This window comes from Argiope bruennichi, chromosome 3 (genome assembly GCF_947563725.1).
Source record: "Argiope bruennichi chromosome 3, qqArgBrue1.1, whole genome shotgun sequence".
Lineage (NCBI taxonomy): Eukaryota > Metazoa > Arthropoda > Arachnida > Araneae > Araneidae > Argiope > Argiope bruennichi.
The window spans coordinates 79,125,532-79,197,620 of record NC_079153.1 but is presented as its reverse complement, the minus strand read 5'-3'; the positions used below and the strand labels follow the sequence as shown (position 1 = coordinate 79,197,620).

The 72,089-nt window shown below is 27.3% G+C and overlaps 1 protein-coding gene across 1 annotated transcript; it reads left to right on the top strand.

Annotated features, from left to right (window-relative positions):
- The first annotated feature begins 13,199 nt into the window (after window positions 1–13,199).
- Window positions 13,200–45,485, top strand: LOC129963040 (brefeldin A-inhibited guanine nucleotide-exchange protein 1-like). The gene is made up of 34 exons (XM_056077052.1): window positions 13,200–13,490; window positions 15,331–15,358; window positions 17,521–17,665; window positions 17,772–17,918; window positions 18,105–18,275; window positions 18,704–18,815; window positions 18,960–19,200; window positions 20,209–20,443; window positions 21,666–21,765; window positions 22,014–22,114; window positions 22,256–22,409; window positions 23,191–23,368; window positions 24,282–24,393; window positions 24,942–24,976; window positions 25,128–25,298; window positions 25,805–25,889; window positions 26,392–26,548; window positions 27,237–27,517; window positions 27,611–27,772; window positions 27,867–27,990; window positions 28,097–28,196; window positions 28,722–28,929; window positions 29,524–29,848; window positions 31,345–31,505; window positions 31,801–31,931; window positions 34,306–34,571; window positions 34,665–34,803; window positions 35,946–36,048; window positions 37,205–37,457; window positions 38,410–38,552; window positions 39,434–39,620; window positions 39,803–39,941; window positions 41,261–41,378; window positions 43,854–45,485. Exons 1-34 carry the CDS (start codon window positions 13,367–13,369, stop codon window positions 43,995–43,997), a joined length of 5,280 nt encoding a protein of 1,759 aa, XP_055933027.1. The 5' UTR covers window positions 13,200–13,366; the 3' UTR covers window positions 43,998–45,485.
- The last annotated feature ends 26,604 nt before the right edge of the window (window positions 45,486–72,089 follow it).

Genomic DNA, 72,089 nt, shown 5'->3' with positions numbered 1-72,089 from the left:
ACAGGGGATAGGGAGAATTTTGACAAATAAGTAAGTAGTCCTAACTAACAAACATTATACAGCATTTTGAGTGTAGCAATTTTATTCATAGTTTTAAAATAAAAGCAAAATTCACAATTAAAGTGTTCTAAGGATTTTTTTTAATGAAAAAATTTTTATTGATGTTTTGATAGTATATATCCAAAATAGTAAAATCTTCGCTAGAATTAATGGACTTAAAAAATTATTTCCTTACTATTTTCAGGAAACAGACTCGGAAATATTTAACTTACAAAAGCAATTCAAAATTAAAAATTACTTTTAGTTTTGATGTCGAAATAATCAAAATAAATTCAAGATATAAGCATTATTTTGACATAAAATCCGAAACACCGGGAAAAATTAGAATTTCCAACGTTTTCGAATTAAAACAGATTGAATCAAACAAATTCCACTCTCCTGCCAGTCTATAGAAAAAACGGTGGCCTGAAGCGCTATCACGTGGATAAAGAACATCGAACAAATACTCCACTGACCGCTTGACCATTTGACCACATTTAGCGCAAAATTACCGCAGGTAAAATTACTATGTGACCTGTTTTAATCTAAAAGAAGTGCATTCACTTGAGCTATCTAATCTTATATCAATATTTCAGTTTTGTTATTATTACTTATTTTATTATTAATAGTAATAACTATAATTAACTGTTAATTAATTATAGTGTATGTTTGGGTGAGTGTTTGTGAGCGCACATGCGTTTTTGCATGTATGAGAGAATTCGAATGAATAAAATTAAATGACAAATTGAAAAATAAGAAGAAAGAAAAAAAATATTCTACCAATTTCTTTAAAATTAGAACCTTTTTTTTTTTTTTTTTTTTTTTTTTGCATGCTTTGTATTTTCTCTTCAAATTGCCGCACCACAACAGCAAGAGGATATTTTTCTCCGAAGGATTTAATGTATACCAGACTCGCTTATACGGCTGCTGGGATCTAAGTTTTGAAAACTCATAATGAGTTTAGTTTCTCTATTCTCTTTGATATAACTCATATGGGTCGTGGATGAGAAATTTATGTGAGTTTTAACTTTGTTATTTTAAATTCATTCAATAAAGTTCGTTATTTTACTAATGTATTCTTCATATAAGAAAAATATGTCAATTATATATCAAATTAGATTTAGATTTAGATTTATGTTTATAGAAGGCACGAGAAACACCGCTTTTACTTATAATTCACAAGAGAGGGTAATATCGAGCAAAGATATTTTTTAGTAATGATTGCATTAAAAGAATACTAAAAATTGATAAATGGTTGGTAAATAATCTTTACTAATGATTACTATCATAAAGCTCCTTTAGGTGAGCAGAGTCCCCTCCTCACTCTCCCCTAAGTTTTGGCGCCCACCTCGATGATCACGCAAGGAAATGTCACTAAATATAACTAATTAAATATCAATTGGAATTATTAAATCATAACCGTATTTATTTTTTCATTTATATTCAGCTCGAGAACCTTAAATTCACGAATTTCCGTTAAAACCTTACCCATCGAAGGATAACAATAAAATCAGTCATTATAAAAGCTTCTAAAAGAAATCATTCTAAAATCCTTGTTTTATTTCCTTACAAATATATATGTCACGAGAGAATCGTCTGCGAATTTTATTGTCAGAGCAGCTGGAAGTAATCAGGAAATATAAAAATAACATTCTAGTTTTTTAAACGGTTGCCATCGAGCGACAGTTAGAAGGAAAAAAATGATTCGAAAAACACTGGGAAATATTGTTGTATCTTTCATATCATTGTGAAAATGAAATTGAAAGATTGAATTCATGTGCAACAAATGCGTACTGTCCTTTTGTTATATCCAAAATAATTTCAGAATAAACACATTTTTTTAAGGAAAAAGAACTTACAAGCAGGGAAATCTGTTCTTCTCAAGGTTTCCTTTTGTTATCTTGACACACTAATTGAAAGTAATACACACCATGAAACCTATTGAATATATTTTCACTCTCTTTTCTTTTTATCTGCTTTTCTACAATGTGCTGATTCTATTAAGTCTTCAAAGTGCGAGTCTGGAATAAAATGAAAATCTAATTGATTTAATAGACATCTAAACGAATCAAGACTGTAAAACGGGTAAACCTTCAGTACTTAACCTCCCCCCCCCCCACATACACACTCACTCTCGCCGCTCCTATTTGCAGATTTCTGGTTTCTAAAGTATAAAACAAATTCCAAAATATCATTTAAGCGATGATTGCTTCTCATAGCTCCCAGAATATCTGTACCTCTTTTTTCTACGATTCTGATGATTCTGAAACACAATTTCATTGTAATGAAATAAAATTATAGCTAATATTATAAATATTTAGAATTCTTTAACAAAATTTTAACATATGCACAAAAACTATTAGCCTAAAATTATAGATAAAACATAATAATATTTTTGCGTGATTTCTATGAAATGTTTTATGAAATGTTCGATTTCTATGTTATGTAAATTTCAAAACTCAATACTCAGAAAGTTAAGATTTCGAAAAGGGGGAAGAATAAAAATTTTAAAAATAATAAATTGATTTTGTTTAAATCTGTAGAAACTAAAGTTGTCTATTTGGTGAAAGTTTAACGACTTATCATTCAATCATATTAAATGGCCTTAAATAACATATTTAAAAAAAAAGTGTATCCTTCGTTCTAATCCCAAGTGGTTTAATATATCAAAACAATAAGCCATATTTGGGATAAACAGAAAGTGTGGCGTCTTCAGTTACTGAAGACATCATCTGAAGTAGGCTTGACTTGGCTGTAATAAATGAAGGCAGATTGTCTCCCCGGAAGATTTTCTGAAAAAATACGACCATACTTGTGTTTTATATTCAGCAAATACCTGGACTGAAACACGCAATCGCTGCTAAAGCAGACCGATGTCTGTTTTATTAACAATTCAACGCAGCAATTGGTCGATACAAATTTTTTAATAATTCTGATTAAGACTACATCCAGAGGATAGAACTCATATAATCTTTCCTCCAAATTATTTGACCTTCAGTTTAAGTAGTGACATGCCTTATTTCAATAGGCACCACTGAGCATATATTTACTTTAAAGAAATTGAAATAGAATTTTAGTTTTAAACTTCAGTAAAAGATACTTTCTATAATAAAACGAATGAATCATATGAATATGATAACATGAAGCAAAAGTTGTATAATTTCATAATCTTAGGCTGCATGGAATCATTTATTAAATCATTCTATGTTCATATGATCACTTTTAGCTTCCTATGCACTGTATGATTGAGTTATCACTAATCACAGTACTTTATGGCTTATTTGTATAAAGTAGTGGGCTGAGGTATCATGTTAGTCTTATTCGCTTAGTAATGCCCTTTATTATTAGCAGAACATATCCTTCATGTCAAATATTCAACTACTGCCTTTCCATTTTTTACGCCTTTATTGAGTATATACCTTTTGGTTTACAGCAAATGTTTTTCTTAGAGACGCCTTTTCTGAGTCAATTCAGAAACCTCCCATTTTCATTTCTTAAGAACTTATTAAGTGCAATTTTAAAAAACTACTTAATAAATATGAATGATGGTACGTGCAATTGTCTGTCTCTCTGTGTGTGGGTGTGTGTTGGCGCTCTATGGGCCTAACCGTTTGGAGTACAGCACCAAATGTGTCACTAATTCCTATCTCCAAGATACATCTTGGAGAGTGGGAATGTGTACCTCGGAAGGATTTTTGCAATTTTAATTCTAATTTTTATTAATTAGAAATTAAGCTTAGTTTTAACTTTTTTCGATGGTAACGTCCAAACATATTATTACATAGAAATAAATTTTACATCGTTTCAAAACTTTAAAAATATTTAATTAATTATATTAATTTTATAATACTAAATAAAATTATCTTTTTAATGGTACTAATTAATAGTCGACTTAATTTTTCTGAATCTTGATAATTTTTTTAAAAATCGTTTTTTGGTTAATTTCTAACAATATACTGCAATATTGCCCTGAAATTCAACCTGTTTTCATTGTTTAACCAAATATTTGATCGTGTTATTTTCTTCCATTTTTGAAAACTGAAGAAGAAGAATTTTGCTGAATATCTATGTAATTTACAAAATAAATTAAAAACTGAACTGAAAAACTGAATTCAGAGGATAGATGATTCGGATATTTACGTTTCTAATATATAACTATCACATCATGGATCTGCTCTCCATTAGAAAGATTCGTGTACACAATGCCAAAGTTTAAGTGAGACAACTGAAAATAACTCGACTTATAATTAAATAAATAATTCGGCTGAATCGTGGATATGAAGTTATGTCTAAATGATTTATCTGAAATCAAATATAACTAATATTCCCAGGGAACCAACTGGTTGCTTGAGACAATTAGTTGTAAATACAACTAAAAACTTAGTGATCTACATCACTTTGCGTAACGCATATATAAATTTTCCCCTGCACGCATCCTTTAAAAATTATCTTAATGCAGAAAAGAAATATATATGTACTACTTAGTATATAAATTACATTGATAAAATAAATTGAAAAATAAGTTTTAGAAGCAATGATGCTATATTTGAAGATTAACAAATTCGGAAACTTGCGATATTTCACAATCCTGTTTTTTCTGTCATGAATTTTTTTATTGATTGAAATGGAAATTTAGGGTGCAACAGTCATTTCTTTGACTAATCATCTCCATTGCTTTTGTGATGAAGCAACCAGGAAGATGACAGTGGCATAGTATATTATCATCAAGAAGAATTCGGTGCTTTTCTTACTGTTCTTTTGTATCCATTTTTTTTGTCCTATTTTACTATAAAACACTAAGATCTTAAATTTGATCCCTGTCTTTTGATTTGAGATAGTCAATTCACCTTGCAATATGCATTACTTACAAAACCAGCAGGAATGGTTATCCCAAACTGTTCTCCCTTATGCTTAAATAAAAAATTTATTTCTCTCTTACACTACATAAAATTTTGAGCCTTGGATAAGGCCACGTAAACCTTACGTGGTATTCGAGAACATTAATTTCGAAAGATTGTTCTTTGGCCTGAATTCGACCTTTTTACTAAATCTACTGTGTTGTTCTTGGCGATTGATCTTTAAGATACGGTTAATAGTACCTGAAAATCAATTTTTGTTTTAGTCGCATTTTTTCCAACCGATTAAAATCAAAATTTGATACTGAACAATTGTAGTCACAAAATCATATACCAAATTTGATATATTTAAATCATTGTGTTTTTGAGGTGTCGCGTTTATATGCTAATGAAAGTGCACAGAGACGGAAAGTCAAACCTTCGACGGATTTTGTTTTAAATTTGACAGATATCTACACTTTACATCTTGCACATTTTATGCACCCAGCTCTTCCATTTTTATATTTATCCGGTTCACTTGCGCGCAGGCAGTCAGACAGATAGACTTCCTCCGAATATATTTCTCTGATAAAAATACACAAATTTGATGTAAAAACCATATACCAAATTTTATTTGGCTAGCTCAAAGTAATTTTCAGTAATCTTAGCCACAGACAGGCAGACAGATAAATATAATTCATTAAAATTATGTTTTCTGAAATCAGGTAGGTTTGCAGCATGGAGATTTTGTCAAAATCTCGAATTTGAATTTTTTTAATGATTGCAATACGTTCTGTATACTTCGTATATATAAGAAAGTTTAAAAAAATATTTATTGAAAAATAACAAAACTCTTGAAACTATCTTAATCACTTTCAATAGTATGGAACGACGATTGGTGGGAATATGTTGGCTGCATAAGTCGAAACATTAATGACATGTGAAAATAACTTTTATATATTCTGTATCAGAAGTCAATAAACAAAGTTTTGCAAAGCGAATATTCTATTCGATTTCTTTACCAAAAGCTTTGTAATTTATTCTTTTGAATTAAAACATATCAAAATGACAATCTCCTTTTCTGATAACTCATAAATAAATGGACTTACTCGTATCAGTTTCGGGATACATGTCAGAGCCATGTTATATTTCGTCACTCTTCCAATTGAAATGTGGTATCTGATGACAATCGCACGTGAGGAATTTGTACCATCAACAATGTTAATCAAACTGGAAAAAATTTGCTGACTGTGAGTCTGTTTGTGACGTAGTTAAGTTTAAGCAGGAGAAAACTTCTATATACAGTTCTATGGAATAAATGCATTTTTATACTATGAGCATTTAACAGTCTTGAGTATTTATCCTTTTATGTTAAAATTTTTCCATCCTTTTTTATATTGCAAGCGGTTGTTAAAAGTTATATATTTTGCAATAATCATTACATTAAAAAGATACACCGAACAAAATATTTTTCCACAATTTAGGCAATTCAATTCAATATTTATATGTTAACTAGATAGAAAAAGAAATTTTTAAAGTATTTCGCATATAAAAAATAATTTTAAAAAATTTAAATACGCCTTTTTTAATACTTTTACTTCTTTACTTTTTAAAATGCTCACAGCATTTTCTTTGCTTTTTTTTTTAATTTTCATTTTATGTCTCCTTTTCAAAATTTTTGTAAATCCGCCCCTAATTTCTGATAATGTTTCATTTGTATGAGCAATAAAAAATGTCAAGTAATACGGATTTTTTTTTTTTTTTTTTTTTTTTTTTTTTTTGTTAACACATTTTGAGAAAAGTAAGTTGAGTTACATGTTTTAAAGATATCAAAACAGAATTCTACTATAAGCTTTTCGTATTAAACTTTTTTCACTATAATAACATAATATATATAAATCAAAAGGTAACAATTTAATATTTATTAATACCATAGTTGTAATTATGTTACGTTAATACCATATCTGTAATTATGTTAGTAATAATTTGGATTTTTTTTTTTAATTTTTGATTGATGAAGATTTTTTCAGTCAATATGTTGGTGTAATGATGATTAATTTTAGCCAATAAATGATTATTAATATTTAAGAATAATTTTAAATTGATTGATTAAATTGTAAATGAAATAAACAATTTTATAGCAAGTAATGGTTTAAAAAAGGAAAGAAAGAAACGAATAAAAAGAGTTTTAAAAATATCTATACAAAGCTTTTACTCGCAAAATATGTTATATAAAGTAAAAATGTATAGTAAAAAAATATTAAAAAAAAGTTTAAAAAATTGTCTTCAGGATTTTTAAAAAGTTACTGATTATTGATACAGCATTACAAATTTCTCGATTTCAATTTTTATTCTTGGTTTGACTCTAGAATTTGACAATTGTAAATTTGAAACAGTTTCCTTTGGAATATTTGATTTGCAAGTCCTGTACTCTTGCTTTTTATAATATAAAAACATGCCTTTCTTTTAATTAATGGCATTTTCAAACATTAAAATTAAAATAAACAATGAACTTTTATGAAGGTTTGAAAACACCTGCTTCCTCTGAAATACGTATTATTAAAAAAAGACAGAAATAAATTAATACAGAGTGATAAGCAATCAAAATTATAAATTCAAAAAAGTAAACATTAAAATTTTATGAAAAATGTTTTGCTTTAGTACATAGCAAAAAATTAGCAGCATTAGCTACTTAAATATAAATTCTAAAAGATTTGCACTATAATTAATTATTTGCCAGTCAAAATGACTTCAGCGCACACTTAGCATTTATTCTATCATTTTAAAACTGTCAAAAAATTCAGTTAAAAATAATTTTGAATTCAAAATTAGAAAAATGATGCTTTTTTCTATTTTAATGTGCATTGATTCTTTCAAACCAATGGGAACCATCTAACTCTCCGACCCGCCACGAAGGCACACAGATTGAAACCATAAAACTGAATGACCGGACCGCCGCAACAGCAACATTGGCGGGAACTGTGGTTGAGTCCTAAGGGCCGTCACCGGCCACGGTACAACCCTCCCCGAAGGAAGTACGTCCCGTCATCGATGGGAGGAGTCAGATCCCCCACCTATTAGTGTACCCTCCAGGGTGGAGAGATCCAACCACCATGCCGGAAGCATCTCATCCTCATTTCGAGGTGCCCCCCGCCCGGGGGTTCAAACCAATGGAAATGTCACTCAAAAAATTTCTCACATTCCCTCTAATAGAGATATAAATGTCCTCCTCGCTTTTCAATAAAATGATAACATGTTCATGGCAATAAATGCCGTGATTGCTCAAATATTTTAATTTCAGAGTCCTGCTCATGAGAATTGTCTGCTTCGTCACATAGTAAATAAAAAATCGTTACAAAAGAGCTTATTAGCAGACGATCTTCACTAAGGTATGAATAATGTACAATATCATACAACTGAATACGTATTTTAGACGTCTTTTCTCTCTCTCTCTCTCTCTCTCTCTCTCTCGTTTTAAGCAACGAATTGAAATCAAAATTAGACACAGAGCTGCAATTGAAATCACAAGATCACATACCAAATTTTATTTAATTAATTTATTGCGTTCTTAAATCTTTGTATCTACTATATGCATGTGAAAGTACAGACAGATCAGACATTCAGTTCTTTGACAAATGTTCAAAATTTGATAAAACCTATACTTTGGAGGCTAAAATCGCGACCCAAGTTTCTTTTACTTAAGTTGTTAATGCTTGAAATGTCGCATTTGCATTTGTTGGATGCAGAAGTATAAACTAACAAATGATCAATTCTTTGTCGAATCTGACTCAATTGTTGATTCGGACCAATACTATAGATATTAAATTTGATAGAAATCTACAGATTTGGGACAAAGACCATGTACCAAATTTCATTCGGCTAACTCAAGGCACTTTTAAATTATTTTGTTCACAGACGGACAGATATAATTCCAAAAATGTATTTTTCGGACGAATGGAATCTGAAACATGGAGATAGGCCAAAATTTCTAGTTCGAATTTTTTTTTATTACAATTTTTCTCTTCGTCATGCTTCTTATACAAGAAAGTAATAAAAATTGTTTCCCCTCCCCCCCAAAAAAAGTTTTTCTTTTTTTTTCCTTTTCTAAATTCTTTTTCATAATAATTAAATAAAATTCATGAATAATGTATTGTGTTAATGCACGTAGAATTAGACTAAAACATTTGAACAGTAGATTGTATCAATCCTTTATCACTTTTCAAAACATAAGTCAAATCCAACGACATGCGGTTATTTTCAAAAATTTAATAGTGGGTATCATTATTTTCTTAATCTCCATTTTTAAATGCACTATAAATACTTTTTGGCATCTTGGCATATAGTGGGTAAAAAAGTTTCCCTACGGAAGATTAAAATAAAAATAAACTAGGATAATGTATAATCTTTGCTTTTTGTCTTTGTAAACTACTAATATTATGGTTAATATGAATCTTTAAAAGGAGTTTCATAATAAATTTCCTTGTTTTACAAAACGCAGCAAGTCTTCTTACAATTTTTAAGATAAATGACGAAGTGCCATGCAAAAAACGTTTCCATACGCAATATGCAAATTCTTTCTGACGTGTTCTACAACTGGCTCGCAGTAAATATTCGAAATTTGATGGTTTGTCAGAGTGAAGAACACGACGTAGGAACAGTTATTTAATCCAGTTTATAGCTGATCATCTTAAAATGGAAGTTCAGAAAGCTATTCGAGAGTTAGTGATTCAGTTTAGAAAAAATGAATTATCTATGGAAAGAAATCAGTGAAATAACTAATAAACCAAAGTCTACAGTGCAGTATATAATTGAAAGATACCGTGAGCTGTAAACGTTTGAGGATAGAGATCGATCCGGAAGATCTACGAAGTTAAATCGCTGGCATAAAGGAAATATGTGTAAAGTGCAAGATAATATCTCGCATTAGTGCACCTCAGTTTGTAGTTGATACAATGGTTGATTACAACATTAAAGTCGTGCAATAAATGGTGAGAAATATCATTAAAAAAAAGGTTATAATGGACGTGCGGCTGTTAAGAAGCCTATTATCAGTCTCTACAACAGCAAAAAGCCTTTCGAGTTTGCAAAGGAGCATGCAAACAAGCCTCTGTCTTTTTGGGAATCTGCCCTTTTTAGTGATGAATCAAAATTTAATATCCGGGGGTCAGATGATCGAGTTATGATCTGGGGGAAATCAAAGCAGCATATGTAAATTAAGAATTTATGTGGAAATGTGAAGTACGGTCATGGCAGGAACATAGTATGGGGGTGTATGAGTGCTGTTTGTGTCGGAAATTCATGTTTTATAGAAGAAAATATGTATAGGTACATGTAGTTTGACATTCTAAAACAAAACGCTTTTTTTAAATTGCAGAAAAATTGTCCCTTGGAACTCATTTTACTTTTCAACAGGACAATGATCCTAAGCACACCTCCAAGATTTGTCAAGAGTAATGTCTTTATCATGTTAAACAACTGCTTCTTAGCCCTCCCCAGTATCCCTATTTAACCTTATAGAACATTTATAAGAAGAAATCAGATGTGAATTTTAAAAAATAGGACACAAACAGCAAGGTTGAACTCAAAAGAGCCATTTAAGACATTTGGAGCAGTATTTCTCCAAAAACAACAGAAAAACTTCTGGTGTTTATACCACAACGTTTTAGAGAAGTGATAAAGTCGAAAGGAAGGCCTACCGATCATCAAATACAAGTTGGTCAGCAATGAAAAGATCTTTCATGTAATATGTAAAAACCGTACGGAAACTTTTTTGTTCCTTATTAGTGACATTTTCTGATTCTTTCAATTTACGTATTTAATTTTCTCTAAAGTTTTTTTTTTATAATATTCACAAATAATCAATGAAATTGTGTTAAAACAATTTCCAAATTTTTATTCTCATAACAAAATATTTTGTGGCAAAAATTAAACTTTCAGTAACAGTCATAGCTGCGTACAGAAACTTTTTTACCCACTGTATATTGTTTTCTCATATAATTTATTTACATTCATTTTAATTTTTCCTTCTATTTACTTTTATCCGGTAGGAGAGCTCGCTTAAAATGAACATGTATATATTCTTATAACCTTTATTTCAATGCAAAAGGTTATTTATATTTATGGGTTATGTATTCAAAATGTTATTTATGGAAAAGGTTATTTTAATTATGTATTAATATTATAGTTTTGTAATTCAACGACTCAATCATTTGCTACGGCGGATAAGTTAAACTTTCAGTCAGGCTACAATTTACTGTACCTTACTTTTAGGGTGTGATGAGATAACCATCTTCTAAATAATAATTATTTATTAGTAATAATAGACAGATTTTTTGATTGCATTTTCTTGTCTTTTGTGGTGGCTCGAAGATAAAATATAAGTGAATTTATTTCCCTTTTTAAAAGCCAAACATGATTATGATGGACAAAGAATAAAAATATGCCATGAGAGCCATTTATCGTCATTACATCTCTGCAAATGTATTACGGTTTAATGTAGCAAAAATCAGATTTCTAACACATATATTTTGTAAGTACTCCATAGTAAAAGAGAAAGAACTTTTTTAAATTTTCGTAAATTATTATTTTTTTTCTCGTATACGGAGTACACAAAAAGAAAGCTTATCCTTAAAAAATTTGAATAAAATTTCGAGAATTTCCACATTTTATACATCTCCGAATTCGAAAAGCACATTTTTGGAATTATATCTGCTTGAATGTGAACACGATAACTCTGAAACGATGCACGATAGATAGATGAAATATAGAATATGGTATTTATACCAAATTTATAGGTTTCTATCAAATTTTTAATGAAATAACTTCTCAGAAAACCTATCTACATGCCTGTTCAACCATAAATAAATGTAACAATTACAAAATTTAAAGTATTGGCTGAATAAAATTTGGTACACAGATTTAGAGTTTAGAATATAGATCTGTATCAAATTTTAAACCATATTCGTCGGCGATTACTTTCACATATATGTAAACGAATAATTCAAAATTATAACTACTTAGATAAATGAAATTTGGTACACAGTTTTAACATTTTAAACGTAGACTGAAATTTTGAACCAAATCTGTCAAAAGATTTACCGGCTACTGTCCTATGCATTCGCCTACATGTAAAAGCAATAATTAAAAAAATACAAAGAGCTAAGTCGATGAAATCTGGTATGTGATCTTATTACTAAGAGTGCAGGTCTGTGTTCACTTTTGGTTTTAAAAGGGCGGGAAAAGGTGTCAAAAAGGAATGTTCAATTTCCTTTATTATACTTCAAAACACAAAATTCATGACAAGATCTCTAAAAATAAAAATTTCATCATGGTCATGCTCATGATCCACAATTCTCTATGGGAGAGAAGAGGAATGATACTTTTATTTAAGACTATATGAGAAAATTTCGAACACACTATTTCAACTACTTTTTTTAAAAAGAAATATTATTAATTCACATTATAGGTATAGTAATTATTGCCTTCAGAAAATTTATTTTAATTCTTAGAGTGAACGAAATCCCTTCAGCGATATTTCTTTTATGCATAAAAATAAGATGGCATCTAATGTGTTTATACACATCGAAACAAGATTGTAGATATTTTTTCCTCCACCTTTCAAGATTTTTATTTCTATCAAAATGATAAGAATTATTTCTATCTTCTAGTTTATCTGATTTTTTTCCCAATTTCTTGTTTTTAAATTTTAATATTTTTCATAGCCTCTATTAAATGATCAATTTTGAATGTAGGATTATATATTGTTAACATTCTAAAATTTACTGTTTCCCTCAAAGGAAATGGAAAGAAAATTTATAAAGGAACATAAAGGAAAAAGGAATTAAAGGTCTTCTTATTGATATATTGAGGTGCTAATTGTTAGGTAAAATGCCTTATACTTATCTCCTCATTGCCTTTAAACTACACTAAGACAGAACTTTCAACAAAATACAAATATTTTTCTTTAATTTCATACACATCACTGGCGTTTATACTAACATATTATAAATGGATTACACTTTGATATTTTTAAACACAAGTTGTTAAATATGGTTTCTAGTCATTTTATAGAGTGAGACCTTCTACTCAGTTTGCAACCGCTGATTCTTACTTTTGTCACTTTTCAAAATAATATTTAGTTAAATATTTATGTAATCTCTTACTATATTAAAACTGCATATACTTTGATCTTACTAATTCCTTTTTGCTGCAAGACAATTTGATTGCCCTGCAGGCCCAATAATACTTTCTGTAAATACTCCAGAAACCAGAAACCGAAACAGTTTCAAGATTGGAAACGGTAACTGGGGAATGGCAACCACCCTTTTATGATGTGTTGTGTATGTATATCAACATGGAGAAGTTATGTATTTTACTGTGTTGGTGACGTCTGCAAGAAAAATCAAATTCGTTGAAATTAATATAAATTCATAGTTTATACTGCAAGTAATGTTCTCAAAAGAATGTTAACTCAATTTACTAATTAGTTGATAATGTGTGAAAGTGTGAAAACTAATGAAATGTTCATAATTCGTGCATTAGAAAAAATTCTTAATGATCGTGAAATTAAAAAATCTCATCATAGCGAGCTCCGCAAGGCATGTGAAATCGCTTTAGGTAAGTGACAGTTTTTTAATGTAAAATTTCAGTAGCTTATAAATGTATATGCATTTACTCTTTCATTTTGCAACTACTTAATTTCTTAAATCGTTTAATTCTTTTTCTCGATTATCATGTTTTCACCGGAAGAATACTATAATTTTGATAATTTCATTTGAATGCTAAAAATATTAACACTGCGAAAATATGTATGCTTCGTTTTCCTATTTTCCTTTATTAATATGCGAATGTCCTTAAAGCTTCATCAATGATTACGTTAAATGAAAGTTACTATATGATCTTAATATCCTTCTGTTTTTCTTAAAGCATACAAAAGATGAAAAATATTTATAAGTTCATTCTTGCTACCTATTTGATATTTTTTAAGACATTTATTTACTATAATAAAATTATTGAAAATTTCGCAATAATTTTGGAAAGATTGAATTTTGCGTTATTTGCTATAAAACCTGTAATTTTATTTTTAATTACATGTCAGTTGAATTATTTTATTTCTTTTTATGAATTATTTAATAGAAATTGTTAAATTTCATAAATGGATCGATGTTAATAAATTAATTTTAAAATAGTGAAATCTTACAAATAAAATTAATTTAAAATCTCTCTCTAAATATGCGAGTTTGCAATTACATTGAAACATTTTCACGAGGATTATCTATAAACATATTGCATTATTTATGAGATAGCCTGGGGAACAGAAATATAATTGAACAATATACATCTTTATACTTTATTTATTCTAATTCCACAATATGGATTTTCACATTTTTCTACGTTGATTAAAAATATCAGTTAATATTTTATCAAAAAGAATATTTTCTGATATTATAATAGTTAATAAATTGTTGAACAAATGTTGGAATATTAAAATGCTGTTTCATTTTTAAAATTTTTTGTTATAATTAGTGAATGACAATTAAAACTTATTATTTTATCCTTTTTACAATACAAAATACAAATTTGCATATTAAAAATTATACTAATATTTGTATTTTTAATATAAAAATTTGTAATTTTTGACTTATTATGGCTAATAAAACAGAATGAAGAATCATTAAATATTCAGTGATTTTGAAATTCCTCCAGTAGTGACTTTAAAATTATAAAAAAATATTTATCATACTTGTTTTAATCTCTTCTTGATCTCTTGCTCAGCCTTATATGCTTTTATTTTAATTGATTTTATTTTTTAAAAAACTTCAATTATTATTTTAATCAGTGCATTAAAATACTATATTTATGATTAATTATTGAATATTATATTTATTGATTTGATTCAATCTATAATTTCAAAATTAAATTTATGTGTGTGTGTGTGCTGTGGTGCTTACAAATTTCAATTGCAACATATGGTTGTTAATTTAATAGAAATGTAATGATTGACGATTATTTGCTTTTTTCCTACATTATTTCATAAGTAACTTGATAAATTAATTAAATAATGTTTGCTGTTTAAAATGTGTCATTTATAATGATTCATTCAAAAACCTTTTTATTTTTAATACTAATGAATTCGAATTTGGAAGATTATAAATTCATCAAATAATGTTATATTTAAAACTAGTTAGATTATTTGTGAGCATTGAAATTTTTAGGATAGACAAATATCTTACCTATTAAAGGATAAAATAATTGTTTATACTTATGAGATTAATAATTGATATAGTAAAATAGCTAAGTCTAGAACCTTTGCAAGTATATTATAAAAATTTTAAGATGAAGAAATTTGGTATTCAGCATCCTAAAGTTTCGTGTAGCTTTGTTATTTAATTTGTATTACATTTTTTAATGTATTGTTTATTACGCATTTTATTAATTAATTTTTTTTTTATTTCAGCTGAGATAAAAAATGAAACTAAGGAAATGTGAGTATATTTAAATACTTTATTGTGAAAAAATATTTCTACTTACTTTAACTTTAAAAAGGTATATGAATAAAATATATAAAACTGAAATAATTCTATCGATATTGAGCAAAGAAAAGATACAGTAAATTTTTTTATTGTGTTTGAAACAATCCATATTGATGTTTCTCTCTCTCTCTCTCTCTCTCTATTTATTTTCCCATTTCTCTGCTTTCATGTGCTAACATTATATTAAATTTAGTTGAAGATATTTGTCGTTTCCAAAAAACGTGCCGAGATCTATTTTAATTATTACCATTTATTATTGTCAAAATTACCTTCAGACTTTCCAGAATAGTTTGTTTCATATAGATATATGATTTGAAAAAAATATGGAATGAAAATGCTTAAAAAAAGTTGCAGACATTGATATTTAATTTTCATTGTGAAAGAGAATTTAGAATGTTATATTAATTTTCCATAATTTGGACATTCTTGCCTACTTAGTTACTATGAAACATCATATAATAATTTGAGAAGCTTTATTTGAAAATATCCTGAGAAAGTGTTCCGAATTTAATTCATATTATTGTTATTTGTAATTAGTGCCCATTTGCTTAGTTTTGCATGATGTTTTTTTTTTTTTTTTTTTTTTGCTTTAATATTTTAAACATCTGCAATAAAAGTAAATGGGGTCGAAAAGTTATAGTTATCTTCTTAAATTGATTCAGAAAATCCATCATATTAATAGAGCTCTATTAATTTTTAAGGACTCTATTAATTTTATAAAGTGAGCCAAGACTAATTTCAGCCATTCAGTATTTCTTTGTAAACAGAATTTGATTAAATTAAAGTGCTAAATTTTATTGGACAATCATATTACTAGTTTTGAATAACATATAAATAGGGAAAATAAATATTGATTTAGATTTTTTTTTTTTTTTTTGGATTTATAGGTTAAAATTACTGCTTTTCTTTTCTTTTGTCTTTTTTCTCTGGAATTCTCTGAATAGTATAACTCAATCCTTTTTTTTTTTTCTAGTTGTTCACTAAAGAGTTTTTTTTTTTTATTTCTTTAAAAAATATTTATTGAAATAAGCTGAATTTCATATTTTGTTATTAATTTGGTAAATCAGGCTACTTGTCAGATTGCATTGCAATGACTTGATCTTCCAGTAAAAGACTACTTCCTGTATATCTTATTTTAATTATGTCTTTTGAAACTGCAAAATTCACTTTCACCTCTTCTTGGCCATACATTACTTATTTCAGATTAGTTCTTCCAAAAATGATACCTGAAATTTGAACCTTTTCTCCCTCTTTTATTATTGAGACATTGCTTTGCATTGTCTGTAACATTTTCTTCTCATTTCCCTCTTTCATTTTTGCATAAATCAGCTGTTGTCCCAATTTTGTGATCTGTATTATTGCTGCTGTGAAATAAAGGAAAACAGGTAGCTGGATATTTCTTTGGCAGATATGAAACCAGACATAAATAAATAAAAATACTTTTGATATGATGATATATTTTGCTTATTACTATTACCGGAGTAATCATTGTGAGAAATAATTTTTATTACCTTTAATATTTATTGTATTATTCATTACAGATTTTTAAAGATATAATTTGTTTTTTATAGATGAACAATTTCTAAAAATTTCTGACATTAACATTTCCAAGTGCCAAGAAAATTTTGTCTTTTTTCTTTTTAATTTGTTATATAATTAGTATTTATGTATTTTATTGTTTCACAAAAGGAATACCTTTCTTTAAGGAATTTTTGAAGATTGATGGTAGTACTCCTTTTCTGCATTAATAAAGAAAGATATCTTTTTTTTAATATTGCTTTTTTCCACTCAGTCTTATAAACTTAAAAAGAAAAAATGACTTTTATCTGCTCTACCAATGAAAATTGTCAAGTAAATATTTGTTTATCTGGACTTTTTCTTTTGACTAATTAATGTAGCAAAATTCATTTTTCATGAATTGAAAACAATATGTATTCCAGTGTTTAGATAGCATTCTGCTCTCAAATTTTTGTATAGATAATTTCAATTTTTTAAAATTTAATCATTACTGGTACTGTTATTATTCTTAACTTATTTACTAAGAATTTGTAATATATGTATTTTGGACTACAGAATTTTAAAATTTTTTATTCAACTTAAAATTTGTCTTACAGCCAAGAAGAAAAGACGCAATCCTGCTTGCCATTACCAAAATCAAAAGCAGGAAATTTGGAAGCTGAAAAGTATTTTCTTCCATTTGAATTGGCTACCAAGTCAAAGTCACCTCGAATTGTTATAACAGCTATTGATTGTATACAAGTTAGTGTTTTTTTAAAAATCTTTTTTGTGTTACTTAGTAAAAATTTTAGCCAAATACATTATTAACATTATGACTAAATATTGTAACTGATATATTTTATTCTAGAAACTGATTGCATATGGTCATCTAACTGGCAATATACATGATCCAGTAAACCCTTCTAAGTTCCTGATTGATAGGATTGTTGAAGCAATCTGTAGCTGCTTTCATGGGCCTAATACTGATGATGGAGTGGAATTGCAAATTATTAAAGTATGTACAAAATCGCTACTTTTATATCATATAAATGTAGTAATTAGATAAATGAAATGCTAATGAAATTAAATATATTTAATAAAATGCTTATTAATGAACTTATTGACCGATTTTCTCTTTAGAAAATCTGATATTTCATACATGTAGTTGAAATACCTTGTAATTATTATTAAAATTATACAGGCTCTTCTGACAGTCGTCACATCTCAAGCATGTGAAGTTCATGAAGGCAGTGTTCTCCTCGCAGTGAGAACATGTTACAATATCTACTTAGCATCACGGAATTTGATCAACCAAACAACAGCAAGGGCAACTTTAACACAAATGTTAAACGTTATATTTGCAAGAATGGAAGTATGTATATTTTTTATGCAATTTATAGTTTATTTGACATTGATTCTTATTTTATTGTCTCAGATGTGTAGCTCAAATAAAAAGTAATCATTTAATTAACATAAATTGCTAAACTAAAATTAAAGGTAATTGTTATTTTATTTATTGATTGCTTTTCACTTTCTTATGATTATGATTATATTCTTTTCTTTCTTTACTTTCTTATAAAATAGGCATGAAGTTTTCAAAACTTGAATGTAAAGCATCGTTAATTACAGTCAAATTTATGAAGAATGAATGTTTTATATATTTTGCTATAAATACATTTATAATCATTTAGTAACATTTGATTATGAAGAGTTAATTTAAGATCATTTTATTTTTGTTTAAAAATATATATCTGTAATGTTTTTGATCTTCATTAACTAATTTTATTTTTCAATATTTAGGCAGTAGCAGATGCTAGTTACCCTCCAAAAAGCTCTGAGGAAATAGAAGAACAAGTTAAACTGGATGCTGCATCTGTTCTTGAAGAAATTGTTGAACGAGTTTCATCAAAAGGTTTTTATTTTAATTTTGTTTGCATTTAAATATTTTTTTAATTTATCATTTGCCAGTTTTTTTCCCCTCTTTGATGAAAAAATTCACTATTCTAAAAGCTTTTTGGAATTTTTTTTTTTACATAAGTGCTATTTTTAATTTCAGAAGATCTTCAAGAACAGCCTAATACTGTAGTTCCTGACCAAGTATCTTCTAGTGATAATCCTCCATCAAATGTACTTTATAGACTGCCTTCTCAAGAAAGTTTAGAAACAGATGATGCCCAAAATTCAGAGCAAGCCCAACATAACTTCTCACATATATTGCAGAAAGATGCCTTTTTAGTGTTCCGTTCCCTTTGTAAACTGTCCATGAAGCCTTTGCCTGAAGGTCAACCTGATCCAAAGTGAATCAAATTTTATTTTCTTTACATTAAATTTATATTTTAGGCTTTAAAATCTTGTGATTTTCTGAAGCTCATAAAATTAAAAAAAAAAGAAAAAAAATTCTGGAATTAAAAAAAAAAAAAATTAATGCTAGAGCTTGAAGCCTAGGTTGTTATACCATTTTGTTCCATTTATACATTGAGATACATATTTACATTGCCTAATGATTTACAAAATGAAATAATTTTTTCTATATGCTAATAGATTCCTATCAGTTAATATATATTAATCAATATGTTCATTTATATTGCATAATATTTCTTAATTAAGTTTTATTTTTGCTTTGATTTTTCTTTCATGGATATGTGCATGAGTCTGAAAGGATTAAATTATTGCTAGTTAATATTTTAAAGTCAAAATAAATTTTTTTGATCTGAATGTCAAGAAGGTTTTTTTCTCAATATGCATGTTTTCCTTTATTCAAAATTGTTTTATTTTCATTTACTATTATGAAGTTTATTTTAATTTTAATGATTATGCATTATATTTAGTGGGTTTTTATTAAGTTCTGAATAGATAATGATATGCTTTTTTATTATCTATTCCTAAATTTTTATTTATAATGAATTTTTTAAAAAGGAGCTCTAATCCTCTTTTATTTTCCACATCTTTGTGTATATAGCTACTTGTAGTTTCAACGCTTATCTGAAGATTTGTAAATGTCCTGGAAGCTATCGGTTTATACTTATATAAATTTCTTAAAATAAATACTAATTTTTAAAATGTATTTATTTTAAGCACGTTATTGAAAACATAGTTTTTAATTATTAAGTTTGATTTTTTTTTCTCTGATACAAATTAACTGAGTAGTATCTTCAGGCAATTTTTGATATTTCTTAATATGTATTTTATTTATTTTTCATATACATTTTGCAATTTTTCTTCTTTATCCAGTAAATCATTTGATGATTTGTTTCCATTTTAATGCATTTTGTTCTTCTGTCGTATAACATCCTTTCTTTTTCTAGGTCCCATGAATTGAGATCTAAGATTTTATCTCTACAACTTTTGCTTTCAATTTTGCAAAATGCTGGTCCAGTTTTTCGATCATCAGAGATGTTTATTAATGCCATAAAGCAGTATCTGTGTGTCGCATTATCTAAGAATGGAGTATCATCGATTCCTGAAGTTTTTGAATTATCTTTAGCTATTTTTCTAGCTTTACTAGAAAATTTCAAGACTCATTTAAAAATGCAAACAGAAGTAAGTATTTTATTATTTTATGAGAATTTGGATAAGATAATTGTTCACCTCAGTTTAAACTATATTAATAATAACTTATTTATAATTTTTATAAATATTTTGAAATAGTTTTGAAAGGAGAACTTTTTAATTTGTTTTTATCTTATAATCTTATCTTACAAATAATTTGGGGAAGGGGTTGAGATTATGATGCAGTTGTAAATCTACAGAAATATGTAGAATTAAAACAGATTCAAATTCCTGCTATGGATGAGTAATAAATATGAACTTTCAAAATGCTAAGAGAAAATTAATATTTGTATTTATTCACAAATTATGCTTTTCAATTGGTTAACTGTAAAAATATTAATTATTTCAGAAGATTTTTTATCTATAATGCATTTTATTATAACTATTGAATATATTGAATATTACTCCAATTTTTAAAGTAAAAAAGTGAAAGTTTGTAATTAGTATAATTATGCAAACATGCACTTAATGTTATCATCATTGTAACAATATCATAAAGTCTGCTGACATATACAACTGCAAATATTTTATACAAATTATAAAATTTTGATATTATTTTAACGCTTTAAAAAAGTTTATTCTATGTAGTAATTTTTCATTGAAAATTTGTCTGTTGCCATGAATATAATTCAAATGTATTATTAAAAATGCATTGCCTCCTTTTTTTCTTTTTGTTTGTCTTTAAACATTTGTTAACTGCAGTGATTCTAAAGAGTGTATTTATTCTGCATTATATATTGTAGAATTGCTTGATTGGATAACTTTCTATTCTTAAAAAAAAATCAACTTTTAAAATGAAGAGAAAGTTTTTATAATTAAAACTTTATTATCTTAAGAATTTTTTACTAAAAATTTTTAAAAAATTGATGAACAAACAAATATAAATTAACTATTTTTAAAAGCTGCAAAAGAAGATTGAATAATACTGGTTCATTATTTAAAGAGTTAAGAAATTTAATTTTTAAGCATTCGTCTTTCTATGCTTTTACTGTAAATTTGTCTATTCAATTAAAACTCAAGAAAATAATATTTTCTATGATATAAAGAAATAATATTCCTTGATATTTCCTATAGTCTGTTTTTATAAATATTATTTTTCTGTGTTATATTAGCGAGATCTGACAGTTCTATATTTATTGACAAAAAATGTATATAAATTTGTCCATTCTGCTTATCTCAGTCATATTCATTGTATTTTTATTATTTTTTAAAGGTATTCTTCAAAGAAATATTCCTGAACATTCTTGAAACATCCAACAGTTCCTTTGAGCATAAATACATGGTAATTCAGGCCTTGAATAGAATATGTGGTGGTGAGTAAAATTTTTTTATTTAGAATTTATGCCAAAATAATATGTGTAAGTTGCTAATATTAAGTGTTTTAAGATTCTCTTGTGATAAATGTTTTCTTAATTGGTTTAGTAATGTACCTTGCATGAGGGTTTTTTTTTTTTTTTTTTTAATTTTAAGATACGAAAATATCGGAATTTCATATTTTAATTATCTGATGTTGTTTTTAATTCACTTAATGATAAATTTTTCTTTGTTTCTTTTTATTTAGAGGCTCAAAGTATTGTCGATATCTATGTGAATTATGATGCAGATCTTAACTCTGCTAATATTTTTGAACGGTTAGTTAATGATATTTCCAAAATTGCCCAGGTATGTATATAACTTGTTGAGTCTTTCCATTTTAATTATATTTTTTTATATTCAAATGATAATTTTGTAATTATGCTATAATGTGTCCCCTTTTTAAATATTATTGGTTTTAATAGTAAAATTATTTTCCTGAATTCATAGGGTAGGCAAGCAATTGAGTTGGGTGCAACAGCTGCCCAAGAAAAGTCAATGAGGATCAAAGGATTAGAATGTTTAGTGTTTATTCTCAAATCTATGGTTGAATGGAGCAAAGACTTATATGTAAATCCCATGGATCAAGGAGCTAATAATCTTGGTATGGAGAAAAAAAATGTTACCGATTCCTTTGCTTTTTTTTAATTTGTAAAATATTTGATTCTCTTATTTAGTATTTTAAATTTAGATTTATTAATTAGAATAAAAATTTAAAGGTAATACAGTAATCACAGTATTCAGTGGTGATGTGAATATGAAGATTTTTGGTTACCTAAATAAACTTTCCTTTTAAATAAAATTTAATTTAATTGAAAGATGTTGCCACCCAGGGGAAGCTGAATGGTAGTTAAAAGTATATAAGTAAATAGCTAATATGTATTGTATGTTTTTCTGAGATATTATATTGCAAAATAAATATGTCAACTTAGTTTTTGTAATTCTATAGAAGAAAAAAATATTTGCATTTATGTCTACATTCAGAGTACAATATTGATTGAATGTTTTGGTATTGTATTGATTTAGCATTCTGCTTGGAATAATTTTTCAATAAAAATGCTATTTATTATTCTTTGGAATTTACTAAATTTCCAATTGTCTGCTTGATTGTGAGATTATGAAATATAGATAAGTTGATGCCTTAGATATAATGAAGTCCACTTAGCTTAAATTATATGTGCTGTTCTCAAATATATCAATTATTATATTTCTTTATGTACTGCAAACCTCTGTGCAATAATATCTAAAATAAACTTTGTATAGACAATGGGAAAATTCATTTATAGAACAAAATTAAAATATATATTTATCAAAACAAAATAACTTTCATTTGTATGTTATGTGTAAAAGATGAAATTATTTTAAATTGTTTCATTGTTATCTAGGTTCAGAAAAGCAAGTTTCAGATGAAACTGAATTGGGGAAAGCAACAACGATTGCCAGTTATGGCAGCATAAATTCCCTAAGTTCCACTTCAAGCTTTTCTGAAAATCCTGGTGATAATCCCCAACACTTTGAAATCATGAAACATCTAAAAGAAATAAGAGAACATGGAAATGATTTGTAAGGAATTTTCTTTTTAATCATATATTTAAATTGCACTTTTAATCAATTTATTATAATTTTTAAGATAAGGCAGCCTACAGTCTGTAGAAATGAATTTATGTTTACTTATATTCATTGCTTTAATGATCTAGTTGCAATTTTTCAAAATATAATTTTTGATGATCTTTGCAAATTTTGATTTTCTATTTTCTAAATATTTTTTTTTTTTTTTCTTTCTTAGAAAATAAATTTGAAGTTGCCAATATGCAAATATTTATGAAATCAAAAAAAGAAGTAAAAAATAAGTTAAAAAGGAACATTGATTTAAGAGAACACACAGAAGTATAAAATAAGTTAAAAAGGAACATTGATTTAAGAGATGGCACAGAAGTATAAAATGAGAAAACTTGTATTTTTGATAAACCATTCATAATCGTACAGAATACTGCAAAATTATTTTGTAATTAAGTTTTTTACAGATTTCTTAAAATTAGCAGCATTTATTGGAATAACTTATTCTTTTGAAAAAAATTCAGATTAATTCTTTAAAATAGATAATTGGTATCATTTAATTGTTTCATTTAAATGTTTGAATTGCGGCAGTTTAAAAATACTTTCTTGTTTTTTTTACTGGTGTTTTTTCTTGCATCTGTTTTTCATTCAACTTGTTGAATAAACATTATTTAAATTGTGTGTATATATATATATATATATATATATATATATATATATATATATATTCATGGTTTTTAAAGCTTTTTTGTTGATGTTTAGAATAAAAAAAATCTTGTTTTTTTTTTTAAGTTGTCTGTATGCAGTAACTTTCTGAATTTTTTAGTAACATTTCTTTTTAAAAAATTGAGAATGTAAACATTTTCCATGTAACAGTATTTTGAATTAACCCTAATACTATTGAATTTATTCATTTTAGATTTAACAGAAAACCTGAAAAAGGAATAGCTTATTTGATTGAACATGGAATCATTGGCAATTCTCCTTCAGATATTGCAGAATATTTACACTCAGAAAACAGACTGGATAAGGTTGTTACTTTTCATTGGAAATATTTTTTTTAAATTCTATTAAAAATATATACTTAAGTTTAATTATAGTTTTTAATTCTTTAGTTTAATTGTGAAGAACTGTTACTATTTTTACTAATAACTTTATAAGTATTTTATTAAAAATTTAAAAAAAATGATTTTTTTTATTAAATTTTGTATTTACTTGCTAAGGCTAATTAATCAATGCTATTTATATTTATGCATTTTACTTAAAGTTGAATGAAGAAATTATAAAATTTACTGGAAGCTAATATTTGATTTCATTCTTTTCTGCAAAAGAAAATGGAACCAAATTTTTGGCTTCCAAATTCTTTATTATTATTATTATTTTCACTTTTTGTTATTTACTTCATAACAGTTATTCATTATAAATACAAATATTATTCTAAGTAGAAATACAAATATTTATATAGTTTTATTTAAATTTTATTTTTATATGTCATTTGCATTTGTATACTAGTAATTTGAAATGTAAAAATCTAATGTCTAATTTTTATTTAAATAAAAATAGTATTCATTTTTTGTAGATGAAAATAGGTGATTTCTTGGGAGAAAATCATAAGTAAGTGTGGATTTTAGCTATAGAATATCTTATTAACTTTATTATTATAACATAAAATTTTATCATTCAATACAAATTGGTAAATGATATTTCTAAGTTTAAATCAATGTTTTAAATAAAAATATTAATTCAATTCATTATTTTTCAATAGATTGAATCGTGAAGTCATGTATGCTTATGTTGATCAAATGGATTATGCTGGCAAAGATTTTGTTTCAGCTTTACGGTACTTTCTTGAAGGTTTCAGATTACCTGGAGAAGCTCAAAAAATTGACAGGCTGATGGAAAAATTTGCTGCTCGCTATTGTGAATGTAATCCAAAGTATGTTTCATCTTTATGTATTTTATATAAAGATTATTAGTTACTAAATAGACTGCTTAATAATACACTACAAAGATAATAGTAATACAAAATATTTTTCTATTTAAATATGTTATTATGCTTATTTATTATTAATGATTTGAAAATGTTTGGAAAGTGTAATGTTAGCTTACTCTTAAAATTGCAGTCGTTAATTATTTTGATTGATAGTAAAATGGCACGAGAAAGAATAAATTATTTACATTTTTCCGAAATAATCATATATAGTCCTGTAAAATTATAATATTTTTGGTGCAATTAACTGATATATTTTTTAAGAAAAAGTAATTGATGTAAATGAAGTAATAATTTTATAACATATATTCTTTTTTCCTTAAATTTTCTAAACTAAAGATTAATGATATTCAAGTTATCTAAAATGTGATGGAATATTAAGAATAAAATATGCAATATTTTTGTGGTAAAATATTATGTTTGTAATATTTTTCTGCTTTTTTTTTTTTTAGCAATGGTCTTTTTGCTAGTGCTGATACAGCTTATGTTCTTGCATATTCCATCATTATGCTTACTACAGATCTCCACAGCCATTCAGTATGTGATATCTTTATTGATTTGTTTATTTATATTTTTCATAGAATAGGAAATGCATTAACTGGGCCATTTTGAAAGTGATTTTGAATTAATAATTGATTTTTTTGTAAATAATATTTGTTTAAAAATTTCAAATCATTTTTAAAAATTTTATTGCATATTCGAAACATATTACATAAACCTTTATTTATATTGTACCTGGTTATGTAGATGTATTATGTTAATAGATTTCATCCTTAAGTATCACTTATACTTTTATTAGTTTTCATCGAATATTTTTTAAATTTATATTTAAATAATTCAATTTTCATGAAGTTACTAAATAACTGCGCAGTTAAGACCAAAATTTTCTTACTAACCTTATTTTGAATTAAGAAACACTCACTTTAATATGCTATGTTTTTAATTAATTAAATGCTTTTTGTAAACACCATTTCTGTTTTGATAATACAAGTTTGTGAAAGATGAGTAAGAATTTGATTACTTTATTCCATTCTTTCAGGTTAAGAACAAAATGACGAAAGAAGAATATATCAAACTAAATCGAGGCATAAATGATTCTAAAGATCTCCCTCAAGAATATTTATCTGAAATTTATGATGAAATAGCTGGAAATGAAATCAAAATGAAAAATGTGGCTCCTAAATTTAGTGGCAAAGGTAACACATCTGTTCAGTGCCATCAGTTCAATTTTTATTATTGCACAAAGGTATAATATATATGTATTTCTTATTTGTTGAGTATTATTGAATAGCTTGTTTAGCTTTCTTAACATGCTGAACAAGTCATAAGATTTTCTGACTAAATCTGATTTGTTACAAGAAGTTATTAATGAGAAAATTGAGCAAGTGAAACAATCGGGTAGCAAATTAAAAAGAAAACATTGTTTCCATAGTTAATATAATTTGCAGATTATTATTGTAGGTTTGTTTAGTATATTTGTAACCTTTATCCTTTCAAGGAACTGATATATTATTGAAATGGTAGTATACTGGTTTTTTTTTTTTTTGTTTTTTTCTGTTAAAGCAGTTAATTGGAGTGTAAAAAAGTAATCTTAAATGAGATATGTTTTGAGAAAAACTTTCATAAGAAATTTGCAAAAAGAAAAATTTTTAAATAAAATAAATTTTTAAAAACATCTTTTATATTTGTGAAAAATATTCAGCAATTATTTATGTTATTCCATATTTATATTTGTATAAAATATAGATAGTTTTTGGCCCAACTTAGCGAATTTCATTCTAATGCATAGTTCTATAGTCAAAGCTGTTGTTAATATTGATACTTTTTTCATTCAAGATACTTAAAAAAGTGCTTATTTTTAAGATAAAATTAATTATTTGGTAGGTGTTGGAAGTGAAAAGAAACGTAGACTTCTGTACAATGTTGAGATGGAACAAATGGCCAAAACAGCAAAAGCTTTGATGGAAAGTGTGAGCCATGTCCAAGCACCATTTACATCTGCTAAACATTTAGAGCATGTTAGGCCGATGTTTAAGACTGTTTGGTCCCCCTTTTTGGCTGCTTTTTCTGTTGGTTTACAAGACTGTGATGATTCTGAAATAGCTGCTTTGTGCCTAGATGGAATTAGATGTGCCATAAGAATTACCTGCATTTTTCATATGACTGTAAGTATGGACTAAAAATATTTACATTTAAATCATTAATAAATTAATTACTTTTGCAAGATGTTTTAATTGTTTCTTTTCTTTCTCTTGTAGATGGAGCGGAATGCTTATGTGCAAGCCTTAGCTCGCTTCACACTCTTAACTGCTAATTCTCCTATAACAGAGATGAAAGCAAAAAATATAGATACCATAAAAACATTGATAACAATTGCTCATACGGATGGAAATTACCTTGGTCACCGCTGTTGGTTAGAAGTTTGTATCATTTTGAATTCTCATTCTTTTTTTCCCTGATGAAAATGTAGATATTTAATGATAATTATAATTTTTCATCACACTTTTATTGTAGATTTTACGATGCATATCGCAGTTAGAACTGGTTCTACTTGCGGGAACTGATTCTAAGCCACGTTATGTGGGAAATCAGTCTCACCCTGGAGGTTCAACATTGGCATTTATGGATGCCGTTGATTGTATGTGAAAGTTTTTTTTTCTTTCAAATATTACATCTTATTTAAACCTTTTATTATATTTCCTATTAATTTAAAGACTAATTTGTATATACTTTTTATTTCTTAGTAACTCGTGGTAGTGCTTCACTTGATGAAAAGAGAATGGCTGTTTTCAAAGAATCTATGGGTGAGACAAGTTCCAATAGTGTAGTGGTGGCTGTGGACAGGTGAGCAATAAATACTTTATTGTAATATTTTATTTAATTACTTTTAACTTAAAAATGGATTTGTTGATTGAGAATATTAAAAAGTTATTTTCAGAATATATTAACTATTAATTGAAACAAATTTAAAATGAAAGATTTTTGCTGTCTGTTGGAACATTTTCTTTTAATTGATCCCTTTTTTCTGAAAAATATTCTAATATTAACAGCTATATATTTATAATGAACTAGAAATTTTATTAAATATATTTAAATAAGTTAGTTATGGATAAGAATTCTTTAATAAGCATTGAAATGTATTGTTGTTTTTTGTGTGTTCTGGATATTTTTTGTGTTATCTCATTTTCACATTTAAGTGGAAAGAAGTAGTAACTTTATTTTTTCATAAAAATAGCATGATAAAAGCATACTTTAAATAAAAGTTTAATGTCTCTGATTTATTTTTCCCACCTTTGATTTCTTTTTTATATTGATTTTAATTTTAATTTCCAATGAAGTATCTATTTTTTCTTCTCTTTTACGATATAGAATTTTCACTGGATCAACTAGATTAGATGGATTTGCTATTGTGGACTTTGTTAGCGCTCTCTGCAAAGTATCGCTTGAAGAATTGGCAAAGCCTCAACCACGAATGTTCAGTCTACAGAAAATAGTAGAAATTTCCTATTACAACATGGGACGTATTAGACTTCAGTGGTCGCGTATTTGGCAGCATTTAGGAGAACATTTTAATAAAGTATGTGTTGAAATATTGTTGTAACAAAGTTTTCAAAAATGTATTATTAATGCGATTGATTTGTATAGTATGTTTTAAATATGAAAAATTTATGTATCAAAGGGAAAATATATTATGCTTGTGATTAATATAATATAAAATGCAATAATATTTTTGCTAATATCATTATTATAACTTTTTTTTAAAAAAATGTGTTTAATTTAAAGAAGTGTGATTTTTGATTCTAGAAGTAAATCAACCATTCTTTGATACTAAGATTTTTTTTTTTCTTTTTTAAGACCAGTAGAGCATGTATGTTCTAAAATTTATTTCATCATTTCTAGTCATTTTAAATATTAAAAATTAGTCTTTGGTCACATTACAAAAGAATTTGACTCATAAAAGGAAATAAATTCTAAAAAATGCTCTTTTCCAAGCTTGCACAAAAAGAGAAGAAAAATTAAGGTATATTATATTTTTATGTCAAATTAATCATACTGGCCTGAAAATGAAGATATTTATTATATTATGGTAAATTTAATGCTAAGTTTTTGTGTAATAAATAAATATCAAGAATACTGTTTTCAGAACATAATTCTGTTTTCTTTCTTGTAGGTGGGCTGCAGCCCTATTGAAGATGTTGCTTTCTTTGCTGTTGATTCTTTGCGACAACTTTCTATGAAATTCATACAAATGGGAGAGTTTTCTAATTTTAGATTTCAGAAAGATTTTTTGAGGCCCTTTGAACACATAATGAAAAATAACAGGTCACCCACTATTAGAGACATGGTTGTCCGTTGTATTGCTCAGATGGTTAATTCTGAATGCCAAAAGATCAAATCAGGCTGGAAGAATATATTCAGTGTGTTTCATATGGCTGCTGCAGATGAAGATGAAACCATAGTTGAGCTAGCATTCCAAACCACAGGGAAAATAATCAGTAAGTTATATGTTATAAATTATCTCTGTAAATATGATTTCTAATCACTTCATGAATCAGTGACTAAGCTGATACATCTGATGCTTATATTTATTTTGAAAAAGATTCAGCATTTACATCAGAAAAAGAATCTTGTTGAATTCTCCATTATTTTTTGCCTTTTTATCTCACACTGTGTTTAAAAGTTAATCTGATTTCCATTATGAAAACCCTACTTTGTTAAATCTTTCTGCTTAATTATGTTTCCATGTTATAATTTAAGTAGTTAGTTACCTTTCAGTTTTTCACCTGGAATGATATATTCATAATAATTATGGTGAATTATTATAACCCTTTCGCTGTCCTCTCCTGTCTGCAAAAATTTCTTTTTTTCACCACATTAGAACAAACAAAAATAAAAACTCAAACATGTAAATTTTTATAAAGCGTTTTAAACGTTGAAAAGTTTTTAAATGTAGAACTTGAAGCATGTTATGGATGCCCTGCAGAAGTTTCACTTGAATGCTCTAGACGCTTTATGGGCAGTGAAGAAGTTAAGCTACTTTTTTTTTAATAAATAAAACAACTGGAATTAAAAATATTCTTCTTCTCATACAATGTTATAATGAAAATTTTAGGGATTAACTAAGTTCTCACTTTTTTTAATTTAAATTTTGAGTTTGTTTAGAGTTTCATTTAGAGTTTGATACTATAATAGCTTCTATACACAGCTTGTTGATATTTAAATAATATGTTATATTCTTAAAAATATTGAACTATTCATTGAACAAATTCCTGATTATCCTGCGAAAGCAATGGTCCACAACTGCAAATAATCAGAAAAAAAATGTCAAAGCACTCTATCACATACATACAAATCAACATGAAAGTGCTTTGAAAACAATTTTTTAAACTTAAGTATTTGCCTAACACACAAATTATGACTTAATGAACATTAGATTTCTGAAATATAAATTGACTAATTTTTTTATCAAAAGAAATCCACAATTTGTTTTGGCTCTTTGTGTTAACCTTTTTTTTAAATTTGTGATTGAAGTTTTTTAAACAGCCTTTTGGGATTAATAACTGTGAATAAACGAAAGTGCACTGTGCTTCTATTTGCTATGATAGTTTTCTGCATTTTAAGTCTGTGATAAAAAAGTGGAGTTTTTTTTTTTTTAATGAATAATTTCCAAAGTATTTGAATTTATAATTTATTGAGGAAAAAGAGTTCAGTAAAATTTCTTTTTTTTAACTATGGATTCCTGAGTATTTGGAGATATTTTTTTCATAATTTTTTTAGTTTTGGAAAAATTAATCAGTTATTATGTATACTTTATTGCTCAAAAAATATGTCTAACAATATATTCTTAAAAGAATTTAGCATGCTTTTTAGACCAAAATTTTGATTTTCTGATTTGTTGATGGTATATTACAATGAAAAGTATCTCATTAAATTTACAAAAACCATTAGATTTCTGAATAGATATTTTTATCACATTTGTTTTTAATTTCAGCTCAGATTTATGAGAAATATTTCCCATCACTGATTGATTCCTTTCAAGATGCTGTAAAATGTCTCTCTGAGTTTGCTTGCAATGCTAGCTTTCCAGACACAAGCATGGAAGCAATTAGGCTTATAAGGCATTGTGCAAAATATGCTGCTGAGCAGCCCACTGTAAGTCAAATTAATACTACTATTATTTTAAATATTTAGTTTCTTAAAATGTATATGAATGTTTTTTATGTGTATTCTTTATCCTTTAGGAAAGAAACTTATTTAATTAGTAAAAAGTATATGTATTGGGAATTTATAATACACATTTTGTTACAATTTATTGATTTTATATGTTGCTTCTCTTTTAAGAAATTAAAATTATAATATAATTTGTTCAAAAAATAATTATGTAAAGTGCTATTATTGTTATAAATGTTTTTTAAAGGTTCCACCTTTCCTCCTCTTCCTTTTATAGGTATTTAGAGATCACAATATAGAAGATGTGACAGTTTCTGAAGATGATCGTGTTTGGGTAAGGGGATGGTTCCCTATTCTTTTTGAATTATCATGCATTGTCAGCAGATGCAAACTGGATGTTAGAACTAGGTGAGTTGCCAAATTTTTTGTAAATGTATTTGTTTAATTTTTCTTTGAGGTATTTGTATTGATACATATATTTTGTAAATAGGTTTATTTGTATTTTGAGCATGACAATAATTCAGATTAGTGTTAGATATTAATGAATTTTTAATTTTATTAATGAATTTTTAATTAGTATTAGATATCAAATGAGTTTTTGCTTTTTCATTTATCTGTAGATTTAAATTTATTATTTATATTAAGACAAAGTAAGAAATATCTTCCGTTTAGTGTGAGTAAAATATTAAAATAATATTCTGGCTTTTTGTTTTTGGTTTATGATAATGACTGAATTTATTTCAGGTCCTGGAATTTTAATTATGGTGTGATTATATATAATTGAATTCCCCCATTGGATATATATATATATATATATTATGAATTATATTTAGGATTTTTCAAACACCCTGGTATTTTGATTATATTTATTTAAATTTTCTTCGGTTTGTTCAACTTAATGCAATGAATGAATTATTTTATACACATATGTTATGAAGTTGATAATTTTATACTTATATTCTTTTGAAGCATAAAAATATTGCTCAGTATTTTAGAAATATTATTTGATGTTTACAGTGTTGTAAAATTATTATACCAATATTATAGAATATCTTATGTTACTTTAGTTGATATTGTGCCTTGTTGTAGTAAGATATTTCTTATTTAGATTGTAAATGGAAGATTTTGTTTATCAACATGCATTAACTTATTAACCATAAGGCAATACTTTCTGATATAAGTGTAGGTTTTATTCTCAAATTTATTATCATGTGAGACGATGTTGTTTTCATTACGAGGTTTTGTATAATTGAAGGCAACGAATAATTGAAGCTCGAAATCGCTTAGGCAATGAATAAAGCATAAATGGCAATATTCATCTTCATCACCTGCTTTTACCGGTATTGCATTATTATTATGTATGCTTCTTTGAAATCAGGTGCATTCTTAAAAGGTTGACCTGCAGTTAGAGACATGGGGTTTTCAGCATAGTAACAGGGATATTGAGACTCCACCCCCACCCCATGGAGTCATCTACTGTGCATGCGCAGATGGTTTTTGTTACATATCGTAAACTATATAAGTTAGATACAATTGGTTTTCACCATAGCAATCCTACGGGACTGTAGAAGAAATCCCATGGATTCATCTACTGCGCATGCGCAGATTGTTTCCGCTATATCTCGTAAATTACATATGTTAGAGACATAATCTTTTCACCATAGTAAACCTACGGAGCTATAGAGACCCACCATCGAGTCATGCGCAGATGGTTTTCGTTATATCTCGTAAACTGCATATGTTAGAGACAACGGGCTTTCACTTATAAGTACCCCCGGGATCTAAATCCCCCAAAATTTTGGATCCATTGCGCATGTGCAGTACAGAATTTGCTTAATAGTGGTCAAATCAATGACGAATCGATACCATAGAGTTCCTATGGGTCTCGGGACGTCGATGACGTCAACTTCCGGTCTGACCGGAAATTGACGGATATCTCGGATTCTACGCAACGTAGAAACGAGTGCGACCCGTCTAAACACTCGTCTCGATGAATAGAGTCGAATGATATTTTTACCGCAACTCTGGTCTCGAAATTTATAAATTCGAATTACATTGCATTTGCTCATATCATTGGATAGTACTCGCCGAAATTCACGTAACGATTCGAGTTCCACGTTGCTACTCCGAGTGATTCGCGAGATACTGGCTCTCAAAGTTGTAAAAATTTGAATTTTCGAGCGATGTTTTTGCAAAAATTCTCTTTACGACTGACATCGATACACTCTACTCGATGTCCTCTTTCGAACAATACCACATTTACATCGCTTCCGTTATTAGGAGCCGAAAAACGGAAAAAAAACATGCTGTTGGGGGTTTGTGAAGCTCGAAATCTCGTAGGCAATAAATAAATCATAAATGGAGCGTCTTAAGTTTTCTCCCGATGAAGCCTTGCAAAGAAAAAAAGAAAGGGAACGAAAGAGCATACAGAGGCCGAAACATTAAAAAAAAACGAATGATGAAAATTTAAAATTAGAAGCTGATCAAATTAAACGTGAATGTAAAATAGCTTTACAACGGGGACGAAGAAAGCGTAAACGTATGTATTGTGTTGCAGATTCTCAATCGCAACTCTCAACTTCAAACACAGAGCGTATCCATTTGGTTTCTGAATCACAACCGTCAACATTCAACGCAAAACGTCTCCATTTCGATTCTGAGTTTCAAATATAGCTTTCTACCTCTAAGCAATTCATCGAAAAAAGTGTTCTCACATGATAACTTGAAATTTGGGATAGCAGATTTCATTTAATTAATTATTTATTTATTTTCATTTTTTCAGAGCTTTAACTGTCATGTTTGAAATCATTAAAACTTATGGTGATGAGTTTAAAGAAGCATGGTGGAAAGAATTGTTTGATATAATATTCAGGATTTTTGACAACATGAAACTTCCTGAATCACAACTTGAGAAAGCAGAATGGATGACTACAACTTGCAACCATGCTTTATATGCTGTTGTGGATGTTTTTACTAAGTTTTATGACGTTCTTGGCAACTTAATGCTAGACAATATGTATATGTATTTGAAGTGGTGTGTCAAACAGGGTGAGTATAATCATTTTAAATGTTACTGACTTTAATTAGTGACGAAAATTAATAATTGGAAAAGAAACTTATCAAGTTTTAAATTTTGCTTAGATAATGAACAACTGGCAAGATCTGGTACCAATTGTCTTGAAAATCTTGTGCTGTCTAATGGCAACAAATTTAGCCGCGAACGATGGGATCAAACATGCCGTTGTATTGTTGAAATATTCAACTTGACTCTCCCAATTATGTAAGCTTATTTGTTTAATGTATTAGACTATTGATAAAATATTCTTGAACTCATTAAAATGTCTAAAAAATTATCCTGCCAAGACAGGTTTGATTGCCCTGTTTTATATTCTTCAAGCAACCAAATAATAAAAGCTATAGTTATATAAATGATGTAAAAATATAAATTTTGGGATACCACTTACATAGATGAAATGTTGGGGGGAAAAGGTAAACGTTTCACAAATGTACATATTAATATTATTAAATATTTTGTTGTTATTACTAGTACTTACATAAAATAAATCACCAATGAAAATGAGTTACTAATGCTATTTTTCCTTTGTAATTTTGCTTGCCCATGGTCTAGGAGAATGATAGTTTAACATATTGTGCAGTATATTCATTTAATTTGGTTGTCTTTCATTGTGTTTGTGGAATTATCTATGATACAATAACTTTCTCAACATGGCACATTAAAATTTTAATTAGCATTGTATTAATAGTATTAGAATTTATTCCAGATGAAAAACATGAGTGTTTCTTATTCAAATACCCAATTCAAAGCATATGATGGATTGCTTCACTTATTTCTTATGTCTTCTGTTTATCTTTCAAATTAATAAAAAGTGATAAAATTGTCACTCACTAACGCAGATGATAATATGATTATTTAAATCATTTCCAATGACCCATTTCACTTCTCCCCCCCCCATAAGTATTTCTTAATCCTAAAGCCTAAAAATTTAATAAATGTAAACTTGAGGATTTAATATATTATAACCATAGGAAATTAGAAGGGACCAATAAAAAGTTTTGTAAATGACAGAAAGGCATTAAAACTGAGATCATAAAAAAGCGTAATACTGTATTTTTCTTATTGAATGAAATTTTTTTCATGGGTTGAATTCTTAAAATACAGAAAATACAAAACTTTTAAAATCATTGAATGTAAAACTAAACTAAAAACTGCATTTATTTTGCTTCAAAAACAAATCTAGTAATATTATGCTTTTACTTTTTGTTTGTAAAAAATATGTTCATATCTGTTTGATTTAGTTGTCGATAGATATATATAAAATAATTGCAAGTGAACAATGATGAATATACTGGTGAAACAATGACTTTTGTAACATCTACCGACTTTTACAATTTTTTTTTAAGGTTACTTTCCTGGACACCTTCTATGAGAGAAAAAAGTGACAGTATTGTAAGTGATAAAATAAAATTAGAAGACATTTCTGTATCAAAAGGAGAGTTGTCTGATGTAAGTAAAGAGTTATAAAAAACTGTATTACAAAAAAAAAATAATGTAATTTTTTTTTTTTTTTTTTTTTTTTTTGTTAATTTTTTATTTCATAAAAATTTATATTATACTGAAGGATCACCTTCTATTATTTTGTATTTTAGTGAAATAAATGGAAAGCATTATAACTTAATTGTGAAACTTGCTTTTTATTTATACTTTATTAAAATTAAGTTTTTAAATTTTCTTAAAAAAACTGCTTCCTTTTTTCAGAAAAAAAAATCAAATTACATATTTAATGCATTATATTGATTTTAATTTCATTAAATTAAAAAAAAATTACACATTATCCAAAGAGATTTGTGCTACATATTTTGCATATATGCATCCGGTTAATTTTTTTCCCTACTTTAATCCTGTAAGTAACTTCTAAATATGTTAACCATTCTCTTAAAAATCAAAAAGTATCAGCATGTTTTGTTTTTTCCCCGTTATAATTTTAACTTACCTTTTTATCTGTAAGTTTCGTGAAAATTATTTTCATTAATTTTTTATTACTATCAAATATTTATTATTTATGTATAATATTTTAAAATTTATAGCAAATAGAATTTTGTTTTTAAAGAATGATGTTTTTTGTAATATTTATTGATATATTAAAATGGATGGAGTGGAGAAGGAGAAATTCTCTTTTAGTAAATTATATTCTTCAAATTAGCTATAGACATAATATTCTTTAATATTTTAGGAGTGAAATATTTCAAATAGGAGTTACTGCTTGTAAAAATCATCTATAATTATTAAACTGTCAATTTTTATCTGAGAAACAGTATTGAGTTATGAATAATTGTTCCAATCTATTTCAATATATTTTCTAAAAAATTCCGAAATAAAATAAAAAATTCTAAAATAAAAAATTAATTTAAAGAATTTGGTAGTAAATGTTTTTGTTTCCATATTAGTGAAACTCGCAGTTAAATTCATCATAGAGTATGATTTTTATTGCTTACTTTCTTTTATCCATAAAATACTCTAAATTTTTATGTTTTAGTCAAGAATGTTGTCTCTGTATAAAAATCATTCTATTATTGACATGATTATTTCTTAGTTATTAATACTTTTTCTTTTCTTAATACTACAAGAAAAATAATAATAATAATATTTTCAATCCTTTTAGAAGATGATTACTGGTGAAGGGAAAGTGGATTCTTATCAGTCAGGAGTTAAGGAAAAACGAAATAGCCTACTTCCATCTGGAAACATTGAAAATCAAAACAGCCCAAATACTCAAAACCTGAAAAGTGAAAGTAATAAATTACAATCTTTTGAAAAAGGTGACAGCGATTTTGTACAGAATACATCTGATATTATTGAAAGATCTCGAGGCAGCATTTCTAGCAACAAAAGCGTTTCAGATGGTCTTCCGTCCAGTAAGTAATTTTAATTCAGATTTTTAATTTGTAAACTTAAATTTCAAAAATCTATAGTTGAATCTAGTTTCCATTTATTTGTTTTTTCAGTAATATTTGCGTGTAGACTTTTTTGTTTGCAAAATTATTTGGAATAATCTGAATTGTGCAGTAATGCCCTACATTTTATTTATAGAATTGCATTTTACTTTCATGGCTAATTCTTTTCCAAGCACATTTCTTTATTCATTTATAGCCTAAGAAATCATTATGTTTTCTAAACAATTTTCTGTTGGCATATTTTACCTTTTTGCCAGATTTTGAAGTTTGAGTGTTATCTTTTCCTTAATTTTGGAGGTTAATGCTTGAAATTCAAAAGTAATCAGTATTATTATTTTGTTATTTTATTATAATTTAAAATTTTTCAATTTATATATCGATAAAAAAGTTTTCAAAATTAATCATTATTAATTAATTTAATTTTTATTAATTTTTTTTAACATTTCCCAAAAAACTCCAGGAATTTCATCTTATTTCATATATATCTAAATCTTGATGTTTTAAAAAATAATTTTTAATACAATTACTGCAATCTGTGCTTTAAATATAAATTTATTATTAATAGGATAATACCATAATGCTATCATATTTAAATCTTTATAAATTATTTTATCAGTTATTTTTTAACCAATAATTTTGAATTAATATAATATAATTAATTCTGGTTTGTTTGTTTTTTTATTTAGAGATATTGCTGAATTTTAATTTTAAAAAACTGTATTCCATTTTACATTCAATTATTTAAAATTTTGAATGCGTGTAATTTAAAAATTCAATCTATAAATTGAACTAGATTACTATTTATACATATATGAATTATTTGCAAGCTTCATGGCTATGTCTAAATTGTGTGCTAAATTTGATTTTTAAAAAAATTATGTCGACTTGATTTTGAGTTTTATTTTACTTTCAGAATATGAAAGTGATGAAAAACTTTTTGCCTCTTTAAAAATAAAATGTACAGTGCAACTGGAACTCATTCAAACCATAGACAACATAATTTTCTACCCTGCAGCAAGTCGAAAAGAGGATGAGAAAAATTTAATGCTTGCAAAAGTATGGATTTCAAACAGTTGTTATATATACATTTCTTTTAATTTTAATATCAAGTCAAATAGTGCATATATATATATATATTATAAAATGAATTTTCTGAACATGTTAGTCAATGATCGATTGTGAAAATTATCTATTTAAAATAATTAACAAAATTAGAGAATCTACACCAACACCAATTTTTATTTTATATGAAAGCTCATTATTCTTATGTGGTATTAATGATTGTCTGCCTCTCTACTATCACTATCGATTTTTGATAGTAAATTGAAAAATATTTACTTCAGTGCATATTCTGTGTAAGAAATATATATATATGAACTCCTAGCTACAACCATTACATCAGATTTACTAATTTTTCATACGAAAACTTATGTTCCTTGAATACCTCATATTCATTGCCTATCAATGTTAACAGTTTGATGGGAACTCTAGCTTCAATAAGTGAATGATTTTTTTCCATTCTACTTAATTAACTAATTAAAATGTTCTATGATTGTGCAAGTCTATAAATTAGTTCTCTCTTATTGTGATAAGATGTAGTTCATCTAAGTTGATTGATTTCACTAAATAAATGCTGTTGATATGATAGTTGAATAGCTAGTTATTGTTTGTATTATATTATGTCAAAGATTGTTTTCATCTCATTTAAGCAAAATATTATTGTTTACAAATCTGACTAAAGTTCAATTTTATATTCAAGATGTTAAAATGTATTTGTGGTGTGTGTGTTTTTTTTAATAAAATTTTGCTCTCCAATAATAAATAATGTCAGAACAACAATTTAAAAAAAAATATTTATGACTAAAAAAATTAAGAAAAAAGAAAATTTAAATGAACATGAAGGTTTAAAATTTATAATTTTGAAAAATGCATTATAGGCTGAGATGCGAAAAAGTGATGAAAGTGGGATAACATTTGATAGTAGTCAACATGAAGAGCAAGGCATGTATTCTTTCCTTTCAACTTCTGAATTGCTTCAATTAGTTGATTGCCTAATGGAATCCCATCGATTTGCTAAGACATTTAATATGAATCAGGAGAAGAGGAACATGCTGTGGAAAGCAGGTAAATTTGCAATCAATTGATATCATTTGAGTTTATGCTTGCTGGTTGAAATGTAAATGTATTATGTAAAGCAACTCTGTTTAAATTTTTATTTCTGATATTTTTTTATCCAGTCTTTTGCTTATTCATTAAAAACTTTTGGAATCCATGTAATATATTTCTACTATGCATATTTTTTGTAGGGTTTCGGGGAAATGTGAAACCTGATCTACTAATGCACGAGTCTCATAGCCTGGCTTGTACTTTAAGGATTCTTTTCAGAATGTATACCGATGAAAGTAGACAAGAATCATGGAAGGAAGTGGAGAAAAAGCTTATTTTGTAAGAAAACCTATTTCAAACATTTAAAAACTATTGTATAAAAATGTGTAATATATAGCAATACTATAACTTGTATTATTTAATTTTGTGATTTTTTTTAGGAAAAATAAGAATTTTATGTGATTTTTTAAAAACATTTTATAATGCTTTTGCTATTTGTAATGGATAATTAAGAATAATTGTCATTTATTTCTATTTGTGTCATTTATTTATTCCTTAAAATTATCTTGTTCTTAGAAATTCTTATTAAAGCTACATGTGTGCTCTGGTAATCAATGAATTTGATATGCCATGTGTATATTATCTAGAGTTACCACCCTTTAAGTAAATAATGAAGTTATTGAAAAGAAAGATGGTTAAATATTATGAAGAAAAAAAAGCAGAAATGATATTTACAAACCTAAAGCATTGAAAGTCTTAACTTCTTACCTAGTTGATACTTAATAACAGAAATTGAGCCATTAGAGGGTGTCATTTTTTCTTTCTAAATTTAGTAATGATAAATCCAGTTTTCATGATTCAACTTTTAATTCAATATCATATGACCAATAATTTATAATAGAAATAAGTTTTCAGTTTAACTTCTAATGTAATCCTAATTTTCAAAGCATTTCCTTCAAATGTGATTTTATTATAAGAATCTGCTTTCTCCATAGTAATCTCATTAACTCTAAAGAAAAATTATTTTAAGATATAACATATAAGAATTGAGGTTTAACAATAATGTGTAATATCAAGTTAAAACTGTTTAAAGCAGTTTAAAACATTTATAAATTTTATAATGATAATTTCCTATTTTTCTACAATGCTGCATAAATTTTCAGTTCATTTTATAAATGCTTGCATTTGTCTTACACATAATTTTTTAATTGATATATATTTATTTTAAATCATTCTTTTTCAATAATTGATTTTTATATTAGCTACATGCTGTTTCCTGGTGCTTTAAGAAATTAATAAAATAAATTATGTGTAGGTGTTTTTCTCCATATAATATAATATTTATTTATAAATTTTATTAAAATTTTATTTGGTGAATTGAAAGTAGATTTATAATGTAATAATTTTTTATGAAATATTTTTATAGAATTGCATTGTTATGACTTTACTTTAAAAATATTTAACCTTGGAAAATTTTTCTGCTCTTTTTTCGCATAGAAAAAACTTAATATTTAAGTTTTATAAAAATAATAATAATATTTTAAAAAATTTTTAGTTTCCTAAATTTTTTATTTTAAAAAAATCTGTTTTCAAATGTAAGCTTTTATCTCTTGATTTTCTTTATTTAATGTTTGTCGTTTTTATTATATTTTGTAAAGGATATGCTGTGAAGCTTTAAATTATTACCTTGGGCTCACAGTTGAAAAACATCGTGATTGCTGGACTAGTCTTCTGCTTCTCATGCTTTCCAGAGTAAACCAGCTGGATGATGAAAGGGTAAATATATTTTTATTTAGTTGTATTTATTTGCTGTTATTTTAATGCAATTTTTCATAATTTTTTATACCACAAAATTTCCACATTTTCCCAGGCATTCCCTTCCTCCTCCTCTCAAAATAATTATGTATGATAATCTTTTCTAGCCAAGTTATTTTTTAGCAGTAAGAATTATTAGTAATAAAGTATTCCTATCAATTTAAAAACTATTATTATACTTTAATGTACTTCACATTGTATTGCTACTTACTGTCTTGCCATTATTTGAAATCCTATAGTATGAATGGTTCTAAATATTCAAAACTTAATTCTTTAAAAATTTAACATAATTTATATTTTTAAACATAAACGTTTTTTAACATAATTTTAAAATCTTTCTTATAATTTTCTTTTTTTTTTATGAAATATATTTGAAAATATTGCAAATCATCATTTTAAAAGTTTCAATTTAAAATTAGTAGAAAGCCAAATGTAGATTGGTAATCTCTTGTTCTTATTTGCTTTATTGGAATAATGTTGTAATCTGGGCTGGGAGAAATTTTCTATATGCATTTTCTTTCTGGGTAAGTTTTTGTATTAAAACTCCATGCTTTTGAATTTCATTTTCAATCATAGTGTGTAATTATTTTCCAAAATATATCAGTGCATTGTTATGATAATTGTTCAGTGAATAATATATAGTTTAATTCAGGTAGAGAATAATGAACTTATTAAACTAACGAATTATAAATTTTAAATACTCGTGTAGCACAACCCCATATAAAGCTCTGAGAAAAATCAGAGAACATTGGAGAATTCACAAAAATAAAATTAAAAATAAACAAAATTTTCAAATTTTTTTGCAATTGCTTGCCAATTAAAAAAAGTTTTTTTCTTCCTTCTTAGTTTTAAAAGTATTTGCTTGTATTTAATTTCCTGTAAATGGAAATTAACAAGCCTTTGGGCAGTCACTAAGAATTATCAGTATTATTTTACTTTTTTAACATGATGATAGTTATAGGTTGGCACACTATCTATAAATAGAAGCATACACTTGAGGAAAATTATTCAAATTGTTGATGACTACATATGTCTGTTTGACTGAAAACTATCAAATTCGGCAAATAGTTCTTGGGGGAAAAGAGTTAAAGAGTTTTTGAAAATTTTAATTAGATTTATAATTAAAATTTCGTCATCATTTTTATGTCATTCCTTGCTAATTTTTGGCGTATTTGCTGAAAGACCATTCTATATTTCTTTAAAAAAATTTAAAAATAAGCTTTCTTCTGAAAACAGTTTTATTTCTGTTTAATTTTTCTTTTTTATTTCAAGAAAACCATATTATTGTGTTTTAGAAGGAGGGTTTGAATATAATCTAAATTTTTGTATTTAGATTTATTCTTTTAAAACACTTGCTTATTATTTTTGTTTTGCTTATATATGAACATTAAATATATTTTAGAACTAAATAGAATTTTGTGTAATATTATTAATACTTAATAAATGTTTACACTTTTAAATAAAGCAGTGGTTAACACAAGCAGCAGAAAATCTTTTGAGAAAATGCAGCCATTAGGTTGAAGTTATCTTAATAAATAAAAATAGAAATATGGAGTTTTGTTTTTTACTAAATCAAAAGTGTTTTACTACTCAAGAAAAGCTTGAATAATTTTAAACGTAATTTTGTGCTATTATATAAGCAATTGTCTTTAACACTGATTTCTTCAAAATTTGTTCAATTCGAAATAAAAAAGTTTTTATCAGGATTAAAAGTTTTCTTTAATTTCTGTGATTTGTTATTTTGCTAATTTAAAATTTGGGAAGTATTTTTTATCATCAGTAAATTTTCTTTCTATTAATCTATAAGCTGAATTAACTTCTTGAAATTTTGAAGTCGAATGCTCACTTTGCAGTACTTCCTTTTTCTAGTTTTTATTATTATTAAATACTGCAATGCGTTCATTTTGGCATTCATTAATATTTGAATCAAGTTTTTTAACAAGTAAAAGTAAAAGTTTTTAACAAGTATCTTAACAAGTAAAAGTAATAAATGTAACATTATAAGGAAAATGTGTGATTTTTCTATTGTCCATTTCGCTTAAAAAAAACTTTAACCATTAAAAACCATTAAAAATTTAAACATTTAATTTTATTATATTGAAGGGAAAAAAAACTCTTATAGCAATTTTACATCTACTTTTTTATTAATATTTTCTATTGTGGTATTTATATTAGAAATCTACATGATTATTTATGCAATATAATGATTTGATAAAAAATATAATTTTTTATTATTTCTCTTGCCTAGAAATGAATATCTAAAGATATAATTTGAGTAATATTCTTAATTAATATTATTCAAATCATTTGAGTAATATATTAGGATTTTCTTATTCAATTTTGCAATAATTTTTCAAGAAAATAAAAGATTATTATTCAGTTGCTATTTGTATATTATATTCAAATGAAATATTTTGCCTTCCTTTCTTTTTGCAGTTTCGAGCCCATGCATCTGCATATTATTTGACTTTATGTGAGATGATTTTTCATGAAAATATTCCAGAATTGAGAGCAGTATTGAAGCGTTTCTTTATACGGTCAAGCAGAGCTTTTCGAATATGCAATTTTAATTCCCACTGACAGTAATTTCAAATCAATGTACAGTCACATTTGCAATACGTGTAGATAAGAAAATTTGCTACACAAATTATGAATTTTCATTTCATGTTCTCTCAATGCCATTTCATGAAATATATGCCTAACTAGTCGGTGTAGAGTAATGACTGATTTGTATATATTTTAATACTAGTGATTTTGTTTCATGATTCGAGTATTACTTTGGAATTCAGAGGGAATTTGTTTGTTGTGACTGTTGATTATCTACCTTTTAGCATGGATGAAAGCAGTTTCTATTGTTAGTTATGATCAGGAGTATATATAATTTCAACTATATGCACTTAGCAAATCATATAATGGCAATTGTGCCATATTTAAATTCTCATTTATAGAAATCTTGTGTTAGAAGTAAAAATAGAATAGCAGTTTTCTTCAGTTTACTTTTAGATGTATTGACAAGATCTCCATTATTAGAGATGTAAATGAAGATTCAAAATTTTATTTCAGTTCCTTCCATCCATTTGAAAGTTATGCAATTTTTAAAGTTTAAAATATTTTATAGTTGCTTTAGGAAACCAGATTTTTATAGCATTGATTATATAATAGTGTTTAAATTCTAAAATATTTTTATATGCATATTATTATTTTTTAAGATACTGAGCAAAATGTAGATATGGAATGTTAATTTTTCTCTTTTAAGAAAAATTTAATCTTATTTAAGTTATTTTATAATTGTATGACTAATATATTATTCTTTGATATTAAATTATTTGTTGACAGAGGAATAAAAGCTGCTTAAAAATTATTTGATAAACAATGAGCAATTAATTTGGTCAAGAATTGAAAACATATCAAATTGTTTTTTTTAATTGAATGGTGCAAAAATATTACCATTTTGTTTTACTTAAATTTTCATTTAATTAATAATTTTAAAAAGCAATTATTATTTTTATAAGTTTAAGTATTTGAAATATAAACTTTTCATAGTCTTTCAGCTATCTATTCTCATGCGATTATTGCATTCATAAACTTTCCATTAAATCATTTAAAAGAACAATATCAGATCTGTAGAAGTGAAAATATTTATTGTACCCATAAATAATAAAGTTATCCTTTTCTGCCATCTGCATTTATGTTTTTGTAATAATAGTGCTTTGCATAAATATACCTCTAAAAATTTGTTGGATTATTCAATTTTAGTTATGTGTTTCTCTCTCTGTTTCTCACTCTTAAAAATTATTTATTTAGTATTATCATTTTAGCTATTTTTGCAATATAAAGTACTCGTACAGAGAGCTTTGAATGCTGTGAGTTGTGATATTGAATTATTTAATACTTTAAAAATTATTTAATTAAAGAATGCTCAACATTCCAAAAATCTTCTTTATGAAGAATGTCATACCCATTCAGTGTGTTGAATTTTTTTTTTATGATTTCAATATTTTGAAATTCATTGTTTGTAAGAAGATGTATTTGTATAATTCAAGAGTATCTAATAAAACGTTGACCAGTCTTTATAAATTGTGCAAGAGTTGTTTCCACTTATTGAAAGTTCAGTAAAATTTATTAATTCAGTATGAGCTTATAACTTAATATTTATCTGCTAAATTCATATTAAGTTTCATATTTAATCTAAATTTCGATAGTTAAAATACTTATGTATAAATTTCAAATTATTTGTACTTTAAAATTTTTCAAACTGAAAACTGACATTTTTAAGATTTTAACAGCTACTGATGATGAAATTTACTTTCACAATTTTTTCATTTGCTCTAGAATTAGAATATCAAATTCTGATGCTAACCTAGGGCAAATAAGAAGAAAAAAAAGTCTGGTTGTATATACACAACAAAAAGACTTCAAACATTTTAAAAACATAGGCTTATTTATTTGACAATATAAAAAATTGCAGTAAAAATTCATATTATCTTCTTTATTACAAAGCATACTCTGGAACTGCCTTTCTTACTTTGAACGGCATCTGGTCTGCAGTGATTAAAGTGAATGTCATTAATTCTACATAGAGAGGTATCTGATTTCCTTTTATAAATTAAAATATTTGTTTGGTAAATACTTTTATATAAAATAATTTCATAAACTAATATTCTGAGTATTTCCAAACCTGGCTGAAAAATATTAAACCCTAGTTTCATTAACTTCTACCAAATATAATAATCATGTGATAATAATAAGATCTTTAATGCTGCTATCGAAGGAGCGAGAAGAATCCATTTTTAACAACTGCATCCATCAGCAGTCGAATCACACTTAATTGCTGATGCAAAGTGCAGTAGTGATACTGCCAATCCTGTGACTAGATTATTTAAGAGTTATCCTGATTTTCTCACTCTATTACTTTTCTATTAGTTGAGCAGAGTATATAATGAATCATGCTAAAAGAAATTGCCATTTGTGTCTTACTGAACATTCTCAAATCAAATATTTTTATTAAAATGTCGATATTATAGAATATAGAAATTTCACCGGTTCAGTTGCAATTTATTTCAGAGCTCAAACTTTCCCTTTATGAGACTTGAAGACATTTTTGTAATTCTGAGAATTTTTTAAAATCTGAAGATTTTTTTTCTTTTTGAGACACGAACTGAAGAATATTTTTGAAATTCTTTGGATCTACATTTTATTAATTGTCGGACTTTGAAATATTTTTAGCTCTTTGATGGTAGATTCTCTTTTCTTAAAAGTCCGAGCTAGTTAAATTTTCTTTTTCAATTTGGTATTACATTTGTTAACTGTTGGATAGTGAAATTATAATTTATCTAAATTCGAATTTTTCCCTTTTGATTTCACATAGGATTCAGATTAATCTCTTTCTTGAATGTCAAAGTTTAGAACTTCTGCAACTATCTCTTTTATATATATATATATTGAAAGAATTGAAAGTGTTTAACAAATAATACTATTCTCTTTTTTATTATTGGTGCGATTTTGTTGTAATTTTTCTTATAATTCATCACTGAATATCTGCAGGTTGGAAATTTTTCATTTAAGATGTCAGGCACTTAGATATTTTCAGCTTTAATGCTGAAATTTTTGAAATTCTGAGCAAATGTGTTTTCATATTTTCAAGAGATATGAATATTTTCAAAAATTTTGCTACATTGAGTTTTTAAAATGAAAATTCCGAAATATTATTTCAATTAGAAAATTTTTTGTTAAGTTTATTTTATGCTTTTAGTCATTTCTTTGATAGTGAGCAAAAGATATATTTCTCAATAGAACCTTAAAGATCTTTGAGAAAATTCATTTAAATCAAGTTCAATCTTTATATATTTCGTTATAATTATATGCCAAATCCCTATCATTTAGTTTATTTTAATTGAAATCACGAAATTTTCTTCAGCTCACGAAATTTTCTTTTGAGCTGAATACCAGATTTGTTCTTCTTGAAACAACTGAATACCGTTTCATGATTTTGCCATTCGTTAGATGTCATTTGCACACTGTTCTGAATGAAGATTGGAACTATTGTAATTTTAAATCTGTAACTGCATTTGGGCAAAAGCTTATATTTTCAGCTAAGGTTGTTTAATTTTCGATCTTTTTTGAGCAAACGTGAGAATAAAAAGTCTTTGGAAACTTGATCGTAAATTGATTTTAGTACTAATGAATCTTAGAATTTTTTTAAAAATTAGAATTGATATTTTTAAACATTTTGGATAAATTTCGAAATTACGTAATTTTAGCATTTCTTATCTCTAGGATTTAATTTCTTTCTTACTTCACGTTACATTCAATTTTATTAATTGTATAATTAACAAATATTTTTCACCTAATGTCTTACTTGTAAAACATTTTCTATGAATCATTTTGCCATTTTTTTATGTTTCTAGCACAAAATTATTTTTCAAAACTATTTCATCGCTTTTTTTGGGGGGGGGGCACTAAAAATTTGTTAAACTACAGATTCTTTCTGGTAATCTTGCAGTCAATTTGTTAAAATTAACGAAACTTTTCATATTATAAATAAAACACTTTCAATGTTTCTACATTTGGCTGAGTAGCTAATACACATCATGTGAATACATTACAAGTTTTTAGATCATCTACGAAAAAAAAAAAAACCTTTGATATTTTTATATTTCTGATATATTCATTTTCTAAATTTATAGGATGAAATAAACTTTTTTTAATGAATTTGAAAAGTAGCTGATATATACAGTTAAGTACTTAAAATAATCATAAATGTGATAACACGTTGCTTTAATAAAAAATGAAAATAAACACATATACATATTTATATCATAAAGTCATGCAATATATTGGCTTAAAAAATAATTTAAAGATGCCTATTCTCCATAATAAATTACAAAATTTACTATCGAGAACATTTTTAAATTAAATTCATTATCATGACAATTGTTGATGGAATTCTGCGTTCTTGCGGCAAATCATTAATCAGTTGTGAATTAAGTTGCAAAATTTCTGTTATGCCGATTATGGAGACAAAGAAAAAGCAATATCTATGTCATTCTGATTTGGGAAGTATCTGTCCATCACCCTTCTCAGAAAATCGTTAAAAATCACAAAATTGAAAAAGGTTCCTTTTTTTTTACGGTAGCAACACAATATTATCTAGCCTTTATATTTTCTAATCAGCAGAGAAAAAATTTGAAATTACTTTTTTTTCCCACCAGTGCTATTGACATATTACGAATTTTGTTTACGAGTTGGAGGAATATACACACACTTAAAATTCGATTTTTTTTTTTTTTTTTTTTTTTTTTCCAAGAGTTCGATCTGTAGTTTTAATATTTGTGTAGCAAATATTTCTTCTATGATTTCTAAAATTTTCATCCCTTACACGATAGATTTTGTCATTCGTAATATATAAAATAATTTTCAAAATTATTTATCAATTCAATTTCATAATGAAAAATTCTAATGTTTTTAATAAATGCAAATTTTTAACTTCTGGACTCGAAAAAGTTTTTTTAATTTAAGAAATTCAAAAAAATGAGAACGCATACATTTTACAAACTGCGAGACTACAAACATTTTTTTTTGTGGTTTAACATAGACAGTTTCAAAATTCTTTGTAAAACAATTTCACCCTCTCTGAACTTTAAACCAATTTGTTTACTTTTTTATTATTTTTATAGTTTTTGTTTTATTTATTTGTCAATTGTAAAATTTTGAAATAACTTTTATTTTTATGACGAAAATTTCAAAGCTAACATATTTTAATGGGCCTTAGAAATATTTTCGCATTACAATGAAAGAAATTTCAATGTTTTTTTTTCGGCATGTATATTTTTATTGCATGAATCTGTGAATTTTCAAATGTTTGGGCTTATTTGCTTTGATGATTGTAAAATTTAATGAAAACTTATTGTTCTTTTATCTCTGATTTTTGCCGCTTTCTAAATATAGAATTTAATTATTCATTTCTATATTCACAAAATTAAATAATTCTGGTGCAATGTCCAAATTAATTTAAACTTCATAAAACGTGAGATTTTTTCCCCCCCTTCTATACTTCTTCTTTTTTAGAATATGGGAGAGGAATTTAGAATTTCCTTATTTGGTGCAATTTTTAAAACTTTAAAAATAGAAAGATCAAATAATTCTTTCTTTTTTATAAGTAAAGAAGCATAATTTGTTAATGATAAGTTTTTTATAAGCATAATTTGTGTACACATGTGCATGTCATGCACGCATAAGTATTGCAAGTGTAACAATCGTTAATAGATAAGTGCTTTTACATGTGTATAATTTTCAAGAAATCATTTTTGATTCTTTCAATGCTTTTACTTGTCATGATATTTCATTCGAACCTAAATATTCCATCAATGAAAAAAAATTATTAACTTAGCATCAATAAAAGAAAATTCAATTCATCAGTTATTTAGAAAATTGCAAACCTAAGTTTTGATTTTCCAAATTATTCTTGGTTTAAATGTGGAGAAAAAAATGATTGATCATTCTACTAAAGGATCAATAAATAACTATATTATATATAATTCAGCAATGTAACAAAAACATTTTTTTAGATAATTCCTTTTGTTTATATTTAACCGTATTTGATGATGTTGACGGTGAAATTCAATGTTTATTATTAATAAATTTCTAGGACTTTTATTATGTAAATGCAATTTTTATGATTACTTTTTAAGTGCTTTCAAAATAAATAAATCTTAAACCGATAAAATGTATTTTCAAACCGGAAATAAGAAATGTAATCTAAAGATGCGAAAAAATTTTGCAAAATCATAATAACAGATAAAAAAATTGAATATGAATATCAAATAAATGACATATTTAAACAATAGACAATATAAACACTTATTTACTTACCACTAAACTCACATCAGGAATTCAAAGGTTTTTCCAAACAAATCTACTTGACTGATAGCATGATACTCTTTCACATGCTTATCTATTCAATAGATCCATTTGGCAAGAAGATAAAAATTGAATCTGTACAATAAATAGGAATCCTTTTTTAGGAGTTGTTACCACATATTAGAAATGTTTGTAGTCATCCGCTACATCATCATCAAAGAAATTACACTTTAAAAAAAAAAAAACTACAATAAACAAGTAATATCTTCCTTGTTGAACATTCTTTTAATAACAATAATTAGGAATAAATGCTACACGAACAGTTATTTTCATCATTTTTTTTAAATTTTAATACTTCTTAATTATCACTCATTTGAAATACTAAGAACATATATTCTTTCTAACGACATGATGGAACATTATATTCGTTTATACATATTCATCATAAACATTCATTTTATCAGAAAGATTAATGGTAAATATTAATAATATGAATTATTGGTGGTTTCACTGAATAAATAAATATTTTATTCCTTTAAATTCAAAAAAAATCTTTTCTTTCAATTTTAGGAGATCAGAATTTTTACTCTTCCAAATATGTACATTAAAATATTAATGAATTAAATTCGGTAGTTTATAATAATTTTAAAAAGTAATTTAATTTTTTACTATTATTTTTATTACAGATTATAATAAAATAAATATACTTCAAAATATTTTCAGGTTATTCTCTGGCGATCTATAATCTATTGAGAGTGTGGTGACGCTTTATAAGCCAGATAACAGCTACGAGACATGAGAAATTTCTTTTGTCTAGTGGTCTTGTTACTCGGCTACGAACCCAAAGGTTGCGAGTTCGATCCTCGCCTATCGCCAATAGCAACAAGAGATGGCAATCTTGATGAAAAGCGGCCTTATGGATTATAAAATAACATGTAACACTTTCACAAACGAAATGAAAAAAAATTAAAAACGAAATCTACAGTTGCAAAATTTCAAGTTATCATGTGAGAACAATATTATTTTTTAAGTCATTATTTGTCTTTATTAATTTAAGTCAGTAATCAGTTTAAATCGGTTTGAAACAGTCACGAGATTTCTCTATTGGTCTCTATCCTCCTCTCTCTATCATATATATATATATATATATATATATATATATATATATAATTTTTTTAAACTTTCATTTTCAATTTTTCTAGCTGGCAAACAAAGTATTGGAGCTCGAGCGTTTTTGAAGGAAAAAAAAAAAAAAAAAAAAAAAACCTATCGTTTTTCTAAATATTGACGCATGCATAATCTGATAGTTTCGTGATTGTTTCAAACGGTTTAAGCTGGTTAATGACTTAAATTAATCAAGACAATTCGTAAAAATTCAGAGAACGAATAATTTGGAAATCAAGTTGTAACTTTAGTTGGCGATAAATCACCAAATGTGACAACCTTCTGCCTTATTTTCTAATAACCCTAAAAACGAAAAATTGATGCCTCAAAATTGATAAATCACCAATTTGTTGCCTACGTCTTTTGAAGTTTCAAAAACCTCAAACCAAAACATCATGTTCTCACATGATAATAATAAAGACACTTCTAATAGTCACTTAAAACTTTTTAAAAACTTTGGATTAAACTTGTTAAATCTTAAATTTTATATTAAAATTATCTCGGGTGGAATTATCCAATAGTTAATAATCATATTAGAATAAATGAAAAACATTTAGATTACAAATGAATGATGAAAAAAGATGCCGATTCTCTAATTTTCTGTCTGTATCCATCCAGAGCTTAATCAAATCTGATAGCTCACGAGCAGCGAGGTAGTGTAGTGTTAGCTCCAGCTACGACACCAGTTTATTTTAAAAAAATTTATTTCCTTCGTCTCTCATTTTTTCTATTGGATGGAGAAAATATATTATGAGCTGATGCGGGATGAATTGCCATTCCAAATCTAATGTCAGCATTTTAAAATCTGAAAACAAATATTTTTTCAGAGTCCTTTGCAAATACGATACACAGAAATTTTGTAGGATAGAGTGTAGAATTTCTCTAAGATCGAATTTTGTTTTATGAGCTATGGGATTTTAAATATCTTTCCCATCCTGAAAAAATTTCAAAACTTCTGCAGTTTCTTTTTTATTTGAAGGATTTAAAAACATTTCCGAAATTATTATTTATTGGTACTTGATTATGACTTGATACAGGACTTTGAAATATTTTCGCCTTTTTGTATGCAGAATATATCTAATTTCGAACTTTGCTTTTAAGATATGAGATATTTCAGTTTTATGTCAGTATTTTTCGAAGTTCAGAGTATATTTTTTATATCCTCTCACTTTGAAATATTTTTTAAATTTTTATTATAGTTTGTTAATTGGGTGGATTTAGAAATATTTTTATTCCATCTAGAAAAATTTTTCTGCTAGTGATTTTTTTTTCTTTTGATAATTATTGAACATAAATAATTCATCAGTTTTGTGCTCAATTAAGTTTTCGCAACTATTGAGCTTAGAAAAATTTTTGTTTGCAAAAGATAAAAAAGCTGTTACTTGAAGTGCATTTTAGTCACAGATTGATTTCATTAGAAATCTTCTGAATTAGAACTCTTTGGAGTAATTTTCAAACTTTGTGATTCAATTTTTGTTTAATTTTCAGCAAAATGTTTTCCATTTTTAAAAAACATTTTAAAAGTAATTTAAGTGATTTTAATTAATTGCAAGACTAAGAAATATTTTTTTTAAAAAAATTAACTATTTTAAAATCTTAACCTTTTTTTTTTTTTTTTTATCTCAGTAATCTTTTTAACTTAAGTGAAAATAAAATTTTAAACATTATGCTGAATTCAGTTTGGTGATAATTGAATTATTTTTTTTTTTCAATCTTGCAAGTTTTTAAAACATGTAAACACTTGCGAGGTTTTTAAAACATTACATTTTTTTTATACATAGAACTTAAAAATATCCTGATTTGACAGTTTCCAATTTTTTAAAAATCTCAATTCTGGTATTTCTTAATTTTTATATCTTAGATATTTTTCGAAGGCTGTACCATAAAAAAATATCCCATTAAAAGAATTCTTTATTGCAGTTAAAAATATTTCTTATATTTCTGATAAATACAATTTGCTACAATTAATTTTCAAAAATGCATTCAAATTTAATATAAACATTTTGATTTTCTATATTTACATCCTCGTTTCAAATACCTTCGTTAATTTGTTATTGTTTTTCGATTTGTTAAATAACAGGCTTACATAATATAATTTCTAAACTCGAATAAAATTATATTGATCTAAAACATTTTTATTCAGTGTTTCTTGCCAATAAGAAAAGAATTGGAAAAAGCGCTTAATGAAAAATTTCTTTAATAAAAGATTTTTAAAAAAAGGTTACTTATTGATTTCAGGACAAATGATTAATATGCAGCATTCTATTATATTCATAATAAAAAAAAACTATCTGCAAAAATAAGGATTCTAAATACTTCTAAATAATATTTATTATTAATCATCATACAATATTCTATATCGTATATTACTCGTTTCCAACATAAATTTCACAAATTTTAAAAATATAGATATAACCCAGAAATGCATTAAAAAAATGTATATAATATATGCGATAAAAATAATTTTTTGATATCACTGAAATTAAACAAAACAAGTTTAAAGAAGGAGCTTCTTACTTTAAAAAAATAATTTATGAGCTATACTTATTATATATACTAAATTTTTTATTAATACACGAAGAAATTATGTATCGCTGCTCATTTTTTATGAAAAAACAAACATAAAAATTCATTCATAGAAAATAATAGTTAATGAATTTAAGTAGCTTTGTTTCTAGTGATATATTCACGATGAAAGACTCTATAAAAATATATAGAGAGAAATATCTGTATAAATATATAGAAAAAATATATAGAAATGAGTAGAAAAATAAATATTTTTAAAAATGTATCAGATAATCTTCATAACTGCTGCTGAGTTCCTGAAAATTCAGGCTAAAATAAATGCCGATGTTTTTGAAAACGGTTTTTAAATTAGCCGAATCATTTGGATTAGAAATTATACTTCATTGGAGCATAAACCTCTCTAATCATCAGAAATTTTTAAAAAAATATTTTCAAAATCTTACCAGAAGATTAAAACTATCACTGATCTTCGAAGAATAAAAGTTCAAAGAAATATTTTACGAAACTTACCAGAAGAATATGCTTACCGTTGATCGGCGAACCTAAAACTTCAAAGAAAAACTTTAAAACTTACCATATAATCTTCATAAATAAATTATTTTATTCCCTCTGAATTCCTGAAAATTCAGGCTAAAATGAAAGCCGACATTTTTAATAACGGACTTTTTATTAGCCGAATCATCTGGAATGGAAGTGCTTTTCCTCAAAACATTTATAACCAGCAAAGATTTCTACATTCTTTAAACTTATTTTTAAAAATATTTCTAAATTGTTTTTAAACTTACAAGAAGAAAAAGATTGCCACCGACCGTTGGAATATGAAACTTCAAAGAAAATTTTTTTTGCAGCTTACAAAACGAACACAGCAGATGAAATGAGAAAAAATTTTCGCTGCAAATGTATGTAGATAAAATTTTAATCACCTGCCGGCCACGTGATTGCTCTTGATTGGCGTGGGACCAAGTATACCAAAATAATAAGCAACTCCTCACTTGAGAGATTTTGATAGCAAATGCTGAGAGATTAATAATCTGACGTGTCCTTATTTGGTAAATTCAAGAGAATGATAACATTATTTAGACAATTGATCGAGTCAACAAATTTGGGCTTCTATCAGAAATTATTTACATTGACAGGATTGTTGAAAGATCACAAGTGCATTTATTTATACAATTTAGATTAAATTTACTTTGATTTGCAATCATTGTATATACATAAACATAGTTTTAAGAATCAAAAGATATGCGAACTCTCATTTAGAACATCATATCATGATGATGTTTTAAGATTGATTTGTTTATCTTATTTTGAAATATTTTTTTTCTTGGTGCATGGCAACTTGAACGCAGCAAATACCGTTGTCATGTAATAGTCGGATCATAATTTTTAAAATTTAAAGAAGATTAGAATTTTTAGTTCGAAATATCATAATGCTGTAATGCTTTAGAATTATTTCTATCATGAGATTATAATTTCCAGTAATTGCCTAGAAAATCTTTTGTATTAAATATTTTAATACAAATCACAGAACTGTGAACATTGATATTAAGATAGATTATATATATATATATATATATATATATATAAATAAAAAAAAATGCAAGAAAATTCTGAGCTCTGAAAAGTTCCTAGTGCTATACCTGGAGAAAAAACAATGTACATTCAGCTCAAAAAAAAATTTTTTTTTAAGTTATATTGCCGTAGAAATTGTAAAAATTCAGGGAGAAGTATTTGCCTCTTTAAAAATTTCCGATTTGTATATATATAGATATATATTCTATACATTGCACCCATGAACGATTCCCAACAAATTTGTTATCAATCTATAACTAATAAACTTTTTCCAATGTTTACTTTTCATGCTGTATTTTAGGCTTGCACGCCGCTAATTTCACATGAGGAAATTGATGTGTTGAAAGCAATATTTCGAATACTGTTGTTCTTGCAAAGCGTTTCCATTTTTGAATGAATAAAGCTGATTTCTTTAAATAATTTATAGTTTATCCTGAACAATTGATTTTAAGATGATTTTAGAAATCTTATTTTCAGTTTATGCCAAAGAGTTTCATAGTTGGGCTAAAAGTTTTTGGAAGATCCTTCATAACGACTATTTCAGGGAAGAGAGGAGGGCTTTTTTTTTCCCTCTAGATTTCTTCAAAGAGATGTTTTTCTTTACATTTGATGGAAAGGAGGAAGTGTTAAGCAAGGGATATCAATGAGATTTTATTATGGCCTACAACTTGTTTCGAATAAATTCATAATTTATTTGGAGGACTCTGAAAGGTTTCAAGCATTGACCTTAACGAAAAAAATTATGAATTATTTATTAAAAAATTTTAAGTTACATATTAAAAATCTGATTGTTCCTATTTGAACATTCTTTTAAGAAATCTATGCTCTATTTTTCATTCGCTGTAAGATCACGTTTCCCATTTTAAAACTTTATTTTAGAAAGTAATAAAAGATCTTTTTAATTATATGTATTTTGAAATTATCTAGAGAGGGTCTACATATTAACCTCATTCTTATTTGTAAACTGAATAGAAACAAGAATCTTTTTCGAGTGATTGAAAATGGTGATGGAAAAATCAAAAGATATGCTATAACGTATCAAATGCAGCTAAATTACCCATTAATTTATTACTTCTAGAATCACATTATACTTTTATTTTATTTTAGTACAATTTTTGAATTTCATTTTCACTTAGCATGTCAGCTTAGTTACCATATTATAAAAAAATGATACTCTACTAGAAACTTGCAAATTAATCCTGCATTTTTATGTTCCAATGTTATTCTGAATAAGTTTTGTAATCTTGATATTTTGAAAATTTAATTGTAATTTTCCTTCGTATTTAAATATTTTTATTTGTAAATTGAAAACTACAATCTTTTGCATATAATGCAAAATTATAATGCACTATTAATAATGATATGTATATTATTATTATTATTATTATTACATTGATTATCAGGGTGCATTAATGTATTGTACTATATATAAAGACCTTTTGTAAGATTGGAATGAAATGCTATCACTTCATGAAGTTTTGTGCTGCATTTTCGCAGCATAACATATTATTACGATTACTACGATTGATCATTATAACTGAGCAATTAACAATAATAACTATTTAAATGGAAGCAGGGTTTTTGTTGTTGTTTTTTTTGAAAAACACTTTGTAATCCCCCAAAATAAAAAATTTCGTCATCAAATTATTGCAAAAGAAATATTTGAAAAACTACAGTTTTTACGGTTTGATTTTTCAATACATTTTATTAACTCGCTTTCTTGCCTGTCTGTTTATATGTCTGTTCAGTACAAATTTTACAATCAATTTTAAATTGATTTAATAATATGCAATTTCCCGATGAGCAAAAAACTTGAAATTTTACATTAGCATATAGTGTGTGTCACTTCGGTGAAAATTTTGCCATTGGAAAGTTAGTTTAAAATCGACTGCAAACATTAACACACACACAAGAGTAAAAAACAAAAATATTTATTTAAATAAAATAAAAAATAATATATCTTGTTTTTCACACTGATTAAAAACTATAAAATAATTTCTCTTGGCCCAATAAAAATTTAAAACTCCCATAAATATAAATTGTCTTGACATTTAATGATTGCGAATTTTTAATTTTTAATTTGATATTTTTTAAAATTTACAATCACAAATTTTTTTCAAGATAATCTACATAATGCTTCCAAAAATTATTTATCTTTATTAATAGATAGTGTATTTTTCCCGCGAAGAATTATTTTTAAACCGATATCTTTACATAATGAAATCTTTCGCCAAATGCGATTGTTTATTTTAGATAAAATGCAGATGACATGAAAATAAGTCCACTGATTGCCAATGCAAGGTGAAATTGCGAAATAATAGTTATATTGTTTAAACAGATGCCCTTGCCTCACACCACTAAAGTTTAGTCACGCGGCAATTAATCAGGGGTTGACGTCAAACCTTCACCTACAATCAATATATATACTATAATAAGAAAATTGTAGCATTTCTCTTCCACGCTCCTAAGAAGACGAAGCCATCTCTGATAAGGGCACGCCTTATCGTACCTCGGAAGCTTCCTAATTGGACAAAGACCACTCCAAGATCTTTCATCCTCAGGCCTTCCTCGTTAATTTTCATTCTTCAACAGATTTCCAATCCGAACTTTACTCCAATCACTTCTGAAGTTAAGCCTAACCTGTCTCTCATCACCCTCGGAGAAATCAAAGGTTCGTCGCGCAATTAACCCACATCATTTCGTATTCCAAACTTAGCCGTGTTCGTTGTGAAGATTATCTGGTAAAATTTTTAAATATTTCTTAGAAGTTTTTATACATTTTCTCCTGCTTAGAGGTTTGTATAAAATTTCATATTGTATTGTTATATAATTGGTTCAGATGGTGTCGAGGAAAGCAATTTTAAGTCCAAATAAATTTAGTTATTATTGAAAGATCTTTTAATGAAGCATTATGTATAACTTTCATTTTTACTCCGATGAATTTAAAAAAAAATAGAATTCGGTAATAATATTTAGGCATTTAAAAAATAATTTTTGCTCTTAATTTTCGTTTTGCAGTTGTAAAATAAAAATAAAAATCCTTTTTAATTTCTATTTTTTAGGAAGACTTTCTAGTAAGTTCTCGGAATATTTCTTACTATAACTTTACTGCATTTTTTATATATATGTATATATTATACATATAGACAAAATGTTTTTTACTATAACTTTACTGAATTTTTTATATATGTATATATTGTACATATAGACAAAAATTTTCTTAACTTCCGTCTCATGTCGTTTAATACAGCGCTATGAATCGAATTATAATCATCGAACGTTTTGTCACAAATAAAATAAATTCAAACTTTTTAGTTGAATTCAGAATATTTTTTCTCCTTCACAGCTTTAATTATCGAAATGGCAGGAAGTTATTCCTATACTGTTTTCTAAAAAAAAATTTTATCTTAAACGAAGGGTGAAATTATTACTGTGATAGAAAATTTACAGATTTTGGAAAGGGAGAAATGATGTGTTTAATACCATAACTTTATGCTTTTTCTATAGATGATGTACTTCATCATCTGTATAGTTATAAAAACGATTCGGAATTGTGATGGAACAATGTGTAAATGCGAAACATATAAACGGCGCTTCATTAAATACCACTTCCCTTTGTCAACCGGCCGGTTCGCCGGAGATATTAGTTATATTTAATTGCAGATAAATCATTTAAAAAAAAAACTTCATGTTCATGATTCCGTCAAACCATCAGATATTAAAACCATATTATTTTGATTCTTCTGTTGATTGTGTAGTCGAACTTCTCTTATAAAGATCATTCCATGACATCATAGTGCTATTAAAGATGTAAATGTTTGATTTATCTATCCTCTAACTTTCCTGATATTACAACTTCTCTTTTTTACTTTTCTTGTAAACTATACAGAACAAAACATGTAAAATATGAAGAAGAAAAAAATCCATCTTGAAGTTCATAAAAAAAAAAGAATTTCACTTAATACACATAAATTTAGAAGAATAAGCTCGTATTGTACAAATTTATCAAAACATGCTTTATTCAGTTTCAAAACGTATATACAAATACAAAAGTATATTTATTTTTAAACGATACATAAAACGATACGTATTTACATTTTTTATTGAATTGCATTTTTATATTCATAAGCATCTATTTCTATTTATTTCTGAATATTTTAAATGTTAGTTTAATAATTACATATATTCATTTGCAACATTATACTTCTATTATGGCATGAAGTAGGTAATTTCAAAAGTGCCTATGAAGTAGGATTCCTATGAGGTAAGTAATTTTTTAAATAACCAAAAAAGTATAAAAAAGATTAATCTAAATGATTTTTTCCAAATTAAAAAAAAGTGATATATATATATTTGTATTTAATGTGATAACCTTAATCTGATGATTGAGTAAAAAAGAAAGATTATTATGATGCATGGGTCCCAATGAGATGGTACATTAGACTGCCTAGATAACTCTATCTTTCCATACGTTTTGGGACGCATTGGAACCAGTAATGTCTCTCTATGCTGTTTGTAAGAAGTTTTCAAAATTTCAGGGGAAAAAAAGTAAGTATTCGTTGTATTCAATATGAGAATCTTGATTTGATGATTGAGTAGAAAAGAAAGATAATTATGCTGCATGAGTCCCAATGAGGTGGTTCATTAGATTGTCTAGATAATTCTAGCTTTCTTTTGGACTATACTTTTTAGGACGCATCGGAAACAGTAGTCTCTGTTTGCTGTTTGTATGAAATGCTTAAAATTTCAGAAAAAAAAAGTAAGTATTTTTTATTATTCAGTATGATAATCTTAATCTGCTGTTTGAATAGAAAAGAAATATAAATATGATACATGGGTCAGAATGGATTGGTTCATTAGATAGCCTACATAATTCTAGCTATATATGGGACCATACTTTTTAGGACGCATCCGGAACAATACTTTGTTTTCTGTTCCCCTCAGGGGCCCACCTTCTCTAGGTAGGTACGGGTGTCCCAACCCAGAGGTATCCAAGGGTCTGCTCTCCATGAGAAGCTGTCGCCGCTCTGTTGGCTTCTTGCTTCTCATGGACAGCCCAAAACCCCACGTGTTGGTCTGCATGGCGACCTATTAAGCGGCGGTCTCACGACCGGAGAATCTTCAGATGGGCCATGCTTTCCCCTCTCGACCTCTCTTGTGGTTTTTTGGGGTGCTTTGATGTTTGTCCAGTTTACCGACAATTTGAATCTGAATTTAGTACTTTAAATTAGTATTTGCACAGCAACTTATCCCCGCTGAACTTTACATAAAAATAATACATTTTAAACCAAATACATAATACAACACTAAATGATAATTATACACTAAATGATAATTATACACTAAATGATAATACATAAATACTAAACTCAATAAATGCAAATAAGGAACTGTAAATTTCTTTTCAATTATTATTGTCAATAAGAGATATTAAATTATAAGACTTAAGGGATACGGCTCAAACTACCAGCATTCTGATGTTTTCCCTTACGATGGACAATTTCATAATTAAAGGATTGTAATATTAGCGCCCATCTTAAAAGTCTTGGTTTAGTCCCAGAATTTTTCTCTAGCCAGACCAACGGATTATGGTCGGTTTGTATGATAAATTTTTGTTGTCCATCAAAATAGCACTTCAGTTTCTGCACGGCATAAATGATGGCAGTACACTCTTTCTGTAGTACTGTACTTTTGCTCTGCAGATAAAAATTCTTGCTCAGGTACATGATGAGATGTTCTTCGTCATAGTCACTCACTTGAGTGAGGACAACTCCAATACCAAGATTGGAAGCATCACACCGAATGATGAATCGTTTTGAAAAATTAGGACTGTATAAAACAGGATTTTCAGAAAGTTTTTCTTTAAGTTCTTCAAAAGCCTTTCGACAGGAACTATTCCACCCACTAGTTGATTTTCGACAATGACCTTTTAATAGATTTGTTAGTGGAGCCGAAATTACAGAAAATTCAGGTATATATTTCCTATAGTAACCGGCTAAATCCAAAAAAGCTCGGATTTGAGTCTTATTAGTGGGAGTCGGAAAATCTTTTATGGCCTGAATTTTTAGTTCTCCAGGTGTTCTTTACACTTGTCCGACTGAATGTCCAAGATATTTCACATAAAAATGAGCAAACCGACATTTAGATGGTTTAATGTGCAACTTTGTTGTACTCAGCCTATGGAATATATCTTCCTGGTGGGTTAAATGCTCTTCCCAGGTTTGAGAAAAACTGGCGACGTCATTTAAATAAGGCACAGCATAGTTATCACAGTTTGTCAATAAGCTTTCTATAAGTCTACTAAAATCATAAGGAGCATTTTTCAAACCAAAAGGGAGACGTAATGGTTTGAACGTGCCAAAGTTAGTAACAAAAGCAGCATACCTTTGGGCATTTTTACTTAACGGTATCTGCCAACATCCGCGTGTCAAGTCCAATACTGTTATATATTTAGCAGAAGATACTTTCTTTATCAGTTCTTCTATGTTAGACAAAGGAGAAAAATTTTTTCGGGTGATTTTATTCAAACGGGGATAATCAATGCAAGATCTCGCTTCTTTTCCAGGAGCTTCTACCAATATTGGGAGAGATGTAAAGTCTGATTCCCCTGGTTCGATGACTTTTAGTGTCCGCATCCTTTCTACTTCAGCTTTTAAGATTTCAGATTGTCGCGGTGATAGTCTATAAGGTTTGGCACAAATAAGTCTCATTTTCAAGCCCGATATCATGTTCAGCTAAATCTGTGCATCCAGGTACAGTTGAAAATGTTTTGGAGTATTTTCTTATCAGTTGACCAAGCTCAATCTTCTGATTTTCATCTAACCTAGGATTTGATTCTATATCTTTCTAAATTTCGTATAATTCAGAATCTTTAGTTTCTAATTCAAGTTTTGGTATGGTTTCTTTTTCTTCTGAACCAACTTTTCTCTCTAGACTCAGTAAGTTCACGTTCTCTTCTCGTTGAAAATAAGACTTCAGAATATTCGCGTGATACACTTGTGTTTTGTCGCTGTTTGGGTAATGCACAACGTAATTTGTCTCTGAAAGCTGTTTTACAATCTTCCCTGTTCTAATCCAATTTACTGATAGTTTATTGGGCTTGGATGGAGCTATCACCAAAACGAGATCTCCTTCTTTAAAGATTGGCATTTCAACCTTAATATCATACCAGAGTTTCTGCTTCTGTTTTGCTTCCTGCATATTTTCAATTGCCAGTTCTTGACAACGTTTCATTCTATTCATTAGCTCAAAAACATAAGAAATTACACTGTTTTCTTCTTCACTTTGTTCGGTCAAATTTTCATAAAGTAACATCATAGGAATTCTGAAATTGCGCCCGTGAACTAATTCTGCTGGACTAAAGCCAGTACTATCATGAATGACTGTTCTTAATGCAAAGAGTGCTTGAGGTAAAACCTTCTAACAGTCTTCTCCAGATTCTAGACAAAGTATACGAAGTATTCGTTTCAGAGTTCTGTGCATCCTTTCAACAGGGTTGCTTTGGGGATGTCGAACTGAACTTCTTACAACACAAATTCCAAACTTTTCCAAAAACTCTGTTGTAAGTACACTCATGAATGACGTTCCTTGATCACTTTAAAATTCCCGTGGAAAACCAAGACGACTGTATATCTGTAGTAGGGCATCTACAATGGTTGTGGAACACAAATTTGGAGCAGGAATCGTATCGGGGTATTTAGAGGCTAAACATACCAAAGTCATAAGGTACTTATTTCCAGAAGTACTCTCAGGTAAAAACCCACAGGAATCAACGTTTAGTTTAGTGAATATTTCAGTAATGACAGGAACAATTTTCAGAGGTGCTTTTTTCTTATCTCGAGGTTTCTCAACTCGTTGGAAAGAGTCATAGGTTTTGATAAATTTTTCTACATCATTGTAGCAGTTAGGCCAAAAAAATGTCTTGAATAAAGCATCTTTAGTTTTCCCAACACCTAAATGTGAAGCAACACTTTCCTGACCATAATCATTAGTTGCTCACGAAATTTTTCTGGTACAACCAAAAGTTTTCTTTCAGTCCCAATTTCATCAGTTTTCTTGTAGAACAGCATATTGTTTTCCAAAACGTATTTGCTTACTTTATAAGTCTTCTTTTGTGCTTCAGCTATAAGTATTTTTAGTTCTTTGCTCTTCGGCAAATACTTTAAGAGAGGTTTTAAGGAGATCTTGTACAGTAAGTTTTTTAACCACAGGTAAAATCTCTTCCTCTTCCTTTTTTCCTTCCTTTCTACTGTGATTTCATTCAATTTTTCGTCAAGTTGTTCAACAGATTGGGTTCCATCCTTTTCTATTTCCAAAAGCCTCTTCTGTGCTCTAGTTTCTACCGCAATCAACATATGCACTTTTGCATCTTTCTTAGTTTTTAAATCTTCAAACAAAGCAGCAGTCTTATTTCCAAGCAAATATCTGCCTTGGTCTAAAAAATCTCGTATGACAGCAGCTTTTGTTATGATGTGTCCCATCTCACAATCCAACTCGACTTCTACAAGAGGCAAGCATATTAAGTTTTCTTCTAAAGGGGTTCTTAACCAGACTTCCTCATTTGTATACATATGTGGTTTTACATACTTGTTGCAGATTAAATCAGGAGTAGCACCTGTATCGTGCAAAATTCTCACCTCTACTCCATTTACTTTACCAATACTAGTATAACGTGACATCAGTTTGACATGCTCTCGTCATCCATAACATGTGAAATAGATTCCACAGTTTTCTTTAGCTTATCGCACTGGGATCTAAGATGATTATTGGATCCACATTCAAAGCAACGTAAAGGTTTTCTTCTGTCGAAATCCTTTTCTTTTGGTTTATTCTGCGATGCTTCAGGTTTCACTTGAAATTTAGGCCTAAACTCTTTTGCATTTTTTCTATTTTTGGAGTTATGAAAGTTTCCATTTTGGCTTCGAAAATTAGGAAAATTCTTCTTAGGAACATCTTTCCTCTTAAAGCTTTCTTTTATACTTTCAAAATCGTCCAGCTTTTCTGCTAAATCGAAAAAGGTGGTAAATTTAATCCAATCTTCCAGAAAATGATCTCTCACTTCATCTGGTACTCGAAACTTCAGCTGCTCAGTCACCATCAGGTCCTTAAGTTATTGAAATGTCTCCACCTTTAACTCAGTGATCCACTCAGTAAAGTAGCTATAAAGTTCTTGAGCATAATTCCTCCAAGATTTGTCGTTTGACTTGTGGTATCTACAGAAGTATTGTTTTAATTTTTCACTATTCAATCTATATCTTTTCAAAATCAGACGTTTTACAAAGTCATAGTCATTCGCATCACTAGGTGATTCTCTGGCCAGCATATTTGATAGCTCTGGCGATAAAACGGCTAAAAGATAAGCTACCCAATCTTTCTTCGGTACTTGAGCCATTTCTGCTCTTCTTTCAAAATTTATCAAATATAACCTCATTTCGTCATGCTTTCATCAAACTTGGGTGTGATCTGTGTGAGTTCAGTTTTTGGTCCGAGTTTCACTGTATTTCTAAACTCATCATCAAGGTGTTGATTACTCTGTGCGGCTTCCTGTTTCTTCATTTCTAATTCACGTTGTTCACGCTGCTCTTCCCGAGCCCTTTCCTCCTTTCTATTTGTAAGAATTCTGTCAAGAATAGTCCTAACTTCCTCCTCATCATATGACGAACTTTTAAGAATTTTTTGTTTTATGTCAACTACTCTAGTGGAAGGATCTACTTCTATCCCTATTTCCTCACATATCTCTAAAAGGTTGGGCTTATTAGCTTTCGCCAAATACGCCATGATTTTGGGAAAGAAGATCGAAATATTTAAAATTTGAAATGATAGAAGAAAAAAAACCTGTTTTTTCTTTTAAATAGAACAGTTATGCAAGCTGCAGTTATGCAATTTGCACAAAAAACAAAGCAATATCTATACCGCTTTGTAAATGAACACTTTATGCTTCATAAAAATCAATAAATAAAAAAGGTCAACTACAAAACGAAACTAATTCAAATACAAAGTTGCTTCCTGAAACGAAACTGCATGTAAACAACAAACAAATTGCAATATTTTATATCAAAAATATTTTTTAAAAAATATTGAAATTCAATTCAAATTATTCAATATGTTTGTTTTCTAAAAACAAAACTATATAGATACTTTTTCAAAACGAAACTAAATTCAAAACAATACTAATAATATGAAAAAAAATTTGATAAACACTTTCAAATTATACTGTAAGCATATTTTTCACCTTCAAAGATCACAGTAACAGTAAGAAATTTATATATCAGTTTTTCTTACTACTAACTTTTACTTTGATACCAAAACAAAGCTTAAGAGTAAACATTCAAATACTCAAAATAAAATTATAATTCGATACTTCTTTTAAATACAAAATCACTCAAAAATATCAAAATTCACACCAAAAATACAAATTCTAAAAATATATTTTGTTAACTCAATGAAATAAATTTTCACAAATGCAAATCAAAATACTTTTTATATCTAATTCAATGAAAGTTCAATTTCTATCATCAATTCAACCAAATAACGGTTACCTTTCACTTCATATCCGACTTATGCTTTCAAAAGTCAGAGCATCAATTCTAAAATGAAATATTCAAATGCAAAATTTAATACAAAATATGAATCAGAACAATTTCACCTAGAAAAAAAAAAAAACAATACACATTTTCAAAAACGAAAGCATAAATTCTAAAAACGAAATATTCTAATGCAACATTTTAGTACAAAATATGTATAAGAGTAATTTCACTTAGAATACACTAAATAAAACTTAAACAGTTGTATTATTATCGATTCGACTTTGTTGTAATAACATTTAAATACAACTTTAAAATATTCTTTTTCAAAATTGACAAATTTTTATGACTTTTTTTTATTTAAACACATCAACGAAATAGTAGGGATAAGAGAGTGCCTTTGGAAATCGTAATCCAGCTATTAATACAAATAGTGAATGTATGAATTTCCAAAAACTTAAATTTTACCTACGTTTTAACACAAAAACTGAGATCGAAATGAAAGCAGGCACTTTCAGATAGAAAAGGTACTTACCCCTATATCATCTTTTTGTTAGTGGCCTCAGGCACTTCTGTCTTTCGCATCACGTAGCTGCCAACCAAAAATCTGTAATATGGTAGCGTGAATTATTCTAAAGAAACAGGCCTGTTTTTAAACCGAATTGGTTTATTTCTTTTTTGACACATAGGGACGATCACTACATTACACAATTTTACAAAGTCAAACATTTTAAATTTTAATAAACTATCCCTTCCGGTGTTTCTTTTTCAAGCAAAACTCATCATTCCGCTCCACGCTTGTTTCTCCACGTTGCCACTCGGCACCAACTAAATTTAGTTTCTGTCACCATTTCACCAAAGTGTCTAGTCCTTCAGTACTTCACAGTTCATTAGATTGACTAGATAATTCCAGGTTTCTTTCGGATCATAATTTTGAAGTCGCATCAGAAACAGCAGTCTCCGCTTGTTGTTTGTATAAAGTTTTCAAAATTTCAGAAAAAAGTAAGGTTTTTTTTTTTTTTTTTTTTTTTTTTGTATTCAATACGATAATTTTTATTTGTTGATTGAGTAGAAAAGAATGATAAATATGATTTATGCGTCCCAATGAGGGGGTTCATTAGATTGGCTAGTTAATATTAGCTTACTTTTGGACCATACTTTTTAAGGCGCATCGGAAACTGTAGTCTCTAGCTGCTGTTTGTATGATGTTTGCAATATTTAAGAAAAATAACTATCTTTTTGTATTCAATATAATCATTTTAATGTGATGTTTAATTACGATGCATGGGTCCCAATGAATTTTTTTATTAGATAGGCTACATAATTCTAGCTTTCTTTGTGACCATACTTTTTAGGGCGCATCGGAAACAGCAGTCTCTGTTTCCTATTTAAAATTTAAGAAAAAAATTCAGTATATTTTTGTATTTAGTATGATAAAATTTATCTGATGATTGAGTTGAAAAGAAAAATCATTTTGATTCATGTGTTCCAATGAATTTTTTCTTTAGATAGACTACATAATTCTAGGTTTATTTGGGTCCATACTTTTTAGGACGAACCTGGAACAGTTGACTCTGTTTGCTGTTTGTATAAAGTTTTCAATATTTCAGAAATAAAAACAATTTTTGTATTCAATATGATAATCTTAATTTGCGATTGAGTAGAAAAGAAAGATAAATATGATACTTGAGTCCCAATGAGGTGGTTCATTAGATTGCCTACAGAATTCTAGCTTTCTGTTGGACCGGACAACTTAGAAAGCGTCGTAAGCAGTAGTCTCTGTTTGCTGTTTGTATGAAGTTTTCAAAATTTCAGAAAAAAAAAAGTAAGTATTCAATATGATAAAACTAAACTGACGATTCAGTAGGAAAAAAAAAGATAAATATGATACATGGGTCCCAATGAATTGGTTCATTAGACTGCCTATATAATTCTAGCTTTCTTTGGGATCATACGTTTTAGGACGCATCTGAAACAGTAGTCTCTGTTTGTTGTTTGTATGAAGTTTTCAAAATTTCAGGGAAGAAAGTAGGTATTTTTATGTGTTTAATGTGATAATCTTAATCTGCTGATTCAATAGAAAAGAAAGAAAAATATAGGGTATTCATTAATTATTGTCGGGGTTTCCGTACCTCATAACTTTCGAATAAAAAATATTACGTAAAACCCGATTACGTATTCGTAAATTACAACTCAAAGAATTTTATTAATGATATTAAAGTGTAAAGCTTGCACAATTTGCAATTTGTAGGCATTCAGCTGAAGGCGATTATGTATTCGAAAATTCGCTGAACAAATTTTGACTTTTGATAATCGTGCGGGTTTTCCGAGCCCCATATTCTACAGTTATGTTTATTCACTTTTTCTGACACATGAAAAGTGGATTCGTCACTGAAGAACCATTTCCGAAGGTAATTTTCATCATCCTCAATTCGAGTCAAAATTTGTTCAGCGAATTTACGAATACATAATCGCCTTCAGCTGAATGCCTACAAAGTGCAAATTGTGCAAGCTTTACACTTTAATATCATTAATAAAATTCTTTGAGTTGTAATTTATGAATACGTAATCGGTTTTTGCGTAATATTTTTTATTCGAAAGTTATGAGGTACGGAAACCCCGACAATAATTAATGAACACCATATATTATATGTGGGTTCCATTGAGGTGTTTCATTAGATTGTCTAGATAATACTTGCTTTCTTTTCAATCATACTTTTTAGTACGCATCGGAAAAATTAGTATCCGTTTGCTGTCTGTATGAATGTCAGAAAAAAAGTATGTATGTTTTTTTTTCTATTGAATATGATACTCTTAATATGATGCTTGAGTAGAAGGGAAAGATTATTACGATGCATGGGTCCCAATGAATTTTTTCATTAGATAGACTACATTATTATAGCTTTCTTTGGGACCTACTTTTTAAGGCCTATCGGAAACATTATACTCTTGTATGAAGTTTTCGAAATGTCAGATAAAAAAAAAAACTAAGCATCTTTTTGTATTTAATATGATAATCTTGATCTGATGATTGAGTAGAAAAGAAAGATAATTATGATGCATGGGTTCCAATAATTTTTTTTTCTTTAGAGAGACTCCATAATTCTGGGTATCTTTGGGACCATACTTTTTAGGAAGCATCTGGAACAGTAGACTCTATTTGCTGCTTGTTTAATTTTTTCAAAATTTTAGAAATAAATGTAACTATTTTTTGTATTCAATATGGTAATCTTAATTTGCTGATTGAGTAGAAAAGGAAAATAAATACAATGCATGGGTCCTAATAAATGAGTTCAATAGATAGCCTGAATAATTCTAGCTTTCTTTGGGACCATACTTTTCAGGACGCATTGAAAAACAGAAGTATACGTTTGCAATTGATTTGAAATTTTCAAAATATCAGAATAAAAAAAGTAATTATTCTTTGCAATAAATATGATTATCTTAATCTGATGATTGAGTAGAAATGAAGGCAATATGGGATGCCATAGTTCCAATGAGGTGGATTAAAAGATTGTCCAGATAATTATAGCTTCCTTTGGGACCATACTTTTTAAGACGCTTCAGAAACAGTAGTCTCTGCTTGCTGTATGTATGAAGTTTTCAAAATTTCGGAAAATAAGTAAGTATTTTTTTTTTTTTTTTTGTATTCCATATGATAATCTTAATCTACTGATTGAGTAGAAAAGAAAGATATTATGATGCATGGGTCCCAATGAGGTGGTTCATTAGATTGACTACATAATTCTAGCTTTCTGTTGGACCACAATTTTTAGGACCCTGCGGAAACAATAGTCTCTGATTGCTGTTTGTATGAAGTTATCATAATTTCAGAAAAAGGTTAAGTATTCTTTTGAATTCAATATGATAATCTTAATCTGCTGATTAAGTAGAAAAAAAGATAAATATGCTACATGGGTCCCAATGAGGTGGTTCATTAGACTGACTACATAATTCGAGCTTTCTGTTGGGCCATACTTCTTAGGACGCGAGGGAAACAGTTTGCTGAATGTATGAAGTTTTCAAAATTTCAGGAAAAAAATTAGATATCTTTTTGTATTAAAAATGATAAAACGTATCCGATGATTTAGTAGAAAAAAAAAATGTGATACATGCGTCTCATTGAAGTGATTCATTAGATTGTCTTAATAAAAATTTCAAATTTATTTGCACAGATATAGACAAGAAAAGTTATAAATGACATCTGTTCAGTGTTTTTGATAATTTTTAATGCAAATACAATTCTCCATGTTAAACTAAAGTACAATTAAATAATTTTCCACTTTGATCCACATATTGAAAATCGACGATTTTATTTCGTGTTATTTGCGAAGTGAGAATATAAAACATTTCTCATATCTTTCCATAATCTTTATGTACTGTTCTTTTACTACAAAAAAATTCCGAATCTTAAAAAATTTCAATATTAATTGCAAAATTTGTTATTAAAATTTCAGATAAGATAGTTTATCACTAGTAATTATTATATATAAATACCGTAGAAAAGCAATGTTTTCAGTCCAAGTGCTCTTATTTTGCGGGCCTTTCATTCTTTGGGAAAATGTTCAGAAACATTGGATTTTTTGCTCACGCCAACTGTAACCAATACGGTGGAAAGATGTATCCTATCGAAGTCGCCTTAGCCGATATTCACACATTGGAGGTTTTAGTTACAACGGTAGATAACTCCGAAAAATACGTAGGATGCACCGACAAAAGAGTGAACAAGTACCGTTCAAGAAGAATCCATAGATTGCCACAGAACTTACGGGGATCATTCAACTGGAATTATGTGATTGATTGGCTGAAAGAAGAATACAGGAAAAGAGACAATGGACAAAACCAATTGGTTGTCGTGAAAGGATTCCATCAAAAGAAAATTTTTCAGGTGTGTATTAATTCTTTTTATAATTTTTTATTTTTCGGTTATTTTTTCTTCTTTTAAAAGGAAAACCCCTAACTATTTATTTTTTCTTTCAAAGGAGGCGAATTTGCCCGTCGTTGACCTGGAAACAGATATTAATACTGAGTTCCCACCCTACGAAAGTTTACCGAGTTATGAGGATGACTGGGGAATCGACTTGGACGATAACCACTGCAAGCTACACAGCGGCACTTACAGATGCAGTCGTCGAATTGCCTATGCTTACTCAAGATACATGCAAGAGCGAAAAGAAAAAGAAATCGACGCGGAAAACAAAGACTCTCCATACTTGATGAAATTGGAAAATATAAATTTCAGAGAAATCGTATTGGAAGGATGTGATATTACAATCAAAATCTCTTCAAATTATCGATTCAACTTATGTATCCTCTAAATCCACTTGAAATGGATGTAGCGCTTTCATAGAAATTAATGTAGAATTTGTTGTATTTTATTGAATAAATAATGTCTCTATATTTCATCTCCGTTTCAGTTTTGAATTTTTTGTTAATCACCATATATAAATTTACTTTCCAAATGATAAACGGTACAGTAAAACATACGATTCAATACAGATTCAATTTCAAAGACTGATACAGGCTTAAAATTAAATGCATATATATATTCTTATGTTCCGCCGAAGTGAGAGCATCAGTTTAGAAATAAAAATGATAAATTATCTAAGTAAATATTACAATCTGCTGCACAGAATTATATCTCTCATTAAAACTAAAAGTACGCTTCGTAAAGTAATATAGATGGATATGATTAAAAGTAAACTTAAAAGTACAAAGATTTAGGATAAAAACAGAGAATTTCAAGCAATATTTATTTGGAAATCATCATATCAGTTGTGATTCAGAAAAGAATCAATACAGGGTTTTTAAGTATAGAGCGCATTTTTTACTTCAATTATGAATGGTAAATATCTATGAAATTCAGTTTATGTTTTAGAAATCTAGAATAAACGAAAATAAGAATAATTGTTTCGTTTTTTTTTATTATTATTATTTTTGCAGAAGCCTCCAGATCCTTAGCAGTAAAAACTCATACACATATGCCTCATCCAACAGAATCAAAATTCAAATTTACTGTGTTAGTTGT

Excerpts from the sequence above, each read along its gene's own strand:
- LOC129963040 (XM_056077052.1), top strand. The coding sequence starts at position 13,367 with ATGTGTGAAAGTGTGAAAACTAATGAAATGTTCATAATTCGTGCATTA. Across the intron at positions 19,201-20,208 it reads GAAGGTCAACCTGATCCAAA|GTCCCATGAATTGAGATCTA; the intron begins GTGAATCAAATT and ends TTCTTTTTCTAG. Across the intron at positions 27,991-28,096 it reads ATTTATGGATGCCGTTGATT|TAACTCGTGGTAGTGCTTCA; the intron begins GTATGTGAAAGT and ends TTTATTTCTTAG.